Source organism: Mustela nivalis (assembly GCF_964662115.1).
Source record: "Mustela nivalis genome assembly, chromosome: 11".
NCBI lineage: Eukaryota > Metazoa > Chordata > Mammalia > Carnivora > Mustelidae > Mustela > Mustela nivalis.
In genome coordinates this window covers 5,023,274-5,093,347 of record NC_139030.1, presented here as the reverse complement: position 1 = coordinate 5,093,347, position 70,074 = coordinate 5,023,274, and the positions used below count along the sequence as shown (strand labels likewise).

General features: G+C 55.1%; 1 protein-coding gene across 20 annotated transcripts; it reads right to left on the bottom strand.

Annotated features, from left to right (window-relative positions):
• Positions 1-13,931: 13,931 nt before the first annotated feature.
• BIN1 (bridging integrator 1) lies at positions 13,932-69,014 on the bottom strand. Of its 20 annotated transcripts, none has more exons than XM_082691087.1 (19): positions 68,562-68,782; positions 41,798-41,878; positions 35,578-35,632; positions 35,225-35,319; positions 34,781-34,876; positions 33,818-33,925; positions 32,916-33,008; positions 29,148-29,233; positions 28,871-28,946; positions 27,421-27,503; positions 24,245-24,392; positions 22,812-22,940; positions 19,545-19,652; positions 19,011-19,034; positions 17,917-18,024; positions 16,938-17,027; positions 16,573-16,683; positions 16,160-16,261; positions 13,932-14,580 (listed from the first exon to the last, which is right to left on the bottom strand). In XM_082691087.1, exons 1-19 carry the CDS (start codon positions 68,643-68,645, stop codon positions 14,473-14,475), a joined length of 1,785 nt encoding a protein of 594 aa, XP_082547213.1. In that variant the 5' UTR covers positions 68,646-68,782; the 3' UTR covers positions 13,932-14,472. The 20 variants fall into 20 exon arrangements, with proteins under 20 accessions (XP_082547213.1, XP_082547224.1, XP_082547227.1 ...); XM_082691098.1 differs by lacking the exon at positions 68,562-68,782 and adding an exon at positions 47,265-47,327; XM_082691101.1 differs by lacking the exon at positions 17,917-18,024.
• Between the last annotated feature and the right edge of the window lie 1,060 nt (positions 69,015-70,074).

The window sequence follows — 70,074 nt, the reverse complement described above, 5'->3', positions numbered from 1 at the left end:
ACTCCAGATAACTTAAAACCCTAAGCTGAGGTTGAATGGACCTAATTGGTGGATAATCATTGGCTACCTAGGTAATTTCTAAGATATGACACTACAATATAATTGCTAAGCACTACTTTATGTTAGTTTACTCTTATTTTTATATGCTACTGAAATACCATGTATTTAGGTCATGTTGATAAACGTATTCATGTTTGCCACTTTAAGAGGAGGTAAAATGGATGCACGTGACTGCCAAAATATGTGTGTGTGTACTCACGCACACTGCTCACCTGCACACAAGCTGGCCGGAGATGGACCTCAATTTTCCACCCACCTCCCAGATTTTTTCTGTATAACAGAAGTTGGCTACTTCAGATAACAGTTGTCTTTAATAAGGGTAGTTGATGCTATACACAAAGCAATAGTATCAAAGAAATACAACTGTGTATGTGCTTTTGATCTGTGAGGGAGTAAAGGGCAGTTTCCTTCCCTAAATGTAAGAGAGAACAGCGAAGGACAAACTAAAAAAGTACGTTTTATTTGTCTGGGTTTATAATACCTGCGTCGTCTGAAATGAATCCATGAAATATGTTAAAGATTTGGCAAAACTCATTCGTTGTTGATGGGTTTGTTGCCTTGGTTCATGGATAAGTGCCTTTGTCTACTATGCAGAAGCTATTCTTCACTTTCACGCAATTTGCCCCCATAGTAGATAGTTTGTGTCCTACCATAAAAATTGCTGTGCTTTCTGTTGACTTTATTACATCCCTGATTATTAAAAAAACAAAATACACACAACACCTCACTTGTAAGAGAGATGCTGATCTTCAAAATTATATCGCCTTCTATGTTCGCTTTACAATTTTCCTTTTTCTCTTTTTATTATTTAAGTTTTTATTTTAATTCCAGTTAGTAAACATACAGTGTTATAGGAGTTTCAGGTGTGACTCAATATAGTGACTCAATATAGTGACTCAACACTTGCACCCAGTGGACATCACAGCAAGTGCCCCCTTAATCCCCATCACCTATTTCACCCATCCCCCACCCATCCACCTCCTCTCTAGTAATCATCAGTGTGTTTTCTTTCTTTTTTTTTTTTTAAGATTTTATTTATTTATTAGAAAGCAAGAGCTCAAGTGGAGGGGAAGGGCAGAAGGAGAGGGAAAAGCAGGTACCCTGTTGCTCAGGGAGCCCAACACGGGGCTCTATCCCAGGACCCCAGGACCATGACCTGAGTTGAAGGAAGATGCTTAACTGACTGAGCCACCCAGGTGCCCCCAACAGTGTGCTTTCTATAGTTAAGAGTCTGTTTCTTGGTGGTCTCTCTCTTTTATTTTTTCTGTCTGCTTGTTTTGTTTCTTAAATTCCACATATGAGTGAACCATCACCTATTTCACCCATCCCCCACCCATCCACCTCCTCTCTAGTAATCATCAGTGTGTTTTCTTTCTTTTTTTTTTTTAAGATTTTATTTATTTATTAGAAAGCAAGAGCTCAAGTGGAGGGGAAGGGCAGAAGGAGAGGGAAAAGCAGGTACCCTGTTGCTCAGGGAGCCCAACACGGGTCTCTATCCCAGGACCCCAGGACCATGACCTGAGTTGAAGGAAGATGCTTAACTGACTGAGCCACCCAGGTGCCCCCAACAGTGTGCTTTCTATAGTTAAGAGTCTGTTTCTTGGTGGTCTCTCTCTTTTATTTTTTCTGTCTGCTTGTTTTGTTTCTTAAATTCCACATATGAGTGAAATCATATTGTATTTGTCTTCATCTGACTGATTTATTTTGCCTAGTGATACACTCTCTGGCTTCATCCATGTCCTTGCAAATGGTAATGATCTCATTCTTATTTTTATGGCTGAGTGTATTCTATTGCACATATGTACCACTTCTTCATCCATTCTTCAGCTGATGGACACTTGGGCTGCTTCCATATTGTGGCTATTGTAAATAATGCTGCTATAAACACGGGGTGCATGTATGCCTTTGAATTAAACTCTTCTATTTGGGTAAATACTCAGTAGTATGATTGCCAGGTCATAAGGTAGGTCTATTTTTAACTTTTTGCAGAAACTCCATACCGTTTTTCCGAGTAGCTGTACCAGTTTGCATTCCCACCAATAGTGCACAAATGTTCCTTTTATTCCACAACCTCACCAGTACTTATTGTTTCTTGTGTTTTTTATTTTAGCCATTCTGACAAGTGTGAGGTGATATCTCATGGTAGTTTCGATTTGTATTTCTCTGATGATAAGATGATGAGCATCTTTTCATGTGTCTGTTGGCCATCTCTAGGTCTTCTTTAGATAAATGTCTATTCATGTCTTCTGTCCATTTTTAAGTGGATTATTTGTTTTTGGGGTGTGGAGTTTGATAAGTTTTTTATATATTTTGGATCTTAACTCTTTGTCAGATACGTCATTTGCAAATATCTTCTCCTAGGGTGCCTGGGTGGCTCAGTGGGTTAAGCCGCTGCCTTCGGCTCAGGTCATGATCTCAGGGTCCTGGGATCGAGTCCCGCATCGGGCTCTCTGCTCAGCAGGGAGCCTGCTTCCCTCTCTCTCTCTCTCTGGCTGCCTCTCTGTCTACTTGTGATTTCTCTCTGTCAAATTAATAAATAAAATCTTTAAAAAAAAAAAAATCTTCTCCTATCCCATAGACTGCCTTTTAGTTCTCTTGACGGTTTCCTTCACTGTGCAGAAGCTTTTTATCTTGGTGAAGTCCTAATAGTTCATTTTTGCTTTTGTTTCCCTTGCATTTAAAGACATGTCTTAACAAGAAGTTGCTGCATTTGAGATCAAAGAGGTTGCTGCCTGTGTTCTCCTCTAGGATTTTGATGGAGTCCTGCCTCACACTTAGGTCTTGCATCCATTTTGAGTTTATCTTTGTGTATGATGTAAGAGAATGATCCAGTTTCATTCTTCTGCATGTGGCTGTCCAATTTCCCAGCACTGTTTATTTAAGAGACTGTACTTTTTTCTATTGGATAGTCTTTCCTGCTTTGTTGAAGATTATTTGACTGTATAATTGTGCATCCATTTCTGGGTTTTCCATTTTGTTCTATTGATCTCTGTGTCTGTTTTTGTGCCAGTACCACATTGTTTTGATGATTACAGCTTTGAAGTCTGGAATCATGATGTATGTGGTTTGAAGTCTGGAATCGTGATGCCTCTAGCTTTGCTTTTCTTTTTCAAGATTGCTTTGGCTACTCAGAGTCTTTTGTGGTTCTACACAAAATTTTAGGATTGTTCTAGATTCGTGAAAAATGCTATTGACCATTTTTTTGCCAACAAGGTTTGCTTTGAGGGCTAAAAATACATTATATGTTTACAAAGATTGCTTTGGGTAGTATAGATATTGTAATGATACTTGTCGTCCAATCCATGAGCACAGAATGTCTTCCTATTTCTTTGTGCCATTTTTGATTTCTTTCATCAACATTTTATAGTTTTCAGAGTACAAATCTTTCACCTCTTTGGTTAGATTTATTCCTTAGTATCTTATTTATTTTGGTGTGACTGTAAATGGAATTATTTTCTTAATTTCTCTTTCTGCTGCTTCATTATTGGTGTATATAAATGCAACAGATTCCTGCACATTGATTTTGTATCCTGCAACTTTACTGAGTTCATGTGTCAGTTCTAGCCATTTTTTGGTAGTGTCTTTTTCAGGTTTTCTACAGATAGTACCATGTCATTTGCAAATAATGAAAATTTGACTTCTTCCTTGCTGATTGGAATGCCTTCTATTTCTTTTTGTCATCTGATTGCTGTGGTTGGGATTTCCAGTACTGTGCTGAATGAAGTGGTGAGAGTGGACATCCTCCTTTGTTCCTGATCTTAGGGGAAAAGCTCTCAGTTTTTCCCCACTGAGGATGAGGTCTCCTGTGGGTTTCTCATATATGGTGTTTGTCGTGTTGAGGTATGTTCCCTCCAGACTTACTTTATTGAGGGCTTTTATCATGAATGAGTGCGGTACTTTGTCAGATGCTCTTGCTGCATCTATTGAGAGGATCATTTGGTCCTTATCCTTTTCTTTATTAATGTGATGTATCACATCGATTGATTTACAAATACTGATCCAATCTTGCAACCTACAATTTCCTTTAGTACTAAGTAGGTGACCAAGGATTACTTCTGGGGACCCATGATACCTTCTTAATCAAGCACCCAAATATTCTCTGACAACTCTTTTGATTTCTTCTTAGGAACAGATCCTGAATACAGAAACAGTTTAAAAACAAAACTTTCAGATATCTTCAGCTAAAACTTTCTTTGCAACTTCCCAAAAAGCCTGTGGAAACTCACAAAGATTTGTTCCTTCACCTTATAAAATGAGGACAAGAGGTGCTAAGTCATTATGTTTGTTTACGGGGTTCCATCTTCCTTTATCAGCACTGCATTGGAAGCGTTGTCACATCAGAAGAGACCCTCAGCCTTCCCTAGGTTAAGTTTGTCTCCGTGAATGTCATCAGCGTGACTATTACAGATACTGTATGCTTTACATGAAGGCCTCAAAGGCTTGTCAGTGCCCTCCCAGCGGAGTAGAGTATTTTACTCTCTTCTGTCTTTGTATTACTGGCTGCTGTAAAAAAAAAAAAAAAAAAAAAATAGCCACAGTTCTGTCACAGGTTGTTCTTATTTAACTCTGTTTGTCTGGAAGCTCTGCCGTGAACTGCAGGCCAGGCACGGTGTATGTGCCCACAGAAGGGCAGCCTGAGCGCCTCAGGAAGAAACTCTACCAGTGGCTCCAAACACCAACACTCGAGTGAGTTACCTCTGGGGACAGCCTGCTTAGCTGACCTCACCTGGACCTTTAGGCATTTAGGCCACACCAACAGACGAATCAGGATCTGTGGGACACAGTTCAGAGCAGAAGCTTTCTGAAAGCCAATGACAAATGAGAATTAATTCAGATTGAATGAGATCATTTTACTGTGATTGTTTTTTGAAACGTTTTTGATATTGCTTTAGTTATCTTTCATTTACAGATCCGTGAGGATGCCCTTTCTCTTCCTTCTTAGCCTGCAATTTTATAGACTTTGCTTTTGTATATTGAAAAGAAAGATTTTTTTTCCCCAGCAATTACTAAAGTCTCTGGGTGCCTTTTCTCCCATATACCTCCTTCCACAGAAGTAGCTATTCTTCTGAATTTAATATTTATTATCCCCATGCATTTTTGAATACTTTGTTATAGATAGAAATCCCTTAGTAATAGATGGCATAGTTTTCAAGCTTTTGATCTTCATAAAATTGGAAGCATGTTGTAACTCTCCCCCTGCAGTTTTCTCTTCTGGGAAGAAGGTGGTGAACATTGTTTCTGAAATTTGCCCAGATTGATACGTGTAGTTCTTGCCCTTCACTTTCCCTTCGAGTGACGAGAGTCCATCCATCTCCTGTTGGTGGACATTTCGGTTTTTGCCGTTGTTTGTTTACAAGTGGCACTGCACTAAACATCTTGTACAGGTCCAATGACCTGCTTACTGAGTATTAGAACCTGCAGTGGAAAACTGGCACTGGTTTTAGCTGTTAAACAGCTCATAGCTGAGCACGAGAAGAAATATTTTCATCTGATTCCCACTGACCGGCCAGAATTCAGAATTACTTCATTCTTTCAGCTTTTCGTGGAAGTGTAGTTATCGTCATAGATTCAATGACAGGAGAAACTGTCCTCCTTTTTACTGAAATATAATTGGATTGTGCATTTGGGATGCCATACCTGGGGATAATTCTCATTTAACCAGGTGTGATGAGTCACTTTATGTACAGAATCAGTGCTGCCAAGTCCTCCCCAGAGAGTGTACCGGGTGCTGGCCTCACAGGTGGGAAATAAGGTGGCTTCCTGCAGGGCAGGACCATTCCCCTGGCTTAGGAACTTTGGTAAGAGAGGAAATCATCCAGTCACCTGGTGTGGACAGTTTGTAGGCTCCGTTTCCTAGCGAAAAACAGAAACTTTTAAAAATCCAGGCTGAGGGCCCTTATGAAAACTTCCCGACAAAAGCTAATTCCAGGGCCTTTGCAATCGCTCGATGATGCTGCATGGCTCCCTAGATTTGAAAGCAAACTCAAGGAGCCTGTAAATTAATGAACATTAATTTACTTACTGCACCTATGATAATAATCAGGCCAAGCCTGATCAGACCCATTGGTTGGGGATCAAGAATAATTTTTGGAGATTACTATGGCCCTGGGTGGGGTGAAGACTGTCTTTTAAAAAAATGTGAAAGACTTTAAATAAGAGAAAGAATTACTGTGTATCTCTTCACTACAAATCTGAACATGACCTAGTGGACCCTGCGGTTGTCTGATTCTGTGGGATGCATGCCTTTGAGTGTCTGGGGTCAGGCTGTTTTGTAAAGACAGAGTGAGCTAATGCAGGCTGACAGAGATGCAAATAAGTATTGTCCAGGAGAAACTATAAATCTCCATAAATCCTGTTCTCATGTAGAATGCCTGTAGCAGCTCACCAGCTCCTCATTAATTAGTTAAATAAATATGTTGCATTTTTATTTCTATGAGACATATGTAAATATGTATGCCTGGTTTTACTTTTTTAAAATTTTCTATAATACTTTGGGGTGCCTGGGTGGCTCAGTGAGTTAAACAGCTAACTTTGGCTCAAACCATGATCTCAGGGTCCTGGGATTAAATCCCACTCCATGCTCAGTGGGGTGTCTGCTTCTCCCTCCCCCTCAGCCCCTCCCCCTCCCCCGATCATGCTCACTTTCTCAAATAAATAAACTTTTTAAATAAATAAATAAATAAATAATTCTGCAGTACTTCTTAATTCCTACAACCACTCTGTGAATGAAGTGTTATCACCACAAACTGAGACCCAAGGCTGGGTCACACCATTAAGGCTAGATGCGTCCAGTGTGAGATCCCAGTTCTTAAGCACCCCCAGGCCTGCTTGCGGGTGCCTGCATACAGTCTGAACATCCATCTTGTCAGTGCTCTGCGCCTTTGTTCCGCAGGAATCAACCCTTCCTCTGCTCCTGAGTCAAGCAGCTCACTGTCCCTTCCCTACATATTTTGAAAATCTTATTTCCTTCCAGCTATCTCCTAGGGCTTCCTTTGGGCAGAGGACTTGTGGGGGTGGTGGGGGAGTGGCCTTCCTTCCATGCACAGCTCTGTGGGTCCTCTGCTCCCAGGGAGACTTCTGTCCCCGGTGGCCCCCCTCTCAGCCCTGCATTAGTTCCTGCCTGCAACTCAGCCCTGCTCCTTGGTTTCCTCAAAGCAACAATGACACCACTAAAGGTATAGGATTAAAGGTGGGATTTTCAGCCCAGAACAGAATTAGAAACAACTTAAATTGAATATTAGTCTTTAGTGTCTTACAAACACCAGGTGTTTGCTACCAGACATACAACTCACCTTTGCTCCTTGCCTGGCTCACTGCTCCCTCCTTGGGTTCCTGTCTTCTTCCAGACTCCATCTCTCCCCATCCTGCCCCTGGTAACATCCTCACACCAACCTCCGTCACCTCCCACAGGCAGAGGCAAAACTACTTTATCATGAAGAACAACCCTCTTCTTTGGCTTCTGCTATCCAGGCCATGTGGGAAAGAGAGAAAAATCATGTTTCAGAAGTAAACATGATCTTGGGGTTGTTGGTTTTTTCAGCCCAACAAATGACCTTTTGACTCTGTTAGAGGAGTTTTTGTTTCCTGCTGGCCTGATCCTTTCCAACTTTAAACTGTGGGCAACTTTTCTAATAGAAATTGCTTTCTTCCTATTACACAAAAATCGAATTCCCCGACAGAAGGTGATAATCTGTCAGCATGGAATGCACCCAAACAATGTTGCCACCGGCCTGCAGACACTTGGAGAGGAAATTCTAGAATGTGCTGAGCAACTGCAGTCTTGTTCGAATAAGGACACATACAGCACACTATTTTGAAAGATCTTAAATGTAGATCTTGCCTATGGTCTTTCAAAAAAATTCATTTGAACAAAATAGAGAAAGGTTTGCAGCTCACAGAACGGTGGAGCGGGGGGTGGATGTCACACTGGGGAAACCAACATTTCAGAAGAGATTATGAGCAAGTGTGAGTCTATGGTGGTGTGCCTTGGGGCTCACCAAATCTCAGTGACTGTCTTACAACTCATCATAGCATTGTTCTCCTGTCCACCATCAGGCCACCACCCTGGGTGCTGGGCTTCAGCCAAGACTGGACCCAGGCTGAGACGGAAGTCGGCTGTGACAGACGCAGAGCCCACACAGACTGCTGACAAGGTTCAGTCTTCAGGTCAAATTAAACAGGCAAAATGCAGGGGGCCTGGGTGGCTCAGTGGGTTAAGCCCCTGCCTCCAGCTCGGGTCATGATCTCAGGGTCCTGCATCGGGCTCTCTGCTCGGCGGGGAGCCTGCTTCCTCCTCTCTCTCTCTCTCTGCCTACTTGTGATCTCTGTCTGTCAAATAAATAAAATCTTTAAAAGAAAAAAAAAAAAAAAAGAACAGGCAAAACGCAGCCAGGTGAAGCCCCGATCTGCCTTTGAGTATTTAAAAACCACACTTCCAGACAGGCAAAAACAAAACAGCTTGCTGGGTTGGGGTGATGGGACTGGTGCTCCTTTGCTCCAATTTCTAGCAAACAAGGCTCTGCAATTAGCTGTGGAGGCCAGAGGGCAGGGTCCAAGAAGAGCATGGTGGAGCACCCGAGGCAGGATGCTGACCTGGATGGAGCCAGGGAACACAGAGAGTTCCTGCTGCAGGGGGAGCTCAGGGGAGGGAACAGCTAAGCTCAGCCCACTACATGCAGCATGACAAATGCCAGGACAGACAGAGGGACTGATGGGGGCGAGCTCAGAGGAGGTGGCTGACTTCCCGGGGCTGGGCACTCTGCTCTAAAGGGGAGTGGGTGTCACTAGGAGAGCAAAGGACCTGTCACTGAGGGCACTTGGCCACAGCACAGCAAAGAAAAGTGGGACAGTGAGAAGAGGCCAGGTGGCTCACCTATGTCACCGAGACAGTAGATTTGAGGCAGGGAGTAGAGGAAGATGGGGTAGAGAGATGGTTGGGGGCCAACTCCTTAAGGGTCTGGCTGAGGGACTTGGGCTTCTGTGGGAAAACATAGGAGCTATGTGTTCAGGAATGAGTCAGAAAATTGCCTTGGCAGCCATGGTCCGCTCCAGAGATGGACTGGGGGGAGATGCCAGAGGGCAGTGAGACCCACCAGAACACTGCAGCTGAAGTGCAGGAGGAGGTGACAGGACCTGAGCCAGGAGGAAGGGAAGATGGGCAGGAAGAAACCAATTATGAACATTTTAGGAGGCCAGAGGACTCGGTGGCAGACCTGGGAGCTTGAAGTAATCAAGAATGCTTCAGGTAATGGAAACCCCCACAGATGTGATGGGCTTATTTGTTTCACATGCCAAGTCAGGAAAAGACAGGCGGGTTGGAATGAACACAGTTCTAGGAGGCTATCCCTCCACCTTTCCATCCCGCCATCTTCAGTGAGTCGTCCTCTGTTCTTACTCATGTGGCCTCAGGCTCTTAAGACAGCTGCTGTAGCTCCAGCCTTCCTTCTAGACAGGGAAGGAGGCAAGGAGCTTTCCGTTGAAAAAGCTTCGACTTTTTATTTGGGAAGGGATGCTGTCCTTCATGCCATTGGCCAGGACGGCATCATACAGCCACCCATAACTGCAAGGAAGGCTGAGTGACTTTAGTGGAGCTCGTTGGTACCCTGAGTTTGGTTAGGGAGGAGAAACAGAGGAGTATTGTCTGGGTGCCTAGCAGTGTCTGCCCCTGGGGGAGGTGGCAGATGTCACCACGGGTTTGACAAGCCTAGCCTAGAGGCATAAACAGTTTGAGGTGACCACTGACCTCCAGAGAAGATGGGCAACTAGATACACCCACCTGAACCTTCAGTGAGGACCCTGACCTAAAGCCATAAACGAAGTCACCAGCTCATAATGAAGGAGGATCCTCCCGGCCCCTTCCGCAACTCTGCTCTATAGAAACCACGAATCCTCCAGGACAACCAAAGTAAGAATGACAGTGTCATATCAGGCTTCTAGAGGAAGGAACCCCATGGCCTTGCCTCTAGGGTGGTTTCTGTGTAAGAACCTTGGCCCACCATGCACTTATCATCTCCTTGGGGGAAGAGCTGTACCTCCTTCCTGGTCGCCTCCAGACATTCATACAGAGCAGGACACATCGCAGTTCTTTTTTTTTTTCTTTTTTTTTTTTCTTTCTTTTTTTTTTTTTTAGATTTTATCTGTTTATTTGACAGGCAGAGATCACAAGTAGGCAGAGAGGCAGGCAGAGAGAGAGGAGGAAGCAGGCTCCCTGCTGAGCAGAGAACCCGATGCAGGGTTCCCAGGACCCTGGGATCATGACCCGAGCTAAAAGTGGAGGCTTTAACCCACTGAGCCCCCAGGGGCCCCCAGAGCAGGACACATCGAGGATAGGAGATAAGCGCTGGAGGCTGACAGGCTGGTGGCCAGGACCTCTGCCACCCTGAGACTTGAACAAAGTGTTTCCTTGAGCAAGACTCAATGTCCCTCTTTGTCACTGTGTGTTGACCTTGGCTGGCTGGGACAGGGAATCTCCCCAGCCCTCCCGCCGCAGCCGGGGTCCTCATCTATATTCAGGGTTGTTAGAAAGGCTGCTTCCTTGCTTGTTAATTATCCTTCCTAATTATGCTGAGAAGGGCCCTTCCTCAGTGATTTGCTCTTCCGCAGCCAGAGCTGGGCCTGGGATGCTGCTGGCAGCAGCCTGCCCTGTCTGCCAACAGGCTCACAGGGGCCCCTCTTAGGAGCCCCAGCCTGAGAGCAGGCCAGGAAGGCTGTCTTGACTCCCTTGCCCCTCTCTGGCCTCGTGGACCATAAATGGCTTCTGAATGGGGCTTTTCTTATAGGGAGATGTTTCTCAATTCCTCAGCAGTCCTGCCTCAAAACCTCTTCCTTCGCTCCTGACATTGGTGGTCAGGCCGCCCAGAGGCCCTCCTCCTGCCTCCTCTACAAATTCCCCCACGTGCCCTCATCGCTTCCTTCAGTGCCCCTCAGCCTCAACCTCTCCCCTGAGCTCCAGGCTCCCCAGCGAGGCCCTGAACCCCCACAGGCCTCTCCAGCCGACCCCCTCCTCTTGCCCAGGCTTCCTCCTCTTCCACTTGTTTCTCCCTGTGTGGCCTGGCACCTGCCTGTTTCCGCTCCCAGAGACGCCTATCACCTTGACAGGCTCAGCAGAGACTCCTCCTCCCATGGGAAGCCAGGGTGCTAGCTCCTTTTGTCTCCAGAGCCTTGAAGACACAATCACAATAGGCCCTCCTATGGTCCTTTCTTGCCTGCTCGGCTGTGAGTGCATCAGGGGTAGGAACCATACTTCTCTGTAATCTCAGGGACTGTGTGGGAGATGGCTGGGGAGTGAGTGAATGAATGAATGAATGAGCAAGTGAATGAATGCTCAGGAGACTGGATCTATACAGACTCAGGTGTATCCTCAACCACACAGGCTGAGGAAGACAACACACTGTCTACACCATCTCCCGTAGTGGGACAAATTCTGGAGTGAGGCCTGCTGGAACATGGAGGAACACCCCCACATGAGTTATATTTCCTGATCACATACTGACCCTCTTGAGGTGAGTAATGCAAGGGTCTACCCAGTATCACACACATGCTTGCACTCCCAAACACACACACACACATACACACACCCCTACTGGTAGCCTCCATCCAGTCACATTCCCTGGTCTCATAGCCCCTTCTGAAAGACACCACGTAGTGCACACTCACTGGTTTGAGCTCCTAGAACCCATCCTCTATCTCCTTGGAAGCCATGCCCAAATTTGTGTTCAGGTGTCCACCCTCTTTCACTCAGCTCAGCCCCACCTCTGGCTCAAGGCCTTGTAACTTCGGGGGCTGATCAGAGGTCCCACCACCAGCCACAGAAACAGACTCAGCACTGGGGACTCAGGCCAATGAAACAAAACTTTGCTGAGGGGCTTCTGGAAAGGAAGACTCGTGTACCTCTGTGGAGGTCTCTTCTGCACAGTGCAAGTGACAGACATCAAACCTGAAACTTTGAGAACCCCGTCCAAAGATGAAGCCAACCCCAGGCAACAGGGGACCCAAGAGCATCACAGAAAGCCTAAGCTATAGCCTGAGTGCCCACTTACTTCAGATGCCCAGAATGCCCAGCCAAGGCTTGCTGAGCAAATGAACCCAAAGTTTGGTCACAGTGTCTCCGTTCAGACCTGGTCTTTGGGAATGGGTGACACTAGGGGTGTGAATACTTAAATTCCCAGAGGCAAAAACCACAGGTGATGTCAGGGCTGGTGGGACCAAGAGAAGCAATGCCAGTGTGGTCTCCAAATACAACCAAGGATGAGGAACAAGAGGCCCGCCAGAGCCGACCAGTGTCTGAGTCGCTGTGGAAGAGCTTGGGAGCTGGCAGGAGGGAGGGGAGACCAGGGGGACTTCCCAGGGATGGTCACTGTTTGTGCAGAGTCTGTGGCCTTGGGCAAGGAGAGGGACCATTAGCCATGACAAGGTATGTGCTGTTCGCCTCTAAATTTTGAATGTCTCTCCGACAGACACAAACCTGGTAGTGTCCCAGCTCCCAGACACTCGGCTGCAGGCCAACTGCCTACCATTTGGGCAGGGGTACCGCACCCGGGCTCCCTCTCTCTGGGAGCAATCTGTGCAGGGTCAGCTTCCTCCACCGCCTACACAGAGCTCCCTGCAGGCGCCACCCCTGGGAGACGGAGCAGGGCTTTTCCTGCTGAACACAGTCCCGCCGCAAGGGGCAGGACCTCCTTGAGGGTCAAGGGAAGAAGCTCAAAGCCACCATTTGATACATCCATGAATCTCATACTGAGACAAACCTAAGGCAAATGTTTTGTCCTGCACGATGTGTTTAAATTTCTCACCATGAAATAAAAGGGAAGATTCTCATGGCACACCCCCCACCCCAAGTTCTGAAGCACAGTGGAGGGGACCAAGCCTGAACTTCAAGCCCACCTCTGCCAGCATGAGTGGTCAACGTGGGAGGAATGGACAAATGAATGAAGAGCTAAAGCGTCTGAAGCAGGGGTAACTGGAAATGAGCTCAGTGCCTGCCCCCGCGCCCCCAGCGCCACCGTGCTCACGGAAACCATGGTGGGCAGAGCCAACAAGGTCAGCCACAGACAAGGGAAGGCCACAGCAGTGATTATCGCCCCCGAAGCAAAGCTCAGGGGTTTATATAAGACTCTGACGTTCATCTCCTTCACTGGCTTTTCTCCACTCTCCAAAGTTATGTAGGGAGACGTCCCTTCCACCTGTTAGTCCGGCAGGTCCCCGGGCCCGGGAGCACAGCTCTGGACCCAGGCCACCACGGTGTGTGTCACAGGCTTGTTCACAGCGTGTCTTTGAGCAGCTGAAGAGCTGGGCCGCGTGCAGTGGGGACCTTCGTGCTGGAAAGCGAGGCAGTGGTATAAAGAGGGAGAAGCTGTCCCAGCTGTGCTAGTCCCTCCTGGCACCAGGCTCGGGCCTTTCCCATGCCCCTGAGGCCAACTGTGAAGATTCACAATCCTGTCCCACTACTCACCAGCCAGCCACCCACCCTCCTTGGGCCTCCACTTCCACATCTGGGAAATGGAGTCCTGGCACCTGAGCCCACAGTTCTCACACATATTAAATAATGTCACTTACGGCGGCACCTAGCTGGCTCTTCAAGCTCCTTCCCTGCCTGTCTCTTGGCCCCCAACACCTACACCCTAACCGACCACCAGGCTAACGGCCAGGGGGCAGGGGCTGAAGCATTCAGTGGGGCCCAGAGCAACTCCATAGGCGATGGCGAGCACACCGCAGCTGGTGGGGCAGCTGGGAGAATGGAGGCTCTTGACCAGCAGCACCCGCCTGGGTAAAGGGTCAGTGGGGCGGACTGCCTCAGTAGAAAACCCACTGATAATCACGGTGTGGCCGCACTGCAGACAGGAAGGGAGTGAGGACAAATAAATGAACACAAGTTTTCTGCGTGTCTTTGTCAGTTGGTTTCATTTTGTTTGGAACACTAAGATTTATTTTCAAACAGCACACAGACGGTCTGCAGGGCAGGGCCAGGCCAGGCCGATGTCTGGGCCCTGAGGTCTCTGGAGAGACCCAACCCCACCCACAGCAGCTGCCAGGAAAAAGAGGACCCTTGCCCGGGCTGCTCAGCCGAAGCTTCAGGCAAGCGTGGTGGCTCAGCAGCCCCCAGGCCCCGCCCTGCGGCCAGGCACACATGCGGGCACAGTGTGGGGGCGGGAGAGACCGGGGTGGCCGGGAACCTAACTAGGGGAACACAGCAGCTTCAGGAACACTGGTGATTCCACTGGACTTGCCGAAAACAGGCTCTTTGGAAAACAACCTAATCTTTGGGAGAACACCTCTTGACTTAGGTCTCTCCTCTCAATTTCCCTTTTCTTTTCAAAAGTTTAAAAACAAAATCAGGAAAAAAAAAAAAAAAAGCCCACACATTTTTCGGGAAAAGGTGTTCACACGCCCAGAGAGCTGCACCAGCTGCTGCCCTCACTGAACCCGCTCGGTGAAGTTCTCCGGAAAGACGCCCCGGCATTTCTCCAGCTCCTTGTGCTGGTTCCAGTCACTCTCCTTCACGCCCATGAGCCAGCCTTCATCCTGAGAGTGAAGCGGAGCACCCAGGTCACACAGGGAAGGGGACAGAGAGCACTCAAACCCTGCAGGGCATGGGTCACACTGGAGAACTGCTGGGAGAATATCCCCTCATTCTTGCTGATCATTTCCTCCAGCCTATCACACCCACCTGAAAGAATGCCTCCTCCAGGCAGCATTCCCTGCTACCCCAGCTCAAACCAGCTCAGGCTAGGAGCCATCTGCCTTTCATTTAGCAGGTGGATTTAACTCTGGCATTTGGGCGAGTCCTCCTCTCTCTAGAAAGGCAGCCTAACTGCTGCACTGGTCTGAATGTATCTGAACACCCTCAATCCCAGGCCAGGAGCTTCCCACTGTCTGGTGCCAACAGAGCACATCAGCTGCTCTTCCAGACTTCTACAGACCCAGAAATTTCTGGTGAGCATTGACCAGTTAAAGTTTCTCAAGTGACTCAAGGCCACCCCCTCAAGCCCTTTACCACACACCTGGCCTTTGCTTTCAAAGACCCCTCACAGGGATCACCTACCCAAGCCCTGACAAGGTCCCTAGCCCCAGACCCTGACCCCTGGGCCCACAGGAGCCATACATCCTGCCCAAGGTAGAGGCCATCACTGACCCCACTAAGCCTGGGATCGCCTTCGGTCTTCGTTATGTCATGGCCTACCTGTCACAGAGCCTATGTATGTTCTCTGACCCATGTCCACCCACCCACATGACTCCCACTGCAGGCTGGGGGCCAGGATTCTGCTTCTTAAAACCCCACCCAGTCCAGGGCTAGCCCTGGGAGGACATGAGTGGAGAGCCGGGGGTTGAGGGGAATTGGCAGGTTTAGCACTGGGCACAGGAAATCCTTGTTACTTAAACCTCCTAGCCCTTGTGGCCTCAGTCGATACCTATTACACTCGAGTCTCAGCACCCACAGTGAGCTCCTCCTAAGAACCCACAGTTACCCAAAGCAAGCAGCCTGTGGGAATTTAGGAGGGCAGTCCCTATTCTGTGCCAGCCCCAGCCTCCACTAGGAGCTCACTCTGAGATCGACTAACGAGGAGAAGCCACCGCAGGGAAAGGTATCTGGCCTGGGAAGCAGCTGGGGGCACAGCTGGGGGTGTTTGGGGGTTCTGCGGGAAACCACACACTGTCCCTGTGGGCAGGGGGCAAGGCCAGCCTGGAAGAAGCAGCCCAGCATGAGGCTGACGAGAGGACACCTCAGCGGCTCGCTGCTGGGCCAAAGGTTTCACGGAGAGGTGGCCAGGGATCCTGTCCTAGGAGGGGAAGAAGACTTTGAAGGGTAGGGGAGGAGGAGGGGAGAAAGACACCTTGATGCAAAAACCTGAGAGAAAGGCAGAGCCAAGGGAGGAAGCCAGAAGGAAAGCTGACAGCCCGAGGAAATGGACAGAGGGGACATGAAGACCCAGGGAAATGTGACAGCACGGGAGGAGACACCAAAGGGAAGGGAGAGACAGGGAGAGAGGTGAAGGGAGGGGGAAATGAGCGAGGGGAGAAGAGAAAAAGAAAGAGGGGGGTGGTGAGCAGCTGCGCACTGATGGGTCTCTGCTGCCCCCTGCTGGCCACTCCTGCCCCTTACCTGCTCCTCAGGGTTCTGGAAGGGGATCACCAGCACCACGTCACCAGCCTTGAGCTGCAACTCATCCGTGTCGGTGGCCACATAGTCATGCTGGGCCTGCACCTGCAGAGGTTGGGAGAGAGCTCAACACCCCATCCTCCGAGGCCTCTGGTCCCACCTGCATCCTCCGAGGCCTCTGGTCCCACCTCCAACCTGGCTTCAGTGTGCCCTGGAAACATGGTGACTGGAAGCATGGGAAAGCAAAAGGACCAGGGCTCAAGATGCCACCTCGCAGACTGGGTAGCAGGGGTAGTGGGGGCAGGGGAACTTTGGGCAAACCCACGTAGCGTCCTAGCTCAGTGCCCTCGTCTGTAAAAGGGCACTGTTGGGTCAGATGATGGCAGAGGCTGTGGGGTCAGCTGGCCAAGGCTTACCTTGAACATGAACCCCGGGGGCAGGTCCAAGCGTCCCGCCCCGCTGCCACCCTCCACGGTGCCGTTCACAGTTGCTGAGAAGGTCTCTACCACCACCGCAGGGAGAGAGCTCTGGGGAGAGGAAGCACAGTCAGCATGGGCAGGAAGCTGGTCCCAAGAGGACAGGGGCCACAGGGGCAAGGGAAGGGGAGGGTCCCTGTGACCGATGCCAGACTGGTCTGCCTCCGGGTTCCTCAATAGGAACTGTAACCTGGACCAGCACAGAGCAAGGAGCATAGGCAAGACACAGGGCTGGGGAGCCACGAACGGGAGGGCAGGTGGACAGCAGGAAAGAAAAGACAGGGCCTTGGCCCCTGTCGTCTTACGGAGGCCGCTTCACTTGCTGCTGTCTCCCCGGGCTCCTGGGCTCCAGCCGCAGGTTGGGTCCCACCCGCCACCTCCGAGGCCTCCGCTGGCTGCAATATAAATGCCGGCATGGGGTCAGACACAGGACAGACACTGTAACCAGGACAAGGAAGGGGGGCATGGAGGGCAGTACCCCAAGTGGTATCTGGAGCTCGCCAGTGCTGCTGTGTGGTACAGGGAGCCCCTGGAGGAAAGGCCAGCTTCCTGCCCTGGGAAACAGCTGGAGAAGCAGCTAGAGAAGGTGCTGGCAGCACAGAGATGCCAACTGACCTGCCACACAAGCCCTTGGGTGCCACCAAGACCCTCCCTCACAGGCCCTGCTCTCTATGCCCAAGACCTGGCCAACTCTCAGCTTCTTCCCACCTGCCTGGCCTGGTGGTTGAGCCAGTAGACCCCACACTTGGGGACAACAGTAAGCACCTGTCCCAGCCCCAAAAACCCAGGGCAGGCCAAGCAAACCCCAAGAAGGGGGCAGCACAGAGCTGGGCACCATGGTGGGGGCCCAGCCAAGACAGGCTGACCTGGGTCAACACTCACACTCAGCCAGTTCTAAGCTCTGGGAACAATCACTCAAGCTTCCTAGCCCCCACCTTCCTCGTCTGTAAAAGGAGGAAATGTCTAGGTTAGGGAGAAAATTAAATGAGAAAATTCTGGAAAGTGCCTGCCATAGGTCAGTAGATGCTCTGACCACACCTCCCTCCATCTGCGGGAGGACTAAGTTGGGAGGCTGGGGTTGGCAAGGAGAAGAAGGGCCCATCTGGCCTGAATCACTGCAACCAGGAGTGACAACCCCCATCCTGGGGCCTCCTGGCCCATGGCCCTGGCCTCACCCTCAGGCCCAGAGGCCTTGTCCATCCTGTGCCCCCTCCTTGGGGCTCTTCCTCACTGCTAAACCCCCAGAGACTGGGGACAGGTGGAGGCTGGCAGGTGGACACTTACTTGGGCAGGCCCCGGCTCGGCTGTCTGGCTGGGCCAGGCCACAGCAAAGGTGCCCTCGGCAGCGCTGGGCTCCCTGGAAGGCAGGCTGCCAGCTGGGCTCTCTGTGGGCTAGTGATGGGCCACCAGGGAGAATAGGGTGGGGGGGGGAGGGGGGCACCAGGGAGGAGAGGTTTTGGGCAAGGGCACGAGACAAGAGAAGAGAGTCGTGAGCAGCCCAGTGTTGGCAGAAGGAGACTGGGTACCTGTGGCAGGCAGCCTGGCCCAGCAGGGGACAGACATGGAACCCGTAAAGAGAAAACCACACCCACTTCCTTGCTCCCAGCACTGCCAAGGGGACGAGCAGGTGCAAACAAACCGCACACAGTTCAGCACCCGCCAAAACCCACTTATCAAGGTGGCTGCCCACACCAGGCTTTCTCTGGCCTCCCCCAGAGTCAGGTTATGTGGTGCCTTGGAGCTGGCGAGAGACTGTGCTACCAGCATTTCCACACCCGCTGCCCCTGATCCTGCAGAAGCCGCACTGTGTTTGCTAATGATGTCCCATGCCCTCCCTGAGCCGCATGCCCGAGCCACCCAATGATGATGACAGCCACCCAATGATGATGACGCCCACCCAACAGACCTGCTCACACGAGGACACCTGGCCTCACCCTGTTCATCCTGTATCTCAAGCCACCCTCCCTCTCCCCTCTGTCCCAGCAGCTACCTGATGCCACTGCCCTGTAGGGCCCCCACAGATAGACAACTCCTTAAGGACAAAGACCCTCCACCCCAAGGCCCCCCTCACAGGCCCCAGCCCAGCAGGAGGACAACACATCCCTCCCAGGCAACTGCTCACAGACCCTGACCCTCTTCTCCAGCTAAGCTGAGGAGCCCCTTCCCCAGCCAGCAGGGCTTGGCTGAGAGAAGCTTCTCCACAGACGGGAAGCCGTGGGACAGCTGGAGACAAGCAGTGGCTGCCCGCTCCCTGTGCGCACAAGCACTGGCCTGTGCGGGCATGTGCAGGCACCTGTGAGAAGGCCAGGGCAGGACCAGACACACATAGAGAGCAGCAGCCCCTCCCCCCGGGGTGGGCACAGAGCCAACACGCTTACCTCCCAGAGGTCCCATGGAATTGACTACACGCAGCAGAGGGAGAAGGAGAGAGTTAGTACAGAGGTTAGTCGGGGAGAGGGGGGAAGCTGTCCCCAGTGGCCCCCAACCCAGGTCCCTACAGCTCAGCAGGCACAGGGCAGCAGGGAACCAGGCTCCCGGGTCTCCAGAGCGTCGAGTCCTGGATGCCAGCCAGGGGGCGGAGACCCCAGGCCAGCGCGCACCCAGACGTGGGTCTGCTGCAAGGAGAGGGAAGGACGCTGACAGGGCCCGAAGTTACCGAGTGAGTGTTCAGTTGACCCTCCTCTTGAGGGCCTTCTCCCTGACCTGTGTGTGCTCCTACCCTCCTCCTGCTCAAGGCTGAAGGAGATGACAAGAGCTGGGGGCCAGGGGAAGGGCAGTGAGTGTGAAGAGAGCCTGTTGACCCCACAACCCCAAAGGCCGGGCTCAGATGGGCACACATGGCCAGACCTGAGCCCATCACCCAGCGCCCCATAGATCCATGGGCCCACAGGTGCTGGTAGACTCAGACCAACCTGACCAGAGGGTGTGGGTGCCTTCACAGGGCTCGCCACAGGTGGGAGGGGGTCAAAGTCCAGGTCCAGCAGACTGGCCTGCTCCGAGAAAGGCCCCGGGGCCTCAAACTTGGCAGCAGTGGCAGAGGAGAAAGGCAGTTAGTGACCGGCTGGGAGCATTCCATGGGGTACACATGGCAGGTGCACACACTCACAGACACCTCCGCTTCACACACAAAGGAGCACAGCCTGTGCACAACCCTGGCATGAGCTCCTCGCACACAAAAACAGCACCCACCCCCACCTCGGACACCAGCAACAGACCCACCGGGGCAGCCATCCACCAGCACCAGCCCCAGCTCTGTCCTGCAGGCCCAGACGGTCTCCCAGCCCCTGCTCCTCCTCTCTGCTCCCCACATCCTCGGGCTCTCCCAGCCTCCCCACCCCCACCCCAGAAGCAACACAGTCCACCACCCTGGGCTGGACAAGACCACACACACTCCCTCTAACTGAGAGGGGGCCCCTAGGACAGACCCTGGCCAACCGTCGCTACCCCTAGACAGACAGGTCATCTGCAGGGACACCCACCTACCCATCGGCTCCTCAGAGTGAAGACAGGGCTGAGCCAGAGCACACTGACTAGGAGCCCAATCTTAAGTGTGGGTTCCCCAACACTGGCAGCACCTGTGCTCAAACTACAGGTCCTACCCCCAGCCACCCCCAGAGACTCCTATTCAGGGGGCCTGAGTGCAGCCTAGGAATATGCTTGTAATAGGTTACGGTGTTCACACTGAGAAGCTGGGCCAGACAACGGAGGGAGAGCTGCCCTTGAGGAGGTTAGGCTGGGTCAGGAGGGGCCTGCTCAAGGGCAGGGACACACAGGGTTGCCCTTTGGGGGTCAAGGAACACTTTGCCTGAGAGAAAAGGGCCCTGGCTTGGCCCTGGGTCCTCCTGCCCTACTTCATGCGTGCCAGGAGGGCCAGCCCAGATTCCCATGTCTACTCGGTCTTGATGGTGCCCAGTGCCGAGAGAAGCACCTTTCCTGCCTGTGGCCACCTGAAGTCTTCCATCAACAAGGACCCAAGGTTTTGGTCCTAGGGAGACGGTCTCCCCAGAAAGACCTTCACACCTGAGTTGTGGCCTACCAGGAACGATCCAAGACTCTCAATTCTGAGAATCCAAAGTACTAGGTGTCCCACGGCTCGGAGGATAAGGCATCCACTCTGGGCCAAGCCACAGACAGAGAGCCCAGGCCAAGTGGTCTCACTTCCTCAACATGGGTCCCGATCTTCACGCCTCTGCCTTAGGCTCACCCCCAGCCACTAATTTTCCTTAGGTTAGTCCATATCTAATGGGCCAGGGCTGGGGCGGGTGGAGGGAGGGGCATCACTGCTCTGACCCCCAAGCCCTGCCCTCTCTAAGCGAGAGCTCAAGATTCCATGAGTGCATGGTTTTAGGTGTCCTTCCACTTGCTGGCGGCAGCATTTCCCTCCCCCAGGTAGCCCCAGCACCAGCCCCTTGTCAGAAATCCATTAAGCCCAGACAGCTGCCCTCTCATGCTCCAAGGGGACAAGGCGCCAGGCCAAAGCAGACCACATCCTCCTGCCCTACCTCCCAGCTGGCCAGCTTCCCCCTCATGGAGGATCAGAACTGTCCTTTGGTGTAGGGACACAGGCTACTCACCTGAGCCCCGCAGAGCAGCCCTGTTAGCACAGCCTAACAGCCCACCCCAGCCCCAGGCAACAGCACCCACGGTGTATGCATCCCCTCCCCCAGAACAAAGATCTGGCTCCCTGGAGTGGGCAGATAGGGTAGCAAGGCAGGCATGCAGTGAGCGTGAGAACAGAGAGGCCGACAGGCTCGGTACAGGCAATCTGGCTCCAGGGCGGGCCCGTGGGTTCCTCACCTGTTAAATGGGGACAACAACCCCCTCCCAGAGTGTAGATGAAAACCCAACAAGCTCGCGTAGATAAAGGGATAAAGGGCTGGCGCCATTCCTCACTGAGTGTTTACTAGCACTCTGCATCCTCTTGTCTCCGCCGAGCACAGTGCCAGGGTGAAGACCTACTCCGGCGTTCCAGCAGCACATTGCCCGAGACGCTGTGCCACCAGATTTCCTGACGGCTCAGGAACACCCCTGGACCAGCGCAGGCCATCTAGAGGGGAGCTCGCCTGCCTCCCAGGGCCCTGAGCCAGGGTGTCACCCACCTGCCCAGTAGCCACACTGTATTGAAAGTTCCTAGTCCTAACTCGGAGTCTTCCTGCTGGGGCTTAAGGCCCACTCTCCCCAGGCTCCTCTGAGCAGAGACCACTGTCCTCATTGTCAACTGGCTCTCCCTCCATACTTACACTCTCTGGCCCTGCAGGTATCTGAGCTTGGGCAAGGGAGCCTTCGGGGGCAGAGCACAGAGGCCCTGGGCAGAGCAACTCTATGGCAGTGCTCCGGGGCAGGGGACCACAACCTAGGATTAGCCAGCCTGCACCACAAGTGAGGACCCTAGTGGGAAGGGCCTTGGCTGTAAGGCCTACAGACAAGACTCAGAGAGGTGAGACCAGTGTGGCCTCTGCAAACTGATCTGACATGTGCAGCCCACTCCCGTGCCACCACAGTGACCTTCTGTCCATCTGGGCATGACATACCTTCTCAGGGCACTTATGAGCAGCAGCCCTGCTCTACAGCCCAAGCACCATCCCACCTCCAAAGCCAGTCAGCAGCTCTGGGAGCTAAAGTCTAGGTGCCTTGGCCAGATATACCAGGGTCTTCCCAACTGTGTTCTCGCTGCCTCCTCTTACTGCCATACTGCAGCACTCTGCAGACACACTGAACTTCCAGAAGTTTCTGAGTCCATGTCTTACCCCTCCTGGCCTATACACATGCTGCTTTCTCTAGGTAAAGCAATGAGTCTGCTTACAGCCTCCTGGCAAATGTCACCCGCTCCAGGAAGCCTTCCCTGATTGCCCGAGTCCTCCCCCACCTCCCACTCTGCCCTTTGGCCATCGCAACAGCCAGAAGGCTGACATGAAGCCACAAGGAAGCCACTACTGAGCTGACCAGCTCCACAAGAACCACCCACCTGTGTCCCCATAGGTGGCCACAGTACATGCTCAGAGATGGATGAGGGAGCATGGATGGAGGATGGATGAATGAGCAAGGGGGAGGCTCTGGGCCAACCTCTAGGGCCAGATTCTGGCTCTTGAGGCAGAGGCGCAGGGCATGGGATGAAGGAAGAAGGCCATGCACATCCCGAGAGAGCAAGAGAGAGCTGGGCCGCGGTGGCCGCGGCTGACCTGGGAGGGGGTGGTCACGCTGATCTCAGGGACAAACGTGTCATCAAACAGGCTGAGGATCTGCTCCTGCTTGACCTCCTTGGACGGGGTGTGTTTGGGAGGCGGAGGGACTGGTGGCCCTTTCCGGAGCTGTGGGTCCGCGGGTGAGGGGCCGCACGGGGAGGCCCAGCGGAGCGTGGGGGGCAGGGCGGGGCAGACAGACAGAGACAAAGCCACAGTTAGTCACACCCCAGGCTGTGGCCCCACCCAGGCAACTGAAGGAGACAAGAAGCCAGAGGAATCACTGCCGCCCAAGGCACAGACACCAGAATTACAGGACCCCCCCCCAGAGGGAGATTGAGGCAAGAGGTCCAGAAACAATGTATAGAGTGAGAGGAAGAGAGGAGGGGACGACGGGGGAGGAAGTGAAAAGAGAGAGACAGCGAGAAGGCAGAAAGGAAAGGAGAGAAAAGGGAGAGCGTGCAAGCTGCCTGGCCGCCACTAGAAAAAAACTGGGCTGACACCCAGCTGGGTGAGACACTGCAGAGAGGAGTAGATAAGACAGCCTCCCTCCCAGCCTGGGCTCTGCACCCTCCCTGGACCCTCCCTGCACCTCCCGCCCAAGGAGCTTTGACTTGCCTGTCCCCTGTGGCAGAGCGGGAGCCAGCGCCTGGCAGAGGGGGACCTCAGGCAGGGAAGCAAACCCCCCAAGCCTCGGTTTCCTCAGACGTTGAGCTGGGCTGGGCCTCACAGAGTGGTTATGACGATTGAATGGATGAAAATGTAGAACACACTGGCACAGTGTCAGGCCCAGAGCAAATGCTATTCAAGTGTGGGCTCTTGTCACACTCTTAACGTGGTTATCCTAATCAGCTGCGGGGCAGGCGATGACCCACCACCAAGAGGGCTGCTGCCAGGAACTGATGGTAGGAGAAGGCTGACAGCTCAAACAGAGCTCCTGGCGAGCTCCTGGGGACATGGCTAAAACCTGGAGAAACTGGCAGGGGTGGGGGCCAGGCTAGGCTGGGCGGGGGCCTTCAGGAAGCTCACGGCAAGTCCCTTTGGCTACCGCACACCCCTGACTGAGCGTGAGCCCATTCCCTTGCTGACCCTGTAAAGGTCCTGCATGGCCCCACACCTAGAGAGAAGGAAGGTGAGGAGGAGGGAAAGCAGCCACCTCTACAGATCTCGGTGCCCTGGGGCTGAGGGCCCTGGGAGCCCTTAAGGAAAGGAGGAGGAGGAAGTCAGCAGTCCCAAGGGTTAGGGAGAAAGGGAAGGAGAGGATGCTGTGGGGGCTGAGGGAGAGACACAGTCACAGGTGCTCCTGAGAGAAGGCAGGGCTCCCTCACGGAGGGGAGCCGAGGCCAGTGTTGGGGACGGAAGACTGGGAAGGAGGGGGACACCGGGAATGCAGAAGGAAGACGAGGAAGGGGAGGAGGAGACAGGGTGCCTACCTGAGATGGGGACTTGGGGAGGGATGCCCCGGCTGTGGCCGAGCTAGGCGGCTCAGGCTCGTGGTTGACTCTGATCTCTGGGGTGGCAGCCGGGGAGCCATCTGGCGGAGGCGAAGGGCTCTTGTTCCCTTTTGCAGGGGCGTTGTCACTGTGGAGGTAAGACCAGAGAGGAAGCTTACAAGGGAGGTCACCGCTTACAAGAGGCAATGTAGGAATCCATAGGTGTGCATGGGTTGGGATGTGTACCCCAGGGATCCCTATGTGAAAACATGTGTGTCCACCAATGTGTGAAAAGGAGGGGGTATGTTTGTCCACACAGATTTGTTGTGAAAATGTAATGTCCACGTGTGCGTGAGTGTATGTTCCCATGCTTACATGGGAGAAATGCATGTGCACGCGTATCAGAGTGGGGGGAAGTGAAGGGGCGTGGGCACAGGGCCTGCCTCGGAGACAGTGGCAGCCCCAGGCAGAACTCCAAGCTGGAGGTCTTCAGCCCCCAGGGAAACCACCTCACAGGCCGCTGCCAGGCTCCATGAGGGAGCCCTGCTCCACAGCACAAGAAAGCCAAACATCCTAGAGGCAAATGAGTCTCATCCCACACGTCACGCAGCAGCCCCAGTGCCCAGCGTGGGCCCCACTCCTCAGCCAGCTCCCCAAGGCCTTGGCTGGCCTCCCTGCCTGTCCACCCACTCACACCAGGACACCAACCACTGCCCCATTCCCAGGGTCCACACTGCCCACCACTCCGCACCCACACTGCCATCACCATCTCCACACCTTTGCCCCCCCCCCCCAGGCCCTTTGAGGGAAAACAGAATAAGCCAACCAGAGGCACTGCCAGAGTTGCTGCTGGGGTCGAGAAGGGGAGGTCTCCCAGCCATATGTTCAGGATAGAACAGAGAACAAGGGCAAACGGTGTGCATCACCAGCCACTCGGGTGCGAGGGGGCAGAAAACAAAACGTGTATTTGTCCTTGCATTAGGAAGCTCTAGACCCGCCCTGATGCAGAAGAGCCACTGGCCACAGGCAGCTATTTGAATTCATATTCAAATTAAGTGAAATTAACAGTTCAGCACTCAGTGGCCCTGGCCGCATTTCAAGGGCTCACCAGCCTCTCAAGGCACATATCTATGTGCTCTGGAAGGCTACAAAGAAGCTAGCGACCACATCACCTGGGGAGCAGGGGCTAGATGATGGGAAAGGTGACAGGTGTGAGGGACATCATCGTCTCGCCTCATCTCTCGTCAATTTGTGTTTCATGGGAATGTATTTGCCTCCTTAAAGCATGTATAGTAACACAGTACACACACACACACGCACACACACACACACGCACACACACACACACACTCACATGCGCGCACAATTTTTAAAAAACCCCACCTGCTACCAGAGCCCTTCCCCTGAGGCTCACCAGGCCTCCTTTCTGGCTACATTTCCCCATTAACCTCCTGGTCTGGGCCACAGCCTGGTGGACACACTGTGGTACAGAGGAATAGACTCAGCTGAGCTCTGGCCATGTGCCCCCCTTGCTCCCACCCAACAGCCCCCAAGCCCTCTGCCCCCACAACACACAGAGGACACAGCGCAGCCTGCCGCCCTGCCGGCCCCCTCCCATAGCACCGCACACGGGAGGACAGGTTAGGGGTTAGTGGTACCCTCCGAGAAGGGCTCTAGGCGCATGCACGGGGCCGGATGGCCAGGGTACTGGCCTCGGACACCCCCACAAGACAGCACTCGGTGCTGGTACCTGTTCTTCTTTCTGAGCAGCCGGGAGAGCAGTTTAGTTTTCTTTCTGTGGGAACGGACGGGACGCGGAGGCCTTCATTTCGGTCATGAATCATACCTGATTCAAGGCTGGCTGGCCTGTTCCCTTCCCTCATCAGCAAGCCCTGTGCTCAGAGGAGTGCCACAGAGGCAAGCCTCCCCTAATACTCAAAGACCATGAAGAGGGCCTGACCTTGCCCTCAGAACCCCATGGCCCGGTCCTGGGGACCCTACTGGCCTCGGCCTGCTTCCAGGTGTCCTGGGACAAGGCTGAAAAAATGAGCAAAAGGAGCAGCCCCAAAATAGAGCATGATGAGCTGGGGGAGACTACCAGCCACCCACTCGGCCTGTGATTCAGCACCCAGGGGCTCTAGGGGCCCACAGTGCCAGGAGGGAGCGGGTGGGGTGGGAGGGCCACTGGCCGGTGTGGGGGCTGTGAGAGGAGGCAACCAGGCACACAATGGGCCACCGTGGTCAAGGAGGTTCGCAAAGTTCCCCATGCTCAGAGCAGCCTTCTCCCACAGGAAGCATGGATCCGGCCACCCAGGCCAGCTGCTGCTCGCCACCCTCCTCACCCATCCTGACCCTCCCACTGTTACCCAGAGGCCAGGCGGGAGCAGAGCAGGGACCTGGGAAATGGCCTTCTGGCCTTTATCCCCACCCCCTCCTGGCCCGGATGCAGTCCTTTGCCTCAGCACCCCTCAGTCACACGTGTCTGGTCTTATTTTCGGGGAGAAGAGAGCAGCAACACCCACTACCTTCTCAGTCCTGGGGTATCTCCCAGCGACCTCAGGCACAGATATATTCACCAGTTTTACGGACAGGACAGTGAGGTTCGTCCATGCTCGCCACACTGTGCTGCCACAGGTGCAAGCCAGAAAGGAAGGGAAAACCCCAGACTCGATACTGTTTCCTCTGAGCTGCAGCAGGAGGGCAAGGCACTTCCCCCCTCCCTCATGACTTCCCCTCAGGAAGCAGGAATCTCCTGGCCGCTGGAGGGGCTCTGAGAGGCGGGCCAGGCTGAAGACTGCAACAAGGATGCTTTTGTGGGTATGTAGAATCCCTCTCCAGGGACTCACCCTTTCCCAGGAGCAGGAGAGCTGGGCGCTGCCTCCCAGCTCTAGGAGGAAGGCTCACCTCCCAGGTGGCTCTGCATCAGCACTGAATCATTTAGTTCCTGGGCCTCCCCTCCAGAGCCACACAGCATCACTGGCTACTCCGACTCCACCAGTGGGAGAGGCAGGCCCAGGCTCAGGACATACACAGACTGCCCAGGAGTGCTCTTTCCCAATGGGACACGCAGGAAGGACGTGGCATGCAAGCCTCGCCCTGGTCTGGCAGGAATGAGCCACCCAGGACCACACCTCCCACCAGCCATCTGCAGCCGGACCGCAGTGCGTGTCACACACCTGGGCTGGGCCTTGACTGTGAAGGTGTTGCTCCCGTGCTGCTTCTCCAGGCTGACCAGCACGTCGTTGAGGCTCTCGTTGAGCTGCAGGAGAAACAGCAGGCAGGTGGGCAGTGCCTCTGGGGCCACCAAACAGCCCCACTGTCCCCAGTCACATCCCTGCTTCTCCCACACCCTGGCCCCTTCCTGGCACCCCTGTCCCTGACCAGGAATAAGCTTTCCTTACTATATCAGTCGGAACTGGGAAACACACACCAAACCCAGAAAACCAAAGGGGGAAAATGGAGGAAATGGGCTCCATGGCTAAATCATTACTGTTTCGGAGGACTGTCTTTTCTTTCGACTCATAGAAATTTCCTAAAATGCCTCACACAGCATGGACTGTTTTTAAATGTTTTTAATTGTTTTTGCAAACTAACTTCAGATTCTAACTGCTAAGGTCATTTTGCCAAGATGTTTCCAGGCCACATTATGACTGCCAGAGATTTCACCAAAAGCATAGGCAAGATAAGAGGTTTATCCTGTGTATAAAGAACATTCTCACTACTGAGAAAATGTCCTTCTTTTGCTTTGGCCACCAGGAAACTCAGAACTATATTTTCTTCCTACTTTATCTAAATGTTTCCTTTCCTCAAATGCCTTTTTCTGTTTGTCTGTTTGAATTTTTCATAAGTTGTCTCAAATCTTTAAAGGGAGGAAGGAAAAGAAAGGGAAGACCTAAAAGGCAGGAAACCATGGTCAGGGTGGTGACTCAGGAGAGGCCCCAAGATGCTTTTTCTCCTCCCACCCTGGGCCTGGAATCCACTACCATCACTTTGTTCCTCTGGGGCCAAGAGACAGAGTCAGACCTGCTGACAGCATAGAGGGAAGGGCTGCCAACACTGAGTTTCTCCAACTCTGCTTTGCAAGTTTAATTGTCAGTTAAGTTAAAATGAACATAGCACAACATAAGAATTTAAGCTAATCAGACCCCTTCTTATACCAGATTCTGGCAGATTAAACAGACATGTTTCAATGCCTTAAGAAAGATGAGAGAAAAACTGAGAAAATTCCAGTACTTTATTATTTGCCTATCAACTGGGAGAGGGTGCCACCATTCTCTGTCTCTGAGCTCGCTGGGTCAATATTGACAGCTGGAGAGGGGCTGGCTCTGTCCAGGCAGGAGGATTGGACTGGGGACTGGAAGGAGACAGGGGCTAGGCCTAGGGGTCCTGCTCACAGCCTCTCAAGCACAACGGCTGGGCCTGGACACTCTAAGAATGGAGAGCTCCTGGAGGGCAGGGGTAGGTGGTTCCTCGCCAGGGCCCAGAGGTGGCGCTGTGGTCACCAGTGTGCAGCAAGCCCCAGCCGGAAAGAGGGCACTTGACCAGCCCCTTGTACGCCTCTGCCCCTGGTCCTGGCACCAGAGCACAGCCCAAGGCCTGAAGTGCACAGGGGTCACCAGGACCTACCTTACTCATCTCCTTGTGGAAGTTCTCCTCCAGGCCCGCAATGCTCTGAAATGTGTTCACATAGAAACCTACACGGCTGCGGGAGGGAGGGAGGGAAGCAAAAGGGCGAAGTGAACACACAGATCAGTGCAGACAGCCCAGGAGAGCCGCACCTCCACGCTCCCCAGAGACCCAAACCATGGGAAGTCATGGGGCCCAGGGGATAAACACAGGAAGATACTGCCTGAAGCCTCAGGAGGGAGGCCAAGGCTCAGCCCCACAACCTCCTGGGACTTACCTGTTCCACAGGGATGGCAGCTCTTCCTGCAGATCCACATTCATCTCCTCAAACACTTTCTGGGCTTTGATGAGCTCCTCCTCTGCCTGAGGGGCGGGACTGGTCATTCCCCTCTGCTGGGCTTCAGTCCCAGCCAGCCCAGGCCAGGCCAAGCCCACCCCCAAGACCTGCTCCCCCTAACCTCCCACCCAACACATTAGGACCAGGGCTCTGGGCAAGATGGGGTTAAACCAGATGAGGACACTCAAGGGGACTTCCCCATGCGGCCCCTCTTGGGGCACCTGCCTCCAGGTCTGCTCCAGGAAGGGGAAAGGAGAGCAGCCCATTAGGCCCACGTGGGCCAGAAGAGAGATGAGAAGTGAACAGGGCACTCCAAGAAAGCTCAAGAAAGCTCAAGACAAGGGGCCCAGGAAGGAGGCAGAGGCAGACCCCAGATCAAGCCCAGCAGGGATTCTGCCCACTTACCTGTAACCCCCTCTCAGGCCAAGCATCAACCTGCTGCCCAGCTCCCTTGGCCTTGCCCTTGCTGTCCCTGCCTGAGTGTCCCTTTCTCAAAGCAGGTCCTACTCTGCCTCAGCCACCTCCCTGTAGGATGTGGCAGCAGTATTTCCTATCTCTCCTCCTCTCTCCTGTGACCTGTCCCCACCAGCTGGAGGCCAGAGGCAGCAGCTCAGGCACATCCAGGAAAGGCGGCGGAAAGATGGGGGAGAGGGCAGGGCCGGGGAGGAGGGAGCTAGGCTGCTGGGCAGGATGCCTGTGCTCACCCCCAAAGCCTTCACCCTTCCAGGGGCAGGCCCAGTGCCCTCCAGGCCTGCTCATGCCCACCATCAGGTGGCGCTAAGGCCCCATCCCACAGCCAAAGACTGTAGGGAATAAGGCAGCAGGCTGAAGCTGAGGGAAGGGTAGGGGTGAGTCACAGACCCTGGGCAGAGAAGAAGCTCTGCTAGCTCATTTGGAAGGGGCTGCTGGAAACAGTGACTCAGGGGGGTGACTTGGATTCAGGGTCTGAGTCACAACCCAGGAACGTGGCAGGCCCCTCCCCGGAGAACACTTCCCTTACATTCTCAGGCCCTCTGGCAAAGGCAAGCCAACTGGCCAGAACGCCAAACTGCCACAAAGCACACGATTTCCACGGCCCACCCAGCTGTCCCATCCAGCTTCAGGCACCAGCCCCAGTCAGCCCAGCCTCAGTGACATGGGTGGGGGCAGGAGGAGACAGAGGCCACCTTCCTCCTGACTACAATTACCTTCAGGTTATCAGAACTTGCTAGAAGGAACATAAGCTCCACACCTAACTTTTTAAAATCTAATTTTAAAATTAAAGGTAGAGGAGGCGGGAAAAAAATAAGAAAGAAAAGAAATGACTGTTTGAACATGCATGCCTGGTGCAGCTCCCACAGAAGATCAGATCCAGAGGGCCTTCCCTGCCTTACCCCACGGGCATCCTGGTACCTGACTGGAGGCCACTAACATGAGTCTATAACCCCTAGAACGAATGACTCCCACAGGGGTAACCAGTGCCGGCACTGTCACACACCCCTCCGACCCAGCTGCCGAGGGTCTGACTCAAGGCCCGTGTTCCCCAGGAACCTGCCTTGGTCTGGCTCCCGTACCCCCAGAGACCACCTCAACATGAGGATTCAGCCACCTCCCCAAATGCTGGTCATAACGCCTCAGATGAACATCCATGACAATGATGATGACAGTGGCACAGCAGCCCACGTGGGGAGCCCAAACCCTATTCACACACCCAGCGATGCTACAAAGAACAGGGTGCCTCTATTTTAGTGTTCCTGGAACTCAGGGCCTGTGTCTGTTATTCCCTTTGGGTCTCATTCCTCATATTCGGGCTGTTTCAGAAGCACTTGGGGTGGCAGGAAGTTGGGGGAGAGCTGTCCATTGTTGGGGAGGCTTTGCAGCCGCAACGGTGCAACTAGATGCAGGTGGACACATGGAGCAGCCACAACAGGCCACTGACCAGACTGCAGGGCACCGGGGTCCTGCAGGCAGGTTTGAGGGGACTGTGGCCAGTGTGGAGAGCAGCTCAGAATGAGCCCACAGGGTAAATGGTGCTGGTCAGCTTGAGAGAGCACAGCTTCATCAGGTCACACTCCCTCCCCAAAGTCAGGTTAACCAACAGGACAGTCTCAGGACCCCAGTACCCCAGCTCACAGCCAGCCAGCTGCCCATGGGAACTCGGAAAGCCCCCCTGCTTCCAGCCAGGCATAAGGCAGGGTGGGGGCAGAAAGAGGATATGCTCAAATAAAAATTGGGTCCAAATGGAAAAGCCAATTTGGCCGAAAGGCCAAACATCTGCAGTCCAACATCCAAAAATGAGATCATGTGTGTTAGCCTCCCTAGTGGCTCCCCTGAGGTAGGGGTGTGGGGCCCTCCCAGCAGGATCCCCCATCCACACCCATCTCAGGAGTCCCAAATCAAACCATAGGCACTACCCCCAAGCCCCTTCTGTCCCTGTTTCTCAGGGACAACAAAAATTTTCACCTGGTCTCCCACAAAACCCATTTCAGGGAAAATTATGCAGACACCCTGGCACTGGGTCAGTGGCCCCTTCTCCCTCCAGCCAGAAGTCCTGAACTCTACAGGTCAGGCTGGTGCTCCAGCCCCAACTCTTCTCCACTTCCCATGGACCATCTCCCCCAGACTGTGGAGATCCAGGTTACCCCAGCCTCAGGGTGGGACTGTCACCAACTCCAAAGTCAGCCCATAACTTTGGCCTAAAAGAAATCAGGCAGCAAGTCAGGTAAGAAATTGGGCCGTGATCCCATGCTGAGCCCAGAGCTCTCCACATCACAGGCATTCAACACATGTGGGTTGAAGATGATGAAATCAGGAAATGGCCCAGAAAACATGGGGCAGCTGCCCAAAGAGAAACCCAACCTTGTGGGTCAGGGCTCCATGACCCATCCCCACCTCAGGACCATGAAGGGGTATTGGAGTCCTGTCAGTTTCACTGGAGAGGAAACCATGAGGCAACCTCTCCTAGGGTGTATATAGTGGTCCTCGGACACAATGAGCTCACCCAGACCCCAGCCCATCCCAAGGACAGAGGGCTAAGAAGAGTGAAGTACTGTCAGAGTATTAGGACCAGTCAGGAGTTTTGTACAAAGACCCTCCTCCAAGAAGCCCACCAGAACCACTGTGGTGCATAGTTTGCCCTTCATGGAACTCCTAACGGGCAGACCATTTAGGCCCCAGGTCTCAGCATCCCAGCCACACTTGAAGAGCCCTGCCAGGGCTCCCCATCCAGGAGCATCATGAGGGTCCACAGGTCCCAAGGGTCCCTTTGAGCTGGGGATTTTGCCTCTCCGGACATATTTGTCTCTTTGGTAAATTCTGGATAGCTTCCAGCTTTTATGAGGCTCAAAAAATCATACATGTCAGGACAGGAGACCTCAGGGAGGACAAATGGCTCAGAGGCTTTCCTGTGTTCCCAGAGGCTAGGATTTCACAAAGTCCCAGGACTACCAGAGACCTGGGCACGAAGCAATAGACTGGGGCCCAAAGCAGGTTAACCAGAGCCCCAAGCCGCTCTCAGCAAACCCCCGACCCCCGCCACACTTGACCTCAGGTCTCATCTAAATCAGGTGCTCTCTCTGTAGAGGCATTTGAAAACGGCCCTGACCCCCAACCCAGGAGAGTGACTGAGCCCTCCCCCGCCCTGGGCAGCGCAAGACAGGCGCCCAGCGCCAAGGACAGGACAACAGACCAGAAGGCGCCAGCACGTGCAAGGTTAGAAGCCAGTGTCACCTGATTTCGGAGCAGGTTAGTTTGAGCTACGAGATGAGCCTGCAGTTTGCCTTGGCACCACTGGGGGGCAGCTTTCTCAAGCAGCGAGACAGGCTGGGGGTGGGGAGGGGAGGTCAAGGCAAAGGAGAGTGGAGAAACAGGAGGGAGATGGGGAGAGAGAAACAAAGACACAGATATTAAACACCAAGTCCAAACGTCCCAAATGCCGTGACAGACAAGCCGGCCACCCCTCCAGGGGTCCAGCCCCCCAGCAGGTAAGATCCCTTGAGGCTAAAAGAATTAAGGGGAGCCCTGGGGAAGGGGCAGAGAAAGGGGTGAACTCCAACTGCAAAGCAAAATGTGAGAATCGTTAGCAGGGGCTCAGCAAGCTTGTTCCTGCCCCAGGGTGGACTGGGGAGGGGGATCCACCCTCAGCCCCTCACTTGTGGACAGTGTGACCAGCTCGAGCCCTGTGCCCTCAGGCTTGTTCCAGCGGAGACAGGGTCAGTCGGCTCCCATGACAGAATTCCACTCAAAGCACGCCAGGTCGGGAGGGGCCGCTCCAGTGAAACCCAAGCCAGGCCTGTTCTCATCCTGGAAAGTGGCTTCAGAGCAGGGCAGAGGGCCCAGGGCCCAGGGCAAGCACCACAGGATGGGCAGGGTGGGCCCTCTCCCAGGTGCTCATAAGCGTTTTTCCCTCACCTGCCGTGGGCCCAGCAGCATCCCCCACCACACTCACTACCTGGGACTAGTCACCAGCTGTAAACCCATCTGTGAATGGGGGGATGATTCCTGCTCCAGGGGAGCAGTGAGACCCAACAGTGCAAAGGGGTGAGGTGAATACGGCCCAGGAAGAAGGCCCCTCCAGGGTACTTGGGTACCCCCCTCTAGATTCTCCCCCAGCCCTGCCCTCCAGCCCTTACCTTGGCAATTTTGGCTTCATCCTTCTTTTTGGCGGTTTGGAGGGACTCGTAATGGTGCCGGGCACTGTCATAGTCCACCAGCTTCCGCCCGCGCTTGGCAATACGTGACTGGAGGACAGACAGCGGTTGGGTGGGGGGAGGGTTGCTGAACAGGGCCTGGCACCCACACTAGGATGCTGACCCAGGCTGGGCTCAGAGAAACTGGGCTGTGGGCACTGGGAACTGGATGGAGCCGAAAGGTGCAGGGCAATCGATCCCAAGCTCAAAAGTGCATCTAATGCATGCTTGACTCGCTTGCTCCAACATTTCTGGAGGCAAAGAGCTCACCCCTTCAAGGCAGCCTATGACCGTCCTTATCCAGAGGTCAAACCACTGCCTTCAATATCCAGATACTTTTGCCAGTACCCACCAGCCAGCCATGTGTCAACAAGCCTCCTCTCTGCCGGACCCCAGGCTTCTCTACTCCCAGGCTAGCACCACTGCCTCCCTCCTGCCCTCCCCATAAGGCATCTTGAGGAGCCCAAGGCATCTGCACTGGGTGCCATGGGGGCCAACATGAAGCCCAACCCCCAGGGGATCAGGTCTAGCACAACCATCACCAAATGGCCTCAACACCTCTGCTTCCACCCAGGGCCCAACGGCCACAGTGGAGGGTACGTATTAGGCACCCGTGCTCAGGCCTCACCTCCCCTTATATACTTCCTACAACCTTATAGTTGCTCCACAATGACATGGTCAAACAGACATATGTGCATCATAGGGTCTCTTCCCATAGTCTGGAGACCCAAAGGCCTCAGCTCAGAAACGCCCAGGTCTGGGGGCCGGTGGGCTGGCCTCAGAGGGAAGGATGAATTGCCTGGTGAGAGAGGTGCCTGCCTTCAGGGCAGGGTCACCTCAGTGCCTGCCTCCCCTGCACAGGCTACCCGGCCAGAGCAGGACAGACCTACAAAGGGTGCCTCTCACCTTGATGTCAGGGAACTGGCCCAGGTATGTGTCCATAGTCAGCAGCGCCTGGTCCACCAGCTTCTGGTGGTAATCCAGCCAGAGGAGGTCATTGTTCTGAAGGAGATGAGGGCTCATAAGAATATGGCCAGGGGAGCTGGGCCATGCCCAGTCCCCCACTCTCTCCTCCCAGAGACCTGGGGTTCACAGCCCAGAAGCTTCTCAGAACCTCAGGTAAAATGGGGGTAATAACTCCTGCCCAACAGCCTCTTCCAGGGCCACTGTAAGGAACAGATAAGCCCAGAGCTGGGAGGGTCGGGGAGGGGAGGTGATTTGCCCAAGGGCACACAGCATGTGAATGCCCGAAGACCAGAAGGGCTTGCCCTGAGCATCAGGCAGGGCGGGATGGGTCTAGGGCTGAAACCAGAGGGCTCTTTGGGAAGGACGGAGGTGCCTCACGCTCACCTCAGCTATCTTGTTGGCTTCATCCCTGCCAGGCCAGTCGGGCTCGTACACCTCCTGCAGACATTCATTCAGTTTCTTGGAGGCCTCGTGCATGGCTGTGGGGCAGAAGGGCCATGCTGCAGCCAGGGCCATGGGGGGACGAAGACAGGGGCTGGGGCGGGACACAGAGGGTCGCCCTTGCCCCTAATTCTGAAGGCCCAGGAAGTATGTGGGTCCCCACTGCCAGCACTTACCCCTCCACCACAAACCCTGGTCCCCGTCCCAGCTCTACCCCCATCAGCTTCATGTGGCAAAGGCCCCTCAGTGTCCCACGAAGCCCATCTACTCAGACCAGGTCCTCTCCTGCCCCTTACCCTTGACTGAGGCCAGGTAGGTCCGGAGATCCTTCTGCAGTCGAGTGCCCTCAGTCTGCAAAGAGAAAGATAAGGCCAGGGTGAGGGCCTGGGGCACACGCTGTGCCTGACCCTGTTCTTCCTACACTCCCATGTGGAGAAATGCAGGCTGCAGATGATGACCCCAGATCAGCTGTCCTCATCGGGTCACTGGCAGGACTGGAGAAGACAAGACCTGTGCATAGTTCCTGGGCACAACCTGGCCCAGGGCACCCCTCCGAGCACAGCAGCTCATTCCTCTCCCATGCTCCTCATCCCCACCCCTGCCTTGGAGCCCTGAGCACCATGGGATATTCCTCCTGGTTTGGCAGCACCTATCTCTACCGGGTAATCTTCTCAGTCCTGTAAGGAAGGCAGGAAAGTGGAGACCCTGCCACCCCAAATAAGGCACAGGCTGAATGATACAAATGACACAGCACCCATGTATAGTGGGACTGGCGTATGTCCCAGGCGTGCCCTCGACAACCACAGACCAGGGGACCAATGAGCACAGAACAGGGGAGTGGAACACCCAACACCCTGCCCCAAAAGCTTAGGCCAGCAGGCTCCCACTGTCTCATGCCAGGGACGGAGGATGGCCCTAGAGGTAGACTCTAGAAGGTGGAAGGGAATGGCTTAGCCAGGCTGCAAAGAATGGGGGGTGGGGGTCATGCCCATGACTCTCAGGACACTGGCCCAGCCAAGGGAGGATATGGGATGTAAGAGGAAAAGATTGGCCAGGGGACTGGGCCAGACAGGGAAGGCCCTGAGCTGGGGAGGCAGCCCCAGGGACTTGCTGAGACAGCAGGACAAGCAGAGACAACACACCCATAGGCAAAGCCTCTAGTTCCTCTGGATTATCAATTCCACACAAAACTGAGCTCAGCAAAACTGAGCCCCAGGTGAGAGAGGGGGGGAAAGGCTGAGCTAACAGATGAGGTATGGGAGCACCAAGAGTGAGATGCTGGAGCTTCCAGAAGTCATGTACAAAGGGGGAAAGAGCACACTGGTTTTGAGGTTATGAAGACCCACCCAACTCTGGCTGTCACTGGACATATAGCCCTAAGCAAGTGACCAAACCTCTCTGAGCCTCAGTCTCTTCCTCTGTTAGCTGGGATGAATGACCCCTGCCTGGCAGACCACAGGCTGATGCATGCTCCGGAAGAAGAGCACAAGTGAGCCAGGCCAGGCCCCTAGCCTTGAAAGCCCACTGCAGGAGATGGGCCTTATGCTGAGGATGGTGATATGGGGCAGTGGGGGGACAGGAGGAGAGAGGGCTTCTGCAGGGCCAAGGACAGCAGTGCCAGAGGCTGGCTTCTGCAGGGGAAGAGCACCCTCCTGGAGTGTCCCTGCCTGAGGCTCTCACATCTCAGCAAACCCCCTGCCCTGGTAGAGCACTAGGCAGACACAGACCCGGCAAGATGCCACAGTCCCCCTCCTGGCCTGTGGTGCCTCTACAGGAGGTGAAAGGTGGTCTCCATGGCAAGCAGGGGCATAACAGCCTCCTGGGCACACCCTAGGCACCCTCAAACCTCTCCTGCACCTGCCTCCCCACCCCCTGGGAAGAGGCTCTCCCTCCTCATAGGCAGGCCCTGCTCTTCCTCTCCTGGTGTCCTCCGAGTGTCACACAGCAGTGGTCCAGTGGGGCTGGCTCTTGCCCTGTACTCGTCTCCATAGCATCATTGTCCCTGCCTGACCACTGAGGGAGCTGAGAGGTTCGGTGACCTGCCCAGTGCTACGCAGACTGGTAGAACCAGTGAGTAACCCCACAGCCTGGGCACTCAGGCCCCAAAGGCAGCGGCCTGCTTATTATGATGAAGGCTTCCAGAAGACAGAGAGGTTTCGTGCAGGGACGGTTCCAGGGCGGCACATAAGATGTACAATGTGGCGGCAGGGGGGTGGTACGGGGGCGGGGGGGGGGGGACAAGGGGTGGTGAAAAGGAAAAGAAAAACCCTCTCCAAAATTCCGTCAATCCCCACAGACCACAGACTAGCCTCTAGAACCCTAGCCCCCCATAATTCTGAGTAACTTCAGAGCTTGTGGCCTGCTGATTAAAGATAAAGGAAGAAACAAGGGCCAGTCCACAGCACTGAAACCTCTCTGGAATTCCATCAGGGATCAGATGTGGGCCCTATGGGACCAGGAATGGGGAAGGGCCCATCCCACTCTTGATGCTTCAGGGACAGAAATGAGGATTCAAACGTGCTTCTGACTCGAGGCTATTGCATTCATCTGATGCCCCAGAATCTTACAGACTCGGTTTTTCTTCCTGACAAGCTACCATCATCTCCCTCCCCTCCTCATCATCTTGCGACAGCCTGTCTCCTCTGCACCCCAAGGAAGGGGTCTCCCCAGGGGCGGGCTGCTCTGCTTGCCCAGTGCCTCAGGCCGTACCAGGGCCCCTTGTGCTTCCCAAACAAGGCCATGCTGTGATCAGGCACACTGGGCACAGATGTGCAAGGAGCCACCCCCAGAGCTCTGCCTCACATGTGCCAGCTGCAGCTGGGCCCCTCAGCCCAGTCAGTGCCCAGGACGAGGCCCAGCCCTCCCCCAGGCAGCTGCCTCCTGCAGGGCAGTGCCCAGCAGGCCAATGCAGAACCTGTGTGTTTGCTTCCAAACTGGCTCCCTTGGCCCCCCCACATAAGACACCTGAGAAACAGCTCTCTGGAGGTCCCTGGGGCTTTAACATACTCCTTGCAGAGCAGCTGAGGGAGCAATAAAATTCTGGAGCACGATCCCTTCAGCCTGCTCTCCTGCCTCTGGACTCGGAGTCTGGAAGGACACCACAACCCAGTACCAACACCTAGCGTAGCTCCACGGGGGTGACTTGGCCACACCCCACATCCCTGCTATACCTCCCTTCAAAGGGTGCTCCCCTGCCTCCCCTGACACCAGCCCCCACCAGGGGTCTGAAGACGCAAGCCCTCATCTTCCCAGGGAGTCTAGGGGGAAAGGACATCCCTCCTGCAGGACTCCCTCTGGCTCCAGCTGACTTGTGCCCTCGCGGTCAATCCCAGAGGATCTTCACACAATAGCCCGGGACCCCCCCTTCAACCACAGTGGGCCCTGAGAACAAGAAGGAGTCGACCTGGCCCCACCTCGGCAACAGATAAGCCAACAGCAATAATGAGCCCCTGCGTGCAAGCTACAGGTGGTCCCAGGAGGCAGAGCCTGGTCCACTCCCCCTCGCTCCACAGCCCCCCAGCTCAGGTCCTACTCAGGCCTTCCCAGGAGCCATCCCTCTGAGTGGGCCAAGCTCTGTTTCTCCGTGCAGGGACAGAGGGCAGAAGTGCCAAGACTGGTACTGAGTACACCCAGGAAGGACTATGAAACCTGCCTCTCGTGAGAGCCAGCGATCTACGGCCTCACGTAGGGCACCTATAGGAAGGGGTAACAGATTTGCTTCCTTAAAGGCCACATTCCCTGCCATCCCAGTCCCCAGCTAGCACACTGTATGTGGTCTTCACAAATAAAAGAGCAGGAGAACACTCAGCTTGCAGACTCCCCATGCTCAACGTCCACCCCATCTTCCCCAGGGTCTCCCAAGCCCGGGGACCCAGCCTCGCCCACACACCCATCAAATCCAGAATCACATGGTTGTCTTAACCCCCAAGACAATGCTACCCCAAGTCTCAAGTGAGACCTCAAATCTGCCCACTCTTACTTGGCCCCTGAAAAGCCAGCCACCCCACCTGACCTAAAGGCAGACAGAGCCCCAGCTCAAGTGACCACTACGTGTCCACCTCCAGGGGACCACCAGCACTAACTGTCTTTAGTGCTGGCCTCACTCCCTGGTGGCTCTGCCCAGAATCAGAGTGACTCCTCATCCAGAGCTGGGGCCCAGCAGGGGTGACTCTGAGGGATGAAAGCAGGGAGTAACGCTCTGGTCCCTGCACTGGGGCCAGACCCCGCGGAACCTCAGCTCCCAGATGCGTACGTTGCTCACCTTCTGCCAAACAGTCCTGCTCATGAGGCAGCCCCATCACCCCCCACCCAGATCAGGAGCTGCCCCAATCTCTCTCCCCAGCCCAGGGCTCAGGACCGGGGCTCAGCACCAGAGAGGGAAACTGAGAGTGGACAGATCTAGACACCATGCGTTGTGTGTCCTTGGAAGAGTCGCTTAACCCTGCTGAGCTTCAAGTGCCTACTCTATGAAGAGAGTATCAGCACCGGCCTCAAGAACACAAGGTTCGGGTCTGTGACACACAAGCAGTACCTCATGCACAACAGGGATCTAGAAACAGTGATTCCCTAAAGGACTTTCAGAGCATCCCACACAGCCTGAGGAAGCCAGCTGATCAGGGGACCTACCACAGGGGCTTTCAGCAGAAAGAACCAGAAGCAAAGACATCAGGCCTTGCTTGTCTAAGCCTCCATTTTGCAGGTAACAAAACCGAAGCCCAAGGAACAGGACACACAAGGGCACAGGGCCCATAGATGGCTCTGACATGGCACATACCTGGGCCTTGAAACTCCTCCCATTTGTGGCCTGGGGGACAAGCAGCCTTAAGGGCTCCCACCCCTGCTCTAAAGAGACTCTCAGTGAGCTCCACTGGCAGGCAAGGGTGGGCTTGGCCCTGGAGATTGTCCCAGCTGCTCTCCAAACCCCTCTCTTCCATCAGGTATCTGCCCAGACCCGGCACTCTCCCAGCTTGCCCCTTACTGTCTCCCAGCATGCCCCTCACTCTCACCCAGCTTGCCCCCTACTCTCTCCCAGCATACCGCCCTGGGGCCTCTCCTAGCATACCCCCCCACCCCGTCTCCCAGCGTACCCCTCCTAGCCCTCTGCCAGCATGCCCCCCACTCTCTCCCAGCACACTCCCCAGCCCTCCCCCAGCATGCCCTCTGGCCCTTTCCCAGCATGCCCCACACTCTCCCAGCATGCTCCCCAGCTCCCAGCTCCTGGCCAGTGAGGGGACTGTCAAAGTTCTCCAAAGAAGGCCCCCTCTCCCAGGTTCCATTCCAGCTGCAGAGGCATCGGTGGGCACCTTCAGTGCTTTCAGAGGCCTCAGGCATGAACAAGGAGCAGGGAGAACCTGGTCCTTCCCAGCCCCAAATCTGGGCCTATTTGGCCCTTTTCCTAGCACAGCTTAGAGGATGACCCCACCCCCCATGCCCATTCCTTGTGGCCCCTGCTTGCTCCATCCCCATCTGTTACTCACTGAGGGCTGGCCTGCAGAAGCCACAGGGCCGTGGCCCAGCTCTCCCTCACTTCCTGCCACCAGATCCTTCCCAGAGAGGGCAGAATCACCAGGGTCATCTCATTCCCCTCTTCTATATCTTCAGATACAGCCACAGAAGTGGCTAATTCTAGGGGCACCTGAGTGGCCCAGCTCGTTAAGCATCTGAGTCTTGATCTCAGCTCAGGTCTTGATCTCAGGGTCGTGGCGAGGCCGGCGGGACGGGGAGTGGCTAATTTTAGATTTAGTAGATGTGAAGGAAAAGTTTTCAGGGGCATCCCTATTAAGGTATTCAGGGTCCTTCAGTCAGGAAATCCTCTCTGATATCTAACCACGGCTCCCAGGCTGCCCACCTGATTCAGCCCCTCCTGTCACTGGTCTCTTAACTATCTAAAGGAGCTGGTAAGGGGCCATTGTAGTCTTTGGAACCAAACAAACATGGCTCTAAATCCACTCCCAAAGCAGGATGACCCTGGGCAAATTACCCACCTTCTCTGAGCCTCAACTGCTTCATCTATAAAAGGGGAATGATGATACTAGATACCTTACAGGGCTACTGGGAGGCATCCAGAGGCCATGCTCAGCAAGTGCTCCAACCAGATCCTGTCTGCTCTGCTCCCACAAATGCCACTTTCCTCACAAGAAGCTTCTTTAGCTCCCACTTGCCTTGACATTCGAGGTTTTCCAGAGTTTGGCCAAAATCTACTGCCCGCTCCAACCCAAACCCTCCCACCCTCTCACCAATCCACCCCGTACGCCGTATCAAAGCCCTACAGTATACCCCCCAACTCTCCCTCCTATTTCCCTTGGTCCACACCCTAAGCCAGTATTCCCTCTTCCAGGAAGTCTTCCATGACCTTGCCAGCCCACACTGGCCCCTTCTCCCAGCTCTCTCACTCCACAAACTCAGCTCTTGACATTTTTTACCTGGCAGCCTCACTTTTACTTTGCACAAGCTAAGGCAAAAGGTCCCGAAGGCAAAAGACCTTGCCCCTTAAGGCAAAAGGTCACCCACACTCACCAGCTGCTTGTTGAAATTCTGGACACACTGTTCAAACTGCTCATCCTTTGTCTCATCCGCCTTTCCCAGTTTCTGGAGGACCTGCCAAGGCAGCAGGAGAAAGAGTTACCATAGGAAAGCGGGTGGCCAAACCAAAAGCGCCCAGTCACCAACACCACAGATGACTTCCCAACCCAGCCAACGTCCTGGAGGCCCACAGCCAGCATCACACAGCCCAGGGCACTGGGACCATCAGAAGGTCTTGTGGCTGCTGTGATCCTCAAAAGCCACTCAGTCCATCAAGTCTTGAGACCTCCCCATCCTCTATCGGCCAAGAGGAGGAGCTTAGGTCAGGCTTGTCGGAATGACTGAAACCAGGAGGAGGGGGACACTCTTAAAGACAGCTTGAGGGGTCAGGTACCCCTCCCTGCTATCTCACACCACACCTCCCCACATGACTCCATTTCCTGGTCCCAAGACTCTTGAATACCAGAGGGAGGAGCAGAGCAGCCCTGAGCCCCAGGACACAGAGGGCAGCGAGGGGTGGCCAGGGGTCAGGCTGTTTGTATCAGTAGGAGCCAGCTCGCAATCTGACTAGATTTTCAGATGGGACCTGCTCTAGCCACGCTGCTCCCTTCTCTACAAGCCAGCAGGCCACCCTGGGCCTACTCGTGGTACTCACACTCACACTAACACACCTACATTCACACACACATGCACACACACATATAGCTCACAGCCACCCGCTCTACTCCCATCTAGACATCTCAGAGGCAGACTCTTCTGATGAGTCACAACTGTGCTTTCTCAGCTGTGTGGGGAGGGCAGGAGGGGAGGGCAGATGTGGGGAGAGAGGTGGGGAGAGGCAGAGAGACCCAAGACCAGAAAAGGGGGAAAGACCTAGAAAAAGGAGGAGCTAGATCAGGAGCCTGAGAGGAAGTATCATGAGAGAGACAGAGGGGTGGAGGGAAGAAGGGGTAAGGGCAACAGGGGAGGAGAGGGCAGGGAAAGAGAAAGAGGACAGAAAGGCTGCAGAAAGGGGAAGCTGAGGCAGAGATGGGGCAGGTTTGCAGGAAGAGAGGACAGCAGAGACCACAATGGAGACAGAGACCCCCACTCACAGCACCTCCACAGGAAGCAGAAGGACAACACTGAGATGCTCAGCAGAGGCAGTGGCCAAAGCCCAAAAAGAAGGAGAAGAGAGCCTGGGCGGCTCAGTCAGTCAAGTGTCCGCCTTCAGCTCAGGTCTTGATCTCAGGGTCCTGGGGTCCAGCCTGGCACCCAGCTCCCTGCTCAGCAGGACATCTGCTTCTCCCTCTCCCTCCACCGCTCCCTGCTGTTCATTCTCTCCCTTTCTCAAATAAATAAATAAAATCTTTTTTAGAAAGAAAGAAGAAAGAAAGGGAGAGAAGGAAGGGTGGCAGTGGGGGGGCGGGGCAGGCGGAGGTGAAAACTGCGGCCTGGACCAAGGGATGCTCTGTCCCAGAACAGAGCCTGGACCCTTCCCAGCCCTGACTGGCTGTAGGATGGCCCAGGCTGCCATGCTGCACCATCTCCAGCAGGCTTGGGGGCCACAGCCAGGCCCATCGGCTCTCAGACCTTCTCTCGGTGTGTACATTTAGCACATCACCAAGCGCCTGCTCTGTGCACAGCCATGAGCACCACTGCTATGGGAGCAGATGCTAATCAGACATGGATCCAGCCAGAGAGAGGGCAGCGTGTGGCACTGCAGGAGCCTGGGTGGATAGCCATATAGCCTGGACAATCAGAGAAGGCTTCCTGGGGGAAGTGGCAGCTGCTCAGATGGCAGGGAGAGAGCATGCAGCAAAGGCGGGGAGACCAGAGAGATGTAAGGTATGTTACCAGGGAGTTTCAAATAACTTGAGGTGACCAGAAGCCACAGAGGATGGTGAGGGAGGATATGGGCAGCAGGAGGAGTAGGAATAGGCATGGGAGAGCAGCCCGCCTACAGCTTTGTGCTGTAATGGTCACAACACAGTTTATTGGGCAAGTGCAGCTGTAGGCCAAAGGCTGACACTGAGGTGAGAGGCAAAAAGCAAAACAAAACAACCATGACCAAGAAAATCAGCACTTCCCACCAGCCACGGGCCCCCGCCACCTCCCCCTTGGCAACCATACCCAGATGGTCCCATGGAAATGGGGTGGAGCTGTGGAAGCGCCTGGCCTCTCTGCACGGAGCTTGAGTGACTCACCCCCCATCAGACACGAGCCCCTAGGCCCCACCACCTCCAAAGACAGAAATGGAACACCAGGTGGGAAAGAACTTCTAGAAGTCAACAGAGGTCACTGAAATGAGCACAAAGCTCCCAGGAAGCTTGGTCAAGGCCAGGTCGGCCCTCAAGACAGGAGGACTGGGAAGGTGGCCCTCTCCACTCCCTATCTCTCTTCTCCCTGAGGAGATGTACTCAGTCGGCCAAAGGTCCCTAGTCCCAGTCCTACCACCAGAGCGCCTGAGGGCCCCAAGCCCTCAGAACCTCACACACACATGCACACCTGGCCCCAGCTCCCCAGCCAGGATATAGGTCTTGCACCAGACAGGTCTTCACGCCAGCCACAGCAAGCAGGCCAGGCGGTGAGAAGACCACTGAGAAAAGGGACTTTCTCTGAGCCTCAAGGGCATTGTCTGGGAAATAAAGAGAACATGAGCACCCACCTTAAGGCTCATGTCTGTAAAGTGTATCTCTGTGTGTGGCACACTCAAGTAACCAGTCTCTCACCGGGCCTTCAGAGCTGCTTTCACACAACGGGGTGGGGGGGGGGGGGCAGGCCTGACACCAACCTTCCTCCAGGATGGATAGCAAACTCCTATCATCCTTCAAAACTTGGCTCAGATGACACCTCCGTGAAGCTGCCCCCGCCCCCTCTCTCCCCAACACTTCCGGTACCACTTAGGGCCAAGGACCTACTCCCCTCACTGCTGCGCCATGTGCCCAAGTGTCTGCCTCTGGCTGTGTCCCGGCCCATGAAGAGTCTGAGGTCAGAGACGGTGTCCAGTCCTTTCCATGTCCCCAGCTCCTGCAGAGGGCTGGGGACAGGGCAAACCCAGAACTTGCTCTTGGTGGCTGCTGGCTAATCTAAGCTGTGAGCTTTGAGGACAGAGTCAAGACCTTGAACAAAACATCCCATCTCTCAGGCGAAGTATCCTCGTGCAAAAGGGAAGGCTGTGTAAAGTACTTGGCCTGACACACGGACAGAAAGCCAAAGGTCACCCTTAGAACTAGGGTTAGAGGGGGCACTTCCATCAGTCTGAGGTCTGGTCTAGGGTGACATGGGCCAGCGCCAAGGAGTCCCAGGCCTGAAGAGCCAGGGTGCGGGGGAGTGATCGGCACAGGAAGGTGGCCCGGCTCCCCACTGTGCACGACCTCAGGCTAACAGCTTAACCTCTGTGGCCAAGGCTTGAGAAAAAGCCGGTGAGTGCGTGTTGGCCTTGGCCTCATTAATCCTCACTGCACCCACCTCCATTTAACAGATGACGCAGCCTGGGTACCCAACCTCAAGGCGCTGCTGAACTGACTAAAAACAAGCTGGACATGCCTGCCTCGGAAGAGAGACCAGGACAAAACTCGGTCCAGTAAAATCCCACAAACTCCCGCTACCAGCTTCCATTTTTTCCAACCGCTGTAACTGGAACTCCTACCACGGCCCAGCCACCGGGTAAGAGGCCTTTCTGATCAGCTGCTGTCAAGCCCCAGACCATGACCACAGCCCGTCCCCTCCCGACCGTGGCCGTGGGCCTCAGCAGCACCAGAGCTCTATCCATTCAGCACGCAGTTAGTGGGGCCTCTTGGCTCTTGTGCCAAGCTCACATGCAGACCACTGAGAGCAGCAGGGGGACTCTGGGTGTCCAGAGGGGCCTGCTCCCAGGGACTCAGGGAATGCAGGACAACCAAGGCGGTTACAAGGGATGAACAGGAGTCGGTGGGCAGGAAGGCCTGGAGCAGGAGTCGGTGGGCAGGAAGGTCTGGAGGCAGAGAGACAGGATTTCCACTGCCTGCCGAGGGTTATGTAGGGGGAGAGCCCCAGACACTCTGGTGTCACACTTTCACACTTGTCACACACTATGTCACACCCTTTCACACTATGTCTGCCTTTGCAATAAAATAAAGGGGAGCCTTTCTGATTATGGGACAGAGGACAGGTGCACAGGCCCTGCCACACCTCAGTGTTAGCCCAGGGCGGGGGCATAGAGACGGTTCAGCAGCCCAAACGGCCAGCAGTCCAGAAAGCCTCATCAGGGCCACCTCTTCTCAGCACGTCCTCACCCCAGCCAGAAGGCAGTGGAGCCCAGGTGGCCCCCAAAGGGACCATGCAGGGCAGGGCAGAGACGAGCAGCCGGTGGCAGAAACAAACCTCCTTCTGAGAGCATCCACGCTCCCACCTCACTGAGCCTGGGCCATGACCCAGCACCAGCAGCCCCTCTCTGAGCAGTGGAGGAGGCACACCAGGGCTCAGGGGGAGCTTCGGAGGAAGGAGGTACCCCTCTCCCAGCCTCTGTGATTTGACCTTTCTCACAGCCCAGAGCATCCCACTCCCACAGCCAGCATGGGGCGTCCTGCCAAACCCTCACCTCTCCTCCTCCCAGCCAGCAAATGGCCCCTGGGACAAGACACCTGTGTCTCTGCACAGCCATGCTTACATGACCACCAACCCCAGAAGAACAGGAAAGCCCCTGGGGACCAGGCTGGTTTGAACTAGGAGCAGTTGATCACTCAATTCTCACCAAGCCCTGAGCAAAGCACATTATAGTCGCCAAGCGCCCCCTCCTATAGTTGAGTGTCTTCACCTCCGTGTGACAGATGGCAGGGGAGTACAGATCAGTCAGGACACACAGCCTAAGGTCTTACAGAAGGGAGTAAGCTCTGAGCTTCTCTGCTGCTCCTGGCCCCCAAAACTTGAGGAGGGGCACCCCATAGGCCTCACCGGGCACAAGCCACTCCAGCCCAGCAGATACAGTATAGGTGAGCATGTCCGCAGGCCCTCATCCCCTGGGCTGATGGTGGGTGGCCCTGCTTGGAGCCCTGAACTCGGGACAGTCCCCTCCCGGGGGCTCTAAGCCCTCCTTCCTCCAGAGAGGAACTGAGTTCTCCTGCACTGAGAGGACACACATTCACATCTGAATGGCATGGCATAGGGCAGGAATAAGTGCTCTCTAACCCAAGGCTAGAGAGAAGCACCAAGTCCAGGGGCCTAGGAGGGAAACCCCAGGGAGGCAGGGCCCATGTTCCCAATCAGCCCTGGTCCCCAGGCTCTGGGCCAGAAAGAAAGGCTGGGGGCACCTCCAGCATCTACGGCACACCTTGTCATGGCTGCTACAGAGGCATCTCATACAGCCAAAGAGGGTGGGGACCCACCCACACCTTACCCCAGTGTCCCCAGAACCCCAACCCTCACACATACACAGTGGGGAGAGGCCTCATCTGGCTCCCCTCCAAGGACCCGCCACCCAGCTGCTGAGACCCCGCCAGACCTTCATCTTCCTCATCATCTCCTCCTGGCGCCTGCCCAGTGGCTGCCTCTGTCGGGGTTGGTGGAGAAGTGAGCTGTACCCAGGGGGCTGGGCGTCACCACCTCACTGCTTCCTCCCAGGAGAGCTTGCGGTCCGGGGGGACCACAGCAACAGGATGCACGTCCTCACACCTCACACAGAGAGGCTCCCAAACAGGCAGGACACACAGACCGACACACAGGGGGCAGGCAGGTATAAGGCCAGATTTTCCCACAGAGCACTCAGCACACACAGCCAGGCCCTATTCTGAGGAAGACACCCCAAGAGGGGAAAAGCCACAGCTGCCCCCTCCCCAGGCAAACATGTCAGTTTGGCATACTCTGCCCCCTCTCCCCAAGGGGCCTCTGGGTTTCTGGCTCACTCCCTGTCACCCCGGGCTTTCTCTCTGTGGTCAGCTCTGGCTGCCTCCTTCTGCACCACCTCTGCCACACACAGCAGGGGTGGGCCAGGCAAGGCTGGGGAGCTCTGTGGCCCCAGAGAGCCAGCCCCATTCCTCCTGCTCCTATGCTGCAGGGGCCCTTGACCCACGTGACGGACTCTGACACTAGTGGTGAGAGCCTGTGGCCATGCTCCTCTGAGACCCTCTGGCAACCCAGGATCTGGGCAGGACCCCAGCAGCACCCACAAGAGAGCACAGGAGAGGAAGAAGGTAGGTCCCCAAGCCAAACACTTTGCACATGCCTCACTGACACACTGCAGATGACTCCAGAATGAGCCATTTCTCCAAGGAGCCCTGGCTGTCTTCAGGAGCAGGTGTGTTCATTGCTATTGGGTATCCTTGCTCCTGAGTATCTTATTTAATCTTCAGGCCATTTCCTGAGCTACACATTCTTTCCCCGAACCTTAGAGATAAGAAAAGTAAGGCTGAGACATTAAGTAATAAGGCCACATGGCTAAGAAGGAGCAAAGCCAGGACTCTGTGGCTTTTCAGTGGCCGTGAACAAGTGTGGCTCAGATCTCATCTGCTGTGGCAAACGACCTAGACCTCTAGGTCCATCACTGTGTCCCCGCTGAGGCCACACAGTCCATGGGCTTCTCTGGCCAGTGATTGAGTCAGGGAGGGGGGTGTGATGGCAGAGGCAATTGGCTCCAACAGGTGAATCTGGCCTGGGAATACCCCACCAGCCTCGCTGAACCCTGCTATGCTGCCCTCCTTCCCTGGCCCCTTCTTCCAAAGGGAGAGCCTGGCATTCTCACTTAATGAGAAAGAAGATAGAGGCAAAGAGTGCCGAAGTAGCCTGGTGCCTGGCCAAGGCTAGAGCCAGGGCTCCTGACTCCTGGGTCCTTTCTCCTGGGCACAAGGAAGTAGCTGCGTCTTCCCTTCTAGCATCCAGCCCCAGCAAAGTCTGCCCCCTCCTTCCAGAGAGCCCCATGAACTCACTCACGAAGCAGTCAGTCAGCTTTGCCTTCAGAGCAAGCAGCTGTGCTTCCCCCAAAGGCTGAGGGTCTCCCAGTGACCAGTTTGCCATTGAGCAGCCCCAGGCCTGCTGTGCCTTTCGGGTGTGCCAAGGAGAGGAGGGGAGAATGAGGGGCCTGACCTTTCTGGGAAGGAGTCTGGCCCCACTCCAGCCCTGCTTCGACCAGCAGTAGGGAGAAATCACTGAGGCTCCTGCCTGGGAGCAGAGCCCAGGGTCTCAGAAAGCAAATCCAACACACGGCAGAGTGTCCCTGGCCAGTAAAACTCCTTAGCCCTCTGGCAGCCCCAGGCTGGCCACACATCAGGCTTTCCCTTACAACTTCCCAGAGGCTCAGAGACTTTTGAAGAAAGGTAAATGTTGAAACACGAGCCTTGGGCAAGAGCCAGGAGCAGGATTCCATCCCCAGGAGAATGCTCCCCAGCACCGAGGCCCCCCACGCAGCACCCGGCTGCACACTCGCAGGCTCCCAGGCACAGGCGGCAGGCACACCTACTACCCTCGTGTTCACGTGCTGATGCTCGCCCACGTTGTCTGCGCACACACGCTCACACACACTTCCTGATGGGGCCCTTCAGTCGCCCCCAGGCACAGCAGGAAGGCAGCGGGAACCACAAGGAGGCCACAGAGGCAGGAAAAAAGCAGAGGAGAGACCAGGAGACGCTGTGTAAGAAGAAGCCAAAATGAGGAAGGGGAAATGGAGAGAAAACCAGAGAAAGGGAAACCAGCAGGAGCCCAGAGAGCACAAGAGCTGGGGTCTAGGCCAGGGAAGGACCCAGCAGCTCCAGGCAGGTGGGTCTCAGGGAGGAGAGAGACCCTAAAGACTCCAGCTCCCTCTCCTTACCCCAAACACACACACACACACACTCAAGCACACGCACACATTTCTGCCCCCAAAAGACAAGCCTGGCCAAGGGGCCCTAGTCCCTTCTCTTGGTCTCACTGCACCCCCATCCTAGGACCACCATTTCCCCAGGCTGGCTGCAAGGTGGTGGCAAGGGAGGCTGGCTCTAGGGACTAGAATCTGGCATCCTGCCTTCCTCCCAGGGGAAAAGAGATGCCTGCCCACCTCCCGCTCTGGAGGGGTCCCCTCACCATCAGATCCCAGCCCAGCGGGGCTCCCCGCAGGCTCCAGCTGTGGGCACTGCAACAGCCCTCCTCCTGAGCTCCACAAAGATCACACTACAAGGCGTGACCCCAGCAAGCTGGGTTCAAGGACCCACCTTGAGGGAGGCCCATCACCTCTGACACCCGCTTTCACTGGGCTTACTGAACATCCTGAGGTGGGGACTGTCATCCCATTTTACAGATGAAGGAACTGAGGCTCAGAGAGGTCACTTAGTTAATAAGTGGCAGAGCCAGGCCCCAGACCCAATGGACTCCAAAGCCCAAATTCAACTTGTAATTCTCCAGTAAGGACTGCACAGATGTCCAACAGTCACAGGCAGCACACTTAGGGTTTACTACAAAAGATTCATCTTGCTGCTATTCCATCTTGCAGCATTCCAAAAATTTAACTGGCAAAGAAAGCACTTTTGAAGGAGCACCTGGGTGGCTCAGTTGGTTAAGCATCTGACTCTTGATTTTGGCTTAAATCCTGACCTCAGGGCTGTGAGATCAAGCTCTGCATGGGCCAGGCGTTGAGCCTCTCCTTATTCCCTCTGCCCCCAACTCTCACCCTTTATTTAAAAAAAAAAAAAAAAAAGGCCCTTTTGTGACATAACCAACACAGATAGACAGATTGTGTAGCAGAATGCAAAGTTTGCAAAGATTTTTGCCATGAAATACAAAACTAGAAAAACATTTCCAGGTTCCCACTAGCCCACTGAGGTTGGGCTGGGCTGGGCTGGCCACACCCCTGCCCCTCTCCCAACCCAGGAAGCTCCTCCCCTCATCTCGGCTTGGTAATCTGTTTCTTTTAAGAAGTCCTTGTATTCTGAAGTCATTGTTCCCTGACACCAGTCTACAAAGAGTGACTAGCCTTGCTTGGGAGATGGTCACTCTAAAATTACCTCCTTCCTCTTTTATTGATTTTCCCTTTCCTTTACGAAATACTGGTGAGAGTGAAGAGTGATGTTTGGTTCTCTCTTTTACAACCCTAACTGAATATATAAACACTTTGCCCTCACGGATATCAGTCCCACCACAATGCCTTGAAATGTGACTGGTTGGTCAAAAGCCAGAGTGCAGAGAGCTCCGTGGCCCATGTCAGTTGTCTGTCCATCAATCCTTCAGTCCCAGGGCTGGAAGCCTAACACCGGAGACAGGTGAGGGACTGGGGTCTGCTCTTCCTCCATACCCACCTCTCCAGATGGAAGAGAAGGCTCCCTCTCCAGGTGCCTGCAGCTGAAAACCACCCTCCTCCCCTCTCTCCTGGGAGGGGAAATTCCAGCCTGTTCAGCAGATAAGCCTATGGCCAGTGGCCAGGGTAGAGCCACCCAGAGCCCAGGGGAAGCTACGGTGCAATGGGGCGGGGGAGACCGGAACAGCCCACAACAGAGCATAGGGGAGCAGAGGCAGCAGAGGCCCATGTCAGGATGGGGAAGGGGTTAAGGAGAGCCCAGAGGGCCCAGCTGAGCTAGGGTAGTTGAGGTGGAAGACATAAAACAGCAGCAGTCACCCATCCAAAGGCGTCTAAAAGGCTTACAGGAGTTCCCCACATCTGTGAGAAGAGGGAGGTGTTCCACAGATGAGGAGACTGGGGCTCAAAGCCTGGGATCTCAGGGCAAAGTCAGGTGAAAGGAAGTTTAGGCTAAAAGAAGCACTGGAGCCCCAAGGGAGTGCTGGAGGGGCCCTGGCTGGGGACAGGCTCCCCTCCCCTCCCCTCCCCTCGGGGACCACCCACCAGATTGAGTCCATCCCTAGTCAATAGCAAAATCAGGCTTCCAAGTCAATAGTTCTTCTGGAAGGGCCAGAACCACCCAGATGGAGGCAGGCCACCCCCTTCCACAATCAGAAACCACCCAACTGTCCAGACCTCCCCAAAGAGCCCTCCACTCCTCCCATCCACACTCCAGGGGGAGAAAGGAACTTTTTACCAACTTTCCAGGAGGGCTCAAGCTGCTCTCTTCTCAGGAGATCCCACTGGATTTTGACCCTCACATACAGCCCACAGTGAGCAGCCCCTACTCCTGGACTCTGGGATGTGGCCTCCTGGACTGGGAGAGCTGTAGCGGAGGCTCATCTTGGACACCCTCCCCCAGCCTCCCTGGCTCTGTTCTGCAGGGAGCAAAGCAAGATCCCTAAGCCAATACTTGAGAGAAGGCATGACTGGTGATAATACAAGTCTCTAAACAAAAACAAAGCAGTGCACAGAAAGAGTGAGGCAAGGGAAGTGAGGCAAGGTTCTTAGGAAGCAGCTCAGAGAAGTGACAGTTGAGACCTGATGAAGGAGACAAAGCAGGCCAAACAGAGTACAAACAAGTGCAAAGGCCCTGAGGTGGGAAGAGCAAGGTCAGTGCAAAGAGAAGGTAAGAAGGTGGGTGAAGGAGGAAGAAGTCCTAAAATGCTATGCTGAGCTGAGCTGAGCTGAGCACTCCACACAATTTACCTATCAATCTCCCGGAATCCTCACATGGGAATAGTAGTAGGATCCCCCACTTTGCAGATGAAGAAACTGAGGCACGGCTTTAAAATCTCCCCAAGGTCACAGAGCCAGTCAGCAGGGTGGCGGGAATCCAAACCCCAAGCCTGGTCCCAGAGGCCACGTGCTCTCACCACTGCACAAACTACCCTAACAGCCAGGGCCAGACCACAGGGCCTTAGCTGGAGGCCTCTGCTTTGAAGCTCTGCATGGAAATAGGAAGCCCTGGGGAGCTCTGCTCTGACCCACAGTGCTAGAACACTAAGGCTGCTGTTGGGGACAGACCCAAGAGCAGGGTGAAGCAGGGAGCCCATTTAGAGGTGTCCTCAATGACCCAGATGGAGCCACAGGCAGGAAATGCCAGGTTTGGCAAAGGCAGGAAATGTGAGCAGTGGCTGAATATGGGATGACCAAGAGAAATGAAGGAGACTCCAGGGTCTGAGCGACAAAGGGAAGGAGGAGTCATTACCCAAGATAGGGACATGGTGAGTCTGAGGTGCCCAGAGATGTCGGGGAGGGCAGGGCAGTGGGGACACAACAGCTAAGACCCCAGGGCAGCCAGGGCAGAACGCACCATTGGGCTCCTGAACCCCCATTCCCTGTCCACTTCCCCCTCAGGCACTCCTGTCTGGGACGTCCAGCTCAGCGTGTCTAGTCTGGACAGCTGCAGGGGAAGGGGAGAGAGGGAGGAACATCTCCCGCTCAGAACTTCTTCTGGTGTGAGAAGCCCCACAGCAGAAGATTCAGGGAGCAGGCCCAGGCTCTGCAACGCTGGGCAGGGAGTACCCCTTTCTGAGCCCTGAGCCTCATCAGTAAACAGGGAGCAAGACAAGGGAGGATTAAGTTTGACTGAGTAGATAAGAGGGCCCAGCCCAAAGTGGTAGCTGATTTCCTTTCTATTCCTTCGCCCGTAACTTGACCTGGGATTCCTTATACCCAAGCCAGAAAGTTCAAGCAGCCTCTCCCACCTAGTCCCCACCCTGCCCCACCCACTCACCCCCGGTCCACACATGCCTTCCATGGTGCCTGCCACCAAGCGCACCTGCTCCCCGTGACTCACCCAGGCTTGAGCATGACACTCCTGGTGGACGGCAAACACTAATCCACCCCACCTCCCCACAGCAGCCTCCTCCACCCCACAGCTCTGCAGAGGTCCTGCAAGCCACCCCCTTACCCTGCCCCTCTTTGGCAATAAGAAGGCAAAATGGTAGATCCCATGGAAACTAAACATCAGCTACAAGCAGTGGCAGCCCCCACTAGCAGCCTTAATGTGCTTGACATTCCTGGCATGGAGGCTGGGAGACAGTCCACTGTCCAGAGGTCCAGAGAAGGCCCACAGCCAGCCCATCTGAGTGACACAGAGCCTCCTGTCATGCTGGGTGGGGCCTGCAGGGGCGGGAACGACCCCACCCTTGGCCCAACACCCCATACCACCTGTTGAGAGATGTCAACACAACCACCACCAGAGCCATCACCCACCCCATCTGTCTCCACCATGCAAGTGTGAGTGCTATTCTCAGCCCCAGGCTCCAGGACTTGGGCCATGGACAGAGGGGGGAATCTGGCCCTCTAGTGCACCGCCTCCCACAGATCCCTCATCAGCTGCTGCCTTAGCTCAGTGGGGGAACAGCCTGCATGCAAGAGCAACCAAGCATGGGCCCAGCCCACAGCCCAGCAGAATACAAACCCAGAGCCGGGGGAAGAGAGGGTGAAGTACCCACATGGACTGGAGCCAAGAAAGTTCAGCCCTGGGCACCTACAAGCTCCACAAGGAGACCCTGCTTCCTCATGATACCAGTCCATGTTGGCCTTTCACATCACCTCTTCCAGGCAGGCTTCCCTGACTCCACCCCAGCCACTGGGACTCACTTGCCCCTCCGGATGGCCTGAGCCCCTCGCATATTTCTGTTCCTATCAGAGAAAGTCGACCTAAATGTGCAAACAAGTCATTCATTTATTTCACCAACTGGAATCCTCCAAGTCCACATCTGTGAAATTTTAACTGTTAAACAGTACTTTATGGAGATAAGATATTTGATATTTTTTCCAAATATATTATTCCTACTATTTTGGTTCTTGTTGTTATTTTTGTTATTCAAAGGAGCAATGCCCACAATCACTTTTAAATAACTCGCACCCAGTCCGGCCCACCAAAGTGCAGACAACTCACACTTGGCCCAGGAGTCAGTGGGGAGGGGGAGACTCAGCCCGGTCTCTGTGCTCACTCCCAGGCCTTCATCGTCCTCAAAGCTGTGCTCGAGACTTCCCTGCCTCAGCCCTGGACTGTCCACAAATCCCCAGTACCTGTGAGAGCACCACAGGGACCCCTAGCTTCATAGATGGGGAATCAGTGGGTGAGGACTGGCTGGTTCAGTGCTCCCCAGCAGACGAGGACTAGTTCCACTGCATTTCAATAGAGGAGGCAGGGGGGAATTTGGGAAGCAACCCGAGGGGAAGGGGTGTTTGACCACTTGGTAAACCGGTAATCCGGTAATCTGGTCGAGAGTGAAGGCTGGGGTCAGGGAAGCAAGAGGGACCACCAATGGACTGGGGGACGTCACATGGCTGCTCCTGCCCCTGGGAAATGGAATGAATATTCAGGGGCTTTTGCAGGCTTCCTTCTGCTGATCCTGCATCCTGTTTTTCTGTGCTTCTGAGGGGAGGTTAGAAAAATAGGGTGGGCAATGGGCAGGCTGAACGGGGAGGCACCATCCCCCCAAGCCCCAGCAGACACAGGAGGTCAGTGCACAGGAGCAGAGCCCTGGAGGCCTCCCTGTTGCTAGGGACAGCTGGGGGGATGATGTGGGGCCCACCAGAGGCCTGGGCACGTCATCACTTTCCAGGTCTCAGAGTCCTACCTCTGAAATCAAAGGAGGGAAGTAAGGACCAAGTGAGCATGAAAGGCCTGTCCATCTCGGCTTCCCAGGGCTCATGCACACCACCAGCCCTGGAGTCCCTATCTCACCAACTAAGGAGGGACCCCAGGATCTGGCCCACATCCCTCCACTCAACACCTCTAGGCTCCCACCAAGGTTCCAGAAGGGCTGAGACAGTGAGGACAGGGAGGTATGGCAGAACCCCCACACACACAAACAAAACCACAGCCAACACCAGAACACCCTCTGTGCCTGCTGGAGAGGGGTTCATGCCCACTTCCCCTTCCTCCTCTGGGGCTCTCCTTACCAGAAGAAACACAATTCAACACGGAGGGTAAGTTGAACAGCCAGACAGAGTTATGAATCCTTTTTAAAAAAAGAAAAAAAAGTTTTTGAATCATGGGAATGTGCCCAAGGAGGCACACAGGAAAGATCCGAGTAGAGCAAGACCTAGGGATGGACACCTGATCCCAGATTCTGAAGGTCGGCCCCTGGCCTTCCCCCAGCTACAGTTCTGGACACTTCTGGATCATCTAAAAGCTGGAAAGGATTCTGTTGCCTACAGGGAGAGGAAATCAGAGTGGGAGAACTGAAAGAGTGGGGAATAAAGGGGGGTCCATCTTGTCCCCCGGCGTCCCACACTTGCCCTCATGAGGCCCTCTCCAGGCAATGCCTCCTTCCTTCCTTCCTTCTTGGAGGCCTCAGACCCACCATTCCAAGCTGGGCTGGTCTTCTGCACCACCAATGGGCCAGGATGGCCCAACAAGACATACACAAAATGCCAAGGCACAGTCGAACACCCACACCCACCCAAGGAACCTCAGCACCCCCACCCCAGAATAGAGCTGGGTCCACGAGCTGGCATCCCAACTTTCAGTGTCCTTGGTGTGAAATGGAGACACCATTCTCCCATTTAATCCTCACAAATAGGAAAACCGAGGCTCAGAGGGAATGAGTAACTTGCCCAAGGTCAAGGGCTTGAGAGGAGCAGAGCTGAGATATGAACCCGAGCCTTTTACCTTGCCACAATATATGAGGTACTATGCAAAACATTCACCTTTGCTTCTGCACTGGAGCCTCATACTCCAGTGCCTAACACTTAACATTAGGTGTCTACTATGTACAGGTGCCCGGGTCACAGACCCACCATGGGACCAGCCTCCAGCCTCAAAGACTCTGGATCTAGCGGGGAGGATGGTTACCCCATTCTACAGAGAAGCAAACCAAAGCAGGAAGGATTAAGTAGCTAGACCAAGTCCTAGATAAAACAAGGAGACCAGGAGCTAGAATCCCGGGACTCAGGGTGCACTGAAAGCACTTGACTGCCTGGAGGCTTCTCTCTCTACCGCATTGCTCAGGAGCAGCACTGCACTGGCTGCAGAATGTGTTGGCGGCCTCCCCAGCTCTCCTGGGGTGCACAACGTCCAGGGTGACCTGTGAGTGCAGCCGCACAAAGCAGGGATGCAGGCACTGGATTCTGTCCTGCTGCGGACCATGGGTTTCCAACAGTGCTGACTCAGCTCTCCCTCCAGGTAGCTTCTGCAGTGCTCTGGGCCAGAGGTGCCAGGATCAGATGCCCCCCCCGCCACCCACCGCTCCCAGTCCACCAGATCCAGACAGGGTCTCCCCCAGCGTCCTCAGGAAGGGCCCAGGGCCCGGCCTTGGTCGTGGCCTCCTCCAGACCCACAGTCCACTCAACCAGGAGGGCTAAGCGGTCAACTTGGGGGAAGGTGGTGACATTCTAGCTGAGCCAAGACCACTGCCCGAACAGACTGCTATACTGTCCTGTTAGGTGTGGAAGGGATGCAAATAAATAACACGCTAGCTTAGTTTCTATTTCAGAAAAATAACAGTTATTTGTGTCCTGTCCCAAGTTCAGTAAATGTATCCAACTAATTGTGGATTTTGTTTCTCATTTTGGATCAGGACTCAGCTCACACCCTAGCCATTAGCTAATTCTTAATTGTTCCCTGTCCCAGGATCCCCCAACTCTTTCTTCATGGGAGGTGTGAGCTACAGGGCCTATGCTCAGCTCTTTTGCTACCTTTGGGTTCCCTGATCAGGCCAGCTCTGTCCAAATCTGACCCTCTAGGGTCACCTTGATTCCTGGGGGCAGCCGGGCTCCCACCTCCCTCATGGAGTGGGTTGGTGGACACCTGGCTATGAGGGAACCCCAGACTCAGGGAAGGGCTTGCTCTGCAGCTTCAACTTCTCCTCTGATGTGCCAGCCTCCTGCGGCAACCAAGAGTCGGCTTCCCCACCACACACACACATACACACACACACACACACACACACACACACACACACACACACACGGCACAGGCCTGAGCATTTATCTGCACTTTAGTAGTCTCCCCCTGGGGGAGCCTGACTGATTTGACTGGCTCAGTAGCTAGAGCTCTTGACCTCAGGGGTCGTGAGTTCAAGACCCTTAGGTGTGGAGATCATTAAAAAAAAAAAGTCTCTCCCTACCCCTGGATTCAGGGATGAGGGTGGCAGCACCTGGGAAAGGCCAACCTAGAGCCAAGTCTGATAGCAGGAAGGGAGGAAATTCCAGGGTTTCCCTGAGCCTCAGTGCTCTCATCTGCCAAATGGAACCATAATCCAGTCCTGCCTACCTCATAGTTCAGCAAGACAATGACTCAAATGAAAAAAAAAAAAAAAAAAAAAAAAAAAAGGTGGGTGGGAGAGTTCTGCATAAATTACACAACACCACAAGGATAAAGACTTTGTCACCCTCCCACCCCCAACCCTCTGGAGCCAGCTGGACCCAGCACGGACACAGCTCTACCCCAAGCAGCATTCACCCTATCTCACTGAGAAGAGGACCTCATGCTTCTCAAATCCCAGATGGGCACACTGAGGTATGGGGGCCGAACTAGGGTTCAAGCCAGGTCTCTACAGCCTGTACTCTTCTGTTGCACATTAGGCTCCCTGAGTGGAATGATGGGAAACGTGCTCCACACGCCTCATCTGGTCCCTGGAAGCACAGCCCACCTGGAACCCTGTGTCCTTCCCCGACCTCATTCAATGGGGCTCTGGCTCAGAGGCCTCTGACTTCCCTCCTCGAGAAGACAACACCACGACCTCCCAGTTCAGCTTTTTCAACCAGCACAGGAAAAAAGAGGGAAAAAAATGTACACCACAGTTTAACTTCAAGAATCCTCTCATAAGCAAAACAAATAGTTCAAAACACAAAAGCCAGAATGGTCCCTACCTGTGGGTTCATAGGGGCTTCCCCAAACGCTCCCCAGGAAAAAAAAACCATGTGCCGGTGCCCACCAGGGACCAGGCATTGGTCACATCACTTCCTCTTGTTTCCAGGTACAGAGGAGGAAATGGGGGCGCAACTTGCTCTGGACCTCAGAGGAGCCAAGTTGTCACTGGGACCACACTCCACCCTCTCTATTAGGGTCTGTCTTCCTCCCATACACACCTCTTAACCACGGATCAATCTGTTCTCTGGCCCTGCCCAGCTGCCAGTGTTCCGGGGCCCCGGGGTTAGCATTTGCATCTACCCAACACCTGTATCTGCCCTGAAGATAGTGAACATGTCCTGGCAGAGTGGATGTCATCCCAGAGCAGAGAAATAGGCCCCATGGCAGATGGGAAGTGGGAAGTGGGGGTCCCCTTGAGGGGCCTCTCCCAGTCCAGGTCTCCTGTGCCAGGTCTGTCCCTGGTGCCCAGTGGTGGGCCCAGTCTCGTCCAGTCCTTAGGCATGTTGGCGACAGTCCTGGGGAGATGCTGAGCTGACCAAAGGGTCCAAAGAAAGTAGCAGCAGCTGTTGGAAAAGGGGCCAGTCTGACAAAGGCTCTGCTGTCACCTGATACCCTCATCCAGCCCCACAGCCTCTGATGGCTCCTCCAGCCACAGGCCTGAATGGAAACCCCAACGAGCCAGAGCTGCCCCCAGGCCTCCTTCCGTACCAACATTACTGCTCCCGTTGTCCACTCCTCTCCCAGCAGTGTGCACCTAGAGCCAGAGGCCCCCCACCTGCTGGCATGACCCCTCCTTCCCTAAGGATGCTCCTCTTCTGATGACCCTCCCCTGCTCTGACCCAGAAGCTGGGGGACCCCCACATGGCCATCGCACAAGTGGCCTGGCCACGAAGAGCAGAGCACACAGGGTGCCTGGAAGAGGGGTGAACTGATGCACGGAGGGCCTCTCCCAGCTGTTAGGCTCTCCAAACTTAGCAGTGTCACCCCCCCACCGTGCCACCTTGGGACCCCAAAACAAAGAAGCAGGTGCACATGTGGGGTGGGGAGTGTAGGATGTTATGTCTTTCTAGCAAGCCTGGGGAACAGACATCACCCAGACCTGTGATCCCAGCCCTGACAGGGTAGACTCCAGGATGGTAGCCCAACCCCAGACCCCCTTGTGCCTTCCTGGGCACAGCCAGATCCTAACCTAACCAAGCCTGAGGACATCCCCTCAGGACTCAGGACTCACCCCCTCACCCTGGGGCTCCTCCTATTCCTCAGAAAGCCTGGGGTTTCCTCGGCCCTGGACGGTGAGACACCGGGTTCTCAGCTAAGCCCAGGCTGGAAGACAGACCAATAGACAAATGGCTCAGGCAGCATGTAAGGAAGGAAGGTGAGCTGGCTGAGGCACATAGGGGTCTGGGGTCCCTCCTGGCCCTCCGGGGCCTGTTCTCCCCCAACCTATCCTTTCAGTCTCAGGCCTCACCAGACCGCTCACATACATTCCAGCCACCCCAGACAAGCTACCAGAAACATCCCTGCCTACCCCACAACCCACCTTTTCTGCCTTTCAAATCCAGCTCAGGGTTTGAAAGTGCCTCCTCCAGGGAGACTTCCTGATAGCCTAGGCTGGATGAGAAGCACTTCAGGCACCAGCACCCTTGCTTTGATCTCTCCCTACTGCTGTGATGGGCCCTGGGAGCTCCTTGAGGTCAGGAGCAGGTTCTCTCTTGGTACCCCAAGCACTTCAGCATCCTGGCCCACAGTGGGCAAGCCACAAACAGGGGAATGACAGAATAAATAAGGTCACCACAACCCGAGGGAACTAATTCAATGTAAGCTGAAGCATCTAAAACAAGGAGCCAGCAGGGATGTCCCTACGAAGGTGCCCTGGGAGCTCCAGACAGGGAGGCTTGCAGGGGCCCAGAAGGCCCCGAAGCCCTGGCCTGGCACCAGCCACTACGAGTCCCTCCCTGCAGCCATGTGGTGGTGGATGCTGGCAACCGCCCACTCTCCCCAGCCCATGGGGCTCAGCCCAGAGCCACTGCAGCCCTCGCACTGCAGAGGCAGGCACGTCTGCATCTCTCCACCCTTCTGCAGAGGCAGCGGTGGGGGGCTGGCCCATGGCCCCAGGCTTGCGCACTGCATGCGAAGCACAAGTGCCCAACCCTAGGGCACCCCGGCTCTCTGTTCCCTGAGGCCACTGTCTTCAGCCAGGCTCCAGCTCCCCGTCTTGGCGCATGCTGGGGCTCTAATCCTACCCCATCGGCTGGGCAGCAGGGCTGAAAGGGAGGTCCAGAAAGCGGAGGGAAGAAGGCCTGCAGACAGTCCAGCGGAAATGGGTCTGAAGGCAGCAGCTCACTGGCCCTAACAGTGAAGTCATGGGTCCAGCAAACCACACAGACCCCCAGGTCAGCGATCCCTGGCATTTCTGTCACCCAAAAGTTGTTCCCAGTTGGAAGAAGGCTCTGGCAGAGAGAGGGGTTAGGCCAAGCCCTTTCTGGCATCTGACCTAGAGCCAGGCAGAGCTCCTCAGCAGGGCCCCAGCCCACTCTTGAGGACCTCAGTTTCTGGGACCAAGTGCTGCAGCCCCCGTCTCCAGGAAGCTCCACCAGAGTCCTAGGCCATTTTACTGTGGAAGACGGTACTCTGCAGTGATGCCTAAGTCCTTCAGAAGGTGACTGTGGCAAGGGGGAGGTGCCCCAGCCATCCAACTCCAAGTCCTGAGCTCTAACTGTGGCCTCTTCTGCTCCCTAAAGTCCTGAAGTCCTACAGCTCCAGCTGCCCTCCCCCACCCACCCCACACCCTAAAAACCCAGGGGATCTCCCAGGCCTCTGCCAGCCCTGCCTGAAGAGTCCTTGCATCTTTGCGAGCACACACCCAGTGCACTGAGCTGGGAGAGGCCACAGCCACTGCAGGAGGCAGGACCCACCCTCAGGAAGCAGATACTCTAGGGGGCTGGTCCCAGGCTACCATGGCCCACACTCAAGCGTGAACCCAGGAGTGCTGCCTTCCCACTCCACACAGCCAGTCTGCAGGGGCGGGCAGCAAGCTCCCCAGGAGCAGTGGGTCTCAGACTTTTAGATACCACTCCATGAAAAGACTTGAGAGAGAGAGAGAGAGAGAGAGAGAGAGAAAAAGAGTGTGTGTGTGTGTGTGTGTGTGTGTGTGTGTGTGTGTTTGGTGTCTGTGTATGTGTGGTCAATCGCATGACTATTTCTTCCCCAAGAACATTAAGAAATAACTAGTACTAACATTATTTCATAAAAGAGACACTGTTGCAACAACATAAATAAAAGTAGACAGACTCTCTTAATAAAGAGGGTTTGTTTATACTAAATGAACTGGATGCAGCTTTTATATTTGGGAAAACACATATACTCACATACACATCACATTGCCTCCTTTGTCATCATTTTCTTGCAGAAACTCTTGCATTAGACTGCATCAGGAAACCTCAGGCCAACCCCTCACCCCAGAGCCCACCAAACATCCCAAAAGGGTAGAGGTCACACACAGGTGAGAATCTAGTGGGGGACAAGGGCCCTCAAATCTCCATTAATGAGGGAAGAAGACCCCTCCTTTAATTTGGGGACCCAAATCTGTCAAATGATCCCCCTCATAGGCAAGGAGTTCTTGGTCAGGAGGGGTCAAGAAAGGTCATTAGAGATTCCCATCTCATTTGCATGGTTCCACCAGAGACTTGGTAAGCCAGATAGTTGACCAGAAGAGCCCATGGCCAAGTCACGCCACGGCTCAGCCTCAGTTTCTTCATCTGCTCAATGGGAATCATTATGACCTCACCTGGTTGAAGCCGGGATGAGAATTTTTACCAAGTACCTGGCACTCAGTAGGTATAGAATAAACCATGGCTGTTATTGCTAAGTTAATATTTGACAAAGGCTTCCCTTGGAGCAAGAAGAATATGCCTTTCCTTTTTCAACTGCCCAACCCTGACCCCTAGCAGCCCTCAGCACAGAGCCAGCTTTGCTGCTCAGTCCACAAATGGGTGGCTTCCTTGGGAGATGGCAGCCTCTTTGGGGAGGCCCCAGAAACCCCAGCTCCCAGGAGAGGGCTCCTTCCATGGCACAAGAGCAGCCCTCTGGGGAACGATGAGCCCTGCCCTTTGCTTCTGACCACCAAATCTGCACAGCATGCTGCATGGCATTTGTCCCCTACAGCAGGAGAAGAAGCAGGCTCAGAGAGGTGAACCAGACTTGCCCAAAGGCAGGAAGGACTGGGGAGCAATGCAAACGCAGTTTTCTAAAAAGTCTTACAAGTGCCTGCCCCCAAGTCTGGGCCATATTCAGTGCCTCCCTCTTCCTCTTTCAGGGCCCCCATGATCTCCATCCTCCAATCCTACATCCCACATCCAGAGCCCCTGCCCAGGCTCCTCTGAAACTGTCCAGGCCTGTCCTCTGTCAGTGCCCTTCTGAGTGGTTGTAGCATTGGCATCCTTTTCTTTGTACCTTTAATCCCAAAAGGAGACTTGCCAAAGAGGCTCTAGAAAAACACAACATACCAGGGTGACATCCAACAGAAAGCCCTCCTCCCCCAGGTGCCCTCTTACCTGGAGACCAGAAGCTTCCACTCAGCCTCTCTCTGGTTGATCCTATGTACTGCGTGAGCACCCACGCTCACAACCCCACCTGAGCCCTCAGCAGGGACACTAGGGATGCTCAGGAAAAGCTGCACCCATTAATTAGACTCTCCGGAGAAAAAGTGAAGGGCCACCTCCTGCTTCACTAGCTGCCAGCATTTCCCCCCACCCCACCCTCACCCCCACCCTGGCTCCCTGATGGGTCCGTTCCCTGAGGGTAGGGTGTGGTTTTGTTCAGTCCTATACCCTCTGTGCCTAGAAGAAGGCCCAGCACCTAGAGGGGGGTGCTCAATGTTCATTTCATGAGTAGAAGAATGAATAAGCAACCCCCATCACTCTACTGAGGGCCAGAGTGAGGGGAGGGGGGACTTACTTGGAACCACCGAGTTTATGTGTAAGATGAGTTCAGATTCACTCCAGAACTGTCTGACTCCCTCCCCTGCTCTAGGCTGCCCTTCTATGCACACATGCATGCACACGCACACGTACATACACACACACACACACACCGCCACCACAACCCTGGCACTGGGGCATCATAAGCCCTGATCAGCTAGGGCTCAGCAGGGATTAGCTGTCTATAGAGGCCTGAAATGGACACTCACAGGGGCAGGGTTGGGAAGCAGGACTAGGCAGGGATGGCAAGCTCCTGGGTGGCTTCATCGTACGGCCCTGCCCCACAGAGCAGGCATCTAGGGAGCACTTGCCATGTGCTGGGCCCTGTCCAAGGCTTTACTCTCCAAAACCAGTATGTGCAGAGGAACCATTACTGCCTCAGTTTATACAGGAAGGTCCTGCCACTTGCCCACAGACAGGGAACTGAGGACGGCCCGCCTGCCAAGTCCACGCATGTTTGTCTCTCCGACGTGCCCTTGTACTCTCTTCTCCTGTGGTGAGAAAGAGGCCCAATGCTGAGGGTAGGCCCCAGGGATCCTAGAACCTGATGGAAACAGAACCAGGCAAAGCCTGGCCTTGGGTTAAGGCAGCAGGGAGGGAAAGAAGCATTCTCTTCATATTGTCCAAGTCACACAGCTTGTAAGGGACAAGCTGGATCAAGACCGCCTACTCCAGAGTCAGGGACCTGGTTGGCTGCCAGAAATCAGAGATGGAAAGGGGGCCCCGATGGGGTCATCTGCGAAGAAGAGAGGAGAAGAGCTCAAACCTCGGCTTCTCTGAGAATCCAAGAGATAGAGATTTCCCCACGAGACTTGATCAAATGTGGCCCAAATCTACCACCCAGACACCCCTCACCACTCCCAACCGTGCCCCTTTTCTTCAAAGGAACTAATGGTCTCCTGTGTTCACTCTCATCCTGCACCTTGGCCCACATGGACCCTTCCAAAACACCTTCTCCATGTCCCATGCAGCCCAGGAAGCACACCCTTCTCTGCCCGCCCCTGGGCAAAGCAGCCTTGGCCTCCCTCTGAGTCCAGGCATGAGCCAACAGACTCTCCTGGGTGGGGACTCAGCTCCCCCCTGGGCCCCAGCCCAGCCAGGGCACACTGGAGCTCGGGAAAGTCTAGAGGCCATGTTTCCACCCTCTCCATGCTCACATTCCCCAGCCAAATGTCTCCCGAGTCCCCAAAGACACCCTACCAGAGATGATGGCTAGCTCAGAAGCCTTCCCTCAGCGAGCAAGGTGAAAGACCTAAACCGATAACTCAAATTCAGGGAGAAGCTGCTCTGAGGGAAGAGGTCAGAGGAAAGAGACACAGAGCAGGGAGGTAGAGAGAGGCAGAGGAAAAGGTGACACTGGGTGGGATGTGGGCAGAGAAAGAGGGGCAGTAAGAGTCCTCATATACCCAGGGACAGAGAGAGGAAAGATGTGGAAAGAGAAATGCAGAATATGGGGGGAGCACAGGCCCTCCCCCAGACCCGGATGGGCCCCCTTCCAGGGCTCCTGCTCTTCTGTGCCATATGGCTCCTCTTACAGCTGTCGTGAGGGTAAGGATTGGTTGTACAGGCCTGGCTCCAGCTGAAGCCGATGGGGCTACTTTGTTAGGAGACCTTGACCAGCAGACGAGCATGGATCCATCATGGCCATGTGTCAGGGTCCTATAAATAACTGCCATTGCGCCTTCCCTCTGCTGAGCATCTACTCCAACTCACCAGCCCTGGGCCCTGCCCCCTCCCAGAAGGGCCTCCCCACTCGCACCAGGCTTGGGGCCTGCCATGAGGGACAGAAAGAGTGCATACTCCCACCCCTGCCAGAGCCTTCTTCTTTGCTCATCTTCAGCCCAGCTCTGGCCCCCCTCTGTGAGGACTCCTAAGCAGTGGGCCTCAGGGGCAGGGCCCAGCAGGCCAGAATCCACCCCCACCACAGCTGTCCCTTCTCCCTGATCTTCCCCTCCCCCAACAGGCCCAGGCAGCCAACCTCTAATCCTCTGTCATCTAACCCAGGCTCCACCCTACATTGGCTCTGCCCAGTCACCCTACTGAGGCCCAAAAATGGACAAAGTCATTCACAGAGGGTCCAACAAGCCAAACGTAATAGGAAGATGACCTCATGACGCCCAAGCTCCAGGCCCACGCTCTGCACCCCAGCACTCTGGGGGCAGCCAGGGGCTAGCAGGCGAGAAGTGCGGTGCATACTCAGACCCTGGTTACCCTTCCAATACACTCTTATGTCTGCTCAGGGCCAGAGGCCGTGGGACCTTTTGACAGTAAGCTCCACAGCAATCAGAGCCTCACACATCCCGCTCTGCACTGCACCCAGGGCTCTGCCCAGGACCAGGCACACACCACATGTCCAAGGCAGGATTTGCTGAAGGAGGGAAAGCAGAGGAGCACACAGCACAAATCAGCCCACCCACAGGCCTGCATCAGGGCTCCCCAGCCAAGCCCCCAAATGCTCTTTTGTTTGTCCATAAACAGTCACTCTGCACCTGCTGGGGCCAGGTAAATGCCTGGACACACACACAGATCTGCCCTCCCCTCAGGGGGTGCACCCAGACCAGTGATGCAGGGTCAAGGTAGGATGACATGGTAATGCCAAGCCAAGACCCAAGGAGAGACATACTCAGCGGGGGACACAGGAGAGCTGGCTCCATGGGCACCAGAGAACAAACTTTCCTTGACTCCATTGTCACCCTCTGAGTCCTGGTGGATATTTGGGCTGAGAGGGGAAACTGGGAAAGAAGAAAAAGAGAGATGAGACCCTCCTACCTAAGGGGATATTATCCAGGCCCCACACCAAAGCTACCACTTGTCCCTGGTCAGGAAATGCCCTCCTATGGCAACGCAACTGGAACTGTCCCCATTACTCCTTGGTTTGCCAGAGACGAGGCAGGGGCAGGGGTGCCTGTGAGACCACTGGCAATGTGAGTTAGATTTTGAACACCATCAAAAGACGCCGGGGAGTTGACCCATGCTGCAACAAACTCTGAGCCACAAGAGGGCAAAGGGGAGAGGCTGGTGTGCATTGAGGCCTCGGGCTTCCCCAGAAGGGGGTACGGCGTCAGGGCCAACAAAGGAGGGGCCTGAAGGAAGGCTACTCTCTGGCTTCTGAGAGTAGGGGAGGGTCTCCTAACCAGTGCGCCGTGCCAGAGGGGAAGACAACAGCAGTACCACTAAACAACCCCAGTCCCCTGCAGCTCAGGCTTGCAAAGGGCCAGCCTTTGGCCAAGGCCAGCATCCATGGCCGACCAGCTGTCAGCCAACTGTCCATGCCACAGACCAGGAGCTAAAGAGAGAGCGGTGGCAGCTCAGTGGAGTCAGTGATGACATATTGCCACTTACAAGGAGGGGACAAATCTCATGCCTACTGCCCCTGAAATTAGCGAAAGATGTTGCCGCAGAGACAAGACAACCAGGGCAAAGGGGACACCGAAAGATCAAAGGGGAGCCAGAGAAGAAGAAGACATCAATGGAGTGGGGGCGGGGAACTTGTCTCACCTAACCTGCTACCCATTCATCTATCTTCCTTAGCCCCTGAGGAGCAGGAAGTCGGCTTAGCCCATAGCTGCCGGCTCCAGGCACCTAGATGGATTACCCGGTCCTGGGCAGGAGGAGGATGGGGGGAGGAAGCAAGGGCAGCAGCATCTGCCCCCCTCAACCACAACCAGAGCTTATTGAAGTCCACCCAGCCCCCAGCCAGTATCTGTGGTGCTCTAATCCCTCCTCCCGCCTGGGGCAGGAGGTGGGGGAGGGGGGTCGGTGGGAAGGCTATACAGGGGCTGAGGCAGACCAGATCCCGAGCTTGGCTGATGGCCCTAACCTCCATGCAAACCACGCATCTCCTTAGCCTGGGACTACAAGGATGAGCATCGGGACTGGCAGGGAGGCGCTGAGGAAGCTCTAACCGCCCCCCCCCACCATCACGTGACTGCATCCTTAGGGAGCCCGAAGGTCTCAGCTGCAAAAGTCATTGTTTATAAACAGCCACAGACTGGTTGAAGGAGGCCGGCCTGTCCTCGGGTTCCCACTGCTGCCCGAGTGTCGGGTGGGAGAGACTCCGCTGGGGGGCACTGAGGGACCACCCTGGCTGGAGCACAGAATCTGCAATCCTAGATTTCAGAGTCCCAGTCGGCGGGGGAAGTGGCGTCAGCAGCTGGCGTGATCCAATTCAATGAACCAGAGGTGGCTTGGGATAGAAAGCTGAACAGGCGCGGACCCCCGCCCCCCCAATACTGCATTTCCTGCACTGTCAGGGTGCCACGGGAAGCCCAGGCTCCATTCCCTTCGCCTGCTGCCAGTTGCTGTGGACACTGAGGGGTCGGGTTTCCTGCGGCGCCCCCCACGCCCCCGCTGTGGCCCCAGCTCCTTCGGGCCAGCTCCCCACCCAGGTGGTGGGCTCCCGGAGCCGAAGCCACCACCCCCTTCCCAGCCGCGGGAAACGCAAAGCCGGGGCTCGGAGGAGGGCACCTCCGGGAGGGGCGCGCAGTGCTGTGCTCCCCGGGGGCCGGGCGGGAGCGTCCGGGCCTCCGGCACCTCTCAGGAAAGGAAACCCGATCCCTCCTTCAGCCCGCGGGGACAGAAGGTGGAGAGGCGGGTGGGGAGGAGGGAACGGCGGGCGCAGGAAGCGCCCAAAGGCCTGGAGCTAGACCGCTGGCACCCGAGGGCTGAGGGACAGCCTCGGGATTCCCGGAGCGGAGCGGCCCTGGGACACAAGGGGTAGGCTCCCTCCCCCTAGCAAGGGCCCAGCCCGCGTGGCCCGCGCAGGGCTGCGGGACTAGGGGCGCCACCTCGCCTCCCAGCCCCCCGGCCCTCGGCCTCCAGAGCAGGATTTACTGGACCTCGCGCCCGGAGAACAGCGTGGGCCGCCTCTTCTCCGTGGACAGGCAGAGAATATACAAAGCTGGCGGTGGGGAGAGCGGGGTGGGGGGCGAAGGAGGGGGTGAGAGGACAGCTGCGCCCTCTTCTGCCCCCGCTGGGGGTGGGGAGACAGAAGACGCGGACCGGAGAGGCGCATAGAACGTCGGGGGCCGCAGTCTATGGAGAGCCCCGAAGGCCCTCGGCAGCGGTCGTCCGGAGGTGACAGCGCCCGATCCCGGGTGAGGACCAGCCCCTGCGGGGGGAGGGACGGGAAGTGGGGGACAGGTGGCTTGGACCGCGCGGAGGCCGGGGATCGGGCTCGCTCACCTTCTCCTGCGCGCGCGTGAGCTTCTTCTGCACGTTGCTGGCGATCTTCCCTGCCGTCACCCCCTTGCTGCCCATCTCAGCCATCGCGGCTCAGGCCTGGCCCGGTGGCGGGCGCAGATCTCCCAGCCCCCAGCCCCTAGCAGCGCGTCCGGCCCCGGCTCCGGCTCCACGCTGCGCGCTAGACAGCCGAGCCGACTGACGGAGGCGGAGCGTGCGCCCGGCGAGCGAACGAGGGGGCGAGCGACGTGGGGACCCAGGGAGGGACGGACCGAGGGAGGGGCAGGGAGGAGGGGCCGGGCCTCGGACGGCGGTCAGCGCCCCCCGCCCGCCCCCTCTGGACTAGACTCTGCCTTTTAAAGGGCCATTGCGGGCCCGGGAACGCTTGGCTAAGAAGGAGGGAGCGGTGCGCGCGGATGCCGGGAGCTGCGGCGAGTGGGACTCCTGGGACACTCCTATGACACCGCCCCGGGGCGGAGACTAAGATGCCTGTCCTCCCCGGAGAGGAGGCCACTTTGAGACCGGTGCGTTCAAAGACCAGGGTTTAAGAGCTACGATTGGTGCGTGTCCCTGGAATCAGAGAAACGCCGACTGCGAGCGCGCGGCAAAAAGCCGCTCCCCTTCCTGAGGCTCGTCTCTGGCCTCACGCGGGACGTTCCGCCTCCTCCTGGCCTATAGACTCACCGGTTTCCACCTGGGTTCTCTGGGGGCCTCTGGGACAACTTCACATCTCTGTCCCTGGCACCTACCTAGTTCCATGCCAACCAGGATCTCCATCTTACCATTTGCTGATTGTTATTATTACTACTACTAGTACTACTACTATTACTACTACTACTATTTAACATTACTAAACGCTTACTGTGTGCCTGACACTTAGCTAAGTGCTTCCAGGACAGCCCTAAGAAGTGGGTGCTATTATCATTCCCCTCTTACAAATGAGGCATATGGGGCACCTGGGTGGCTCAGTGGGTTAAGCCTCTCTCCTGGGATCAAGCCCTGCCTCCTCGGGTTCTCTGCTCAGCGGGGAGCCTGCTTCCTCCTCTCTCTCTGCCTGCCTCTCTGCCTACTTGTGATCTCTCTCTCTGTCAAGTGGATAAATAAAATCTTTAAAAAAGGGGGGGGGGGGGAGGGGCACCTGGATGGTTCAGTGGGTTAAAGCCCCGCTCCTGGGATCAAGCCCCTGCTTCCTCCTCTCTCTCCCTGCCTGCCTCTCTTGCCTACTTGTAATCTCTGTCTGTCAAATAAATAAATAAAATCTTAAAAAAAAAAAAAAATGAAGCACAGACTGGCCTGAAACCAAATCTCTTGATTCTGCACTTTAGGGTCTCAAACACTACACTATGGGCTGTCTTCTCTTCTATGCTGGGGGAAAGAAAAAAAAAAAAATGATTGATGATCATTATTCAAAGAGAGGATAAAGTTATTGCTAACCAGCTTTGCCAACAAATCAATGACACTCATTCGAAATTTATAAATATATATTCAATGTACTGATTCCTCTCACACCCCTTCC

Bases quoted from the DNA above. Each gene is read 5' to 3' on its own strand.
- BIN1 (XM_082691087.1), bottom strand. From the start codon at position 68,645: ATGGCTGAGATGGGCAGCAAGGGGGTGACGGCAGGGAAGATCGCCAGC. The intron at 35,633-41,797 runs GTGAGTGTGGGT...TTCTCTTTGCAG, and splicing joins AGAATTTCAACAAGCAGCTG to ACTGAGGGCACTCGACTGCA. The intron at 16,684-16,937 runs GTAAGACGACAG...TCCTCTCCCCAG, and splicing joins CAGCAAGTGAAGCGGCCTCC to AGCTCTCTCCCTGCGGTGGT.